We start from the raw sequence: 69,578 nt of genomic DNA, 5'->3' as shown, positions 1-69,578 counted from the left end.
TCTTTTTTGAAGTTTGTCATGGGCAATAGTAATCAATTCGACTCCTTCCAGAAGGCACATTAGTTCCTTTTGAAAGTAATTGTTCACAGGAGCAAACTCTTTCAAAATCAGGACTCTCCCTGCATCACCCTAGTATGCATGAAGTTGAAATTGCACACATTGCTTACTGATGCACCGTGTTTTGAAATGACAACACTCAAACATAGACAACGCCTATAAATCCAGACCGCAGAATGAAGAAACACTCACGTCAACTGAAAAATCATGATTTCAAAGCCATTTGGAATGCCTGTAGTTTGTTTATAATTCTGATACTTAACACCTACATAGAACCCTTTACTGAGAGCCATAAACTGCTTTGCAAACATGAATGTACCAGGTTTAGGTGGAGGCAGCATAGACTAGTGGCTAGAAGTGAGATTCAATATTACTGGATTCTATTCTATGCTCTGCTACTGTGTGAACGTGGGCAGGTCACTTACTCTCTCTGTGCCTCCGTTTTTCCCTCTGGAAATTGGGGAGACTAACCACTTTTGTAATGATGTTTGTGGGTGAAAGGTGTTGTATACTTGTAAAGTGTTAATTCATTATTCATTATTACAGTGGTAAGTCTTGCAGCACTCTTACAGGGAAGTAAGTGAGCTACAGAGGTGTTTAGCTGTTTCTGGGGAGAAACATGACAGCTCTTAAGCACCACAGAGCAACACTACACAGTGGCACAGGACAATTTCTGGTCATGCACGTCAAATTTTACAGAATTTCACCTGTTAAAAAGCCTATAAATCCAGATATCAAACAGAACAATAAAGGTGGACAAGTCGCCAAACCTTAGACTTGAACACCCTCAAACTTCACACTTGTTTGGAATCCAGATCCACAGGTGATTCGAGCCACTGCCAATTAAAAGTATTCAGCCTGAAAACTTAGGCCAGAAACAGGGAACACTAGGTCTCTATCTCCGGTGCTTATGTGGCCCCCAGTACCACAATCACAATCTTTAATGACGCAGCACCACTGCAAGGCAGGGAAATGCGCCCATCCCTCATCTACAGGGAACAGAGGCACACAGAGGCTAAGTGACTTGGTCAAGGTCACACAGTAAGGTTGTGGCAGAGCACAGACTGCACCCCCACTCTCCCCATGCCTGGGCATGTGCCCTAACCACTAGATCATCCTTTCTTCGCTAGCCTCAGCCTCTAAACTGCCCCACGGCTGTTTGTTTGTTTCTGTGCTGGCTTGTGCTCAGAGCCAGTGCCTTTCCTGCAGCATGGCCCACTCCAAACATTCAAAAATGATGTGTCTGCCCCGCCCCACATCATGAGATTGGCTTAAAATCAGGAGATTAAGAAAACAACAACAATACAGTTGGGGTTCTTTTTATTTGCTTTCTCGTTTTTGAGCTCTTGTTTTCAAGCTGCTTTATGGTAACCTAACGGGCTAGACTTGCTTGTTGTTAAATGAAAATTGAGCTTGTCATGTAATCTCATCACTTTATACCTCATGCTCCCAGTAGGATGGGAAAGGGAAGGTGAATCAACCGCGAAAACGGAGCAGCCGGCCAGCCTCACTGAATTCTTGGAAGCAGGCTGCCGCCTCACTTGCCAAGGCAAGCCGAGCAGAAACAACCCTAGGCAAGAGTGGCAGCACAGGCGGGTTGCCACACGCAGGGCTTTTCCTGAGTGGAGGAAACAAGGACTTCGGTGAAACATCTGTAGCTTTGGGGGGGGGGGGATTTGATGGGGTTCCCATGACGTTCTGCCCACATAAGGGGATTATGGGCAAATGGTTTTGCCCTGATTCTTGTCAGGGCAAGATAAAGCGTGTATGGAAGACAAGCTTTCCGCGGTGGAGGGCGGGGTGCCTACTGCAGGCTGGGGTGTGGCTGGCTAGGCAGCAGGAGGAGCTCTGTGGCCACACTCCCTTGATGAGAACAGACTTTCCAAAGGAGTGTCCGTGGAATAAGCAGAGGGCGGGGTGGGAGGGGTTTGCTAGTTTGCATGAAGGATCTTGTGCAGCAGCATCACTTGTGACTCTGAGATTACAGCAGCTGCTCTTGCTTTGTTTTGTGATTTTTTGTTTGTTTGTTTTTGCACTAGCTCAGTGGGAGCCTCTCTCCTCTCCGCTGGGGGGCGCTGCTGTTGCCAAAGTTTTCTTTGTAGGCACTGGGGAGCTTGGACTGTCGGACTGGGACCTGTGTACGCAAGGCTAGCATTCCCCGGAGCAGATCCGTCTAGTGCTCTGGCCCCTGCTGCTAGAAGAGTCTCAATTGCTGCTCTCCAGGCCCTCTGTCAGCTGAGCGGATGGGGGGGTATCTGAGGCTGTGAGGTGGGTGAGTACCCCCCTACTTTGCCTCCCAGCCCTAGGTATGCAGTAAGGGAAAGGAGGAGCAGTGCTTGTTAGCGACTTTGCACCACGAAGATGTTAGAAACTCAGAGGGGAATAGGATATATTCTCTTGTTAGTGGGGTTGCTTAACATCCAGATCTGACTGACAGCAGTCAATATAAAGTGCCCTCTTTTTAAAAAGAGTTGTGATCCCTATGGGCTGAGTTAGCTAGGCACTGTGCCCTGCTCTGCTAATCAGAACCTGCCATGTTGCATAATTCTATCCCCAGTCATTTATGTTACCAGTTTCCAAAAGACCATGGCCCACAAGTTCAGGTATGTCCCTTAATTTTTGAGTGGACTGGGCACCACTCTTCTCATCCTTCTTTAGTCCCCCAGAGCACACAACGTCAGCAATGCTTTTTGAAAACATGGTTGCATATCCCATTGCAGAAGTGCTTCCATCTTGCAAATCTGCCATCAGGGCATGTGATCTCATCTTGAGCCCACATGTAGGAGGTTAATATATTAGCAGAGTTACTTGAATGCTGTGTTAAAACTCAACTAGTATTTTGATTTTGTTTTGCACTGAAATATATATAAATCTCTCTCTCTCAAAACTAAGCTAGATGGAACCTTCTTAAACACGCCAACTTCTCAGCCTACTTTGTTTTCTTAATTGTATTCCTGGTAATTGTATTTGTGAGCATTAAAAGCATCAAGAGTGCACAGTTGAGAGACTGGCAGTGGAGGTGAAGTCATACTTTCTCTTGATATGGGGGGAAATTCAAGCCTCATTCTGTCTCTTGTGGCTCTGGATAAGATGGTTTTTCTAACTAACAGTAGATCTTATGAATCATCATCTGCATAACTGTATGGGGGATGCAATATCTAAGTATCTTGTTGGAGACATCTATAGTAATAATAGTTGTATATGGAACATACAAATACGTTTCCCCCCATAAGGATTGTTTAGAATCAGGTCAAAGGGTTTTCTCTTTATGGATTAATATAGGAAATGGGGTGGGTGGAGGGGGGAACAAGCTATCCGAGTGTCTCATTGGCTGGGTGACAGTATTTGAAATTAGTAATTAGCCATCCTTGGTGGGAGGAGGGGTGCTCTCAGTGCATCCTTCTCTTGGAATTTGTTTGATAATACCTGACATGACTCATTTTGGTGCATTCTGAAGAGCAGCTATGTCTTTTGCCTTTGGAACTATGTGAATCAGGGAGAACCGTAGTCTCTTGTAGATATGGTTTTAGCCATCGCCACAGAGAGGGATAAAGTCCTTTCCCTCTTCCCCCTGCTTCTCTGTCCTCTTTCCCCTTCAGCTCGCACATTGGGATAAACATTAAATGTTTGAGAAGCCTTTTAAAAAGGGTTTAAAAGCCTATGCTGCACGTTTTGTTGTTGTGGGTGTAGTTAAAAAAAACTGTGTGTGGTGGTGGTGGGAACAGAGGTGGGATGTCGGAGCAGGAACCTGTCGTGTGGAAAAAATCACCCTCTTGGATCCAGCCTGAGGCAGGCGGGGGGTGTGGGTGGGTGGGTGGGTGAGGGAAGCTTGCGCTGTCACTACCTGTGCTGTGCCTATTATGTCAAGAGAGAACTTTATTCTCTAGAGCTGTCAATCTATCACACTTCACAAGCACCGAGACTCCCTTCAGTTCTTAACCTCCCCCACGCAGTAATTCTGGAAGGCAGAACTGAAGAGCGTTCTCGGGGTTATTTGCATACAAAATAATGAACAGACATCTACTGGATTTAAGATAAAACCTCTCCTCTCCTCTCCAAGTTATCTTTATACTGTTTAGGGCCCTGCATCTTCACTCCTACCCATGAGGGCAATGTGAGCAGTACGTGGGGTAGGAATCCACCCATCTGAAGCTGATTGCAGAATCCTGAGCCAGGCTCCCAAAAAATCATGTGTTGGGGAAATAATGAATATGGAGGTGCTTTTCTTTGCTTTCTGGGCCTTCAGGGTGCACTTAGCTCATGTTTTCAAGCTTTTCTCCACAACTATTTAGGCTAGAATCTTATTTTTTGTTTAAATGGAAGTTGAGATTTTCATGTCATCACTTGACTCCAGGAGCTGGGGCTTCAACAAAAAACACGAACTATCACAAGAATCATGATAAAATCATGAGAGTTGGTGATGCTGCAATTGTGGGATCAAGGCCTTTAACTTTAAATACTTTGTTAGCTATGTTAATTGAAGCCCTGAATATACAAATCTTCCAAATGGTCTTAGCCTATGAAAGTCAATTGAAAAGCCTCCTAAGTGGGAGAAGAAAACAAACACTTCAGTGCTTTTGAGAGGAAGTGGTGTTTTGAAGGGGACTCTGGTATTGAAGCCTTTTGATTGAAGGTTAAATTGCTCATTGAGATCCTGAGAAGGGTCTCACGTTCAAAGGCTCCCTGATCCTGCAATCTGAGATGTGTTGGTGGATTTCTGCATCCAGCTGAAATTCCGTTGGTGGGATGGATTTGACTGTTGGATCCAAGGGCTGAATTTTGAATTGGCATCTGAACTTCACTAAATTTGGGATTACTTAGATCCAGGGACTTTGGTGTGAGGCTCTTTGCTAATATTTCCATAAAAAAAATCATTTTTCTTCGTTGATTATTATTTCATTCATTTGAAAAAAAAATCAGTAGAATTTAATGCTCACAAAAAATGCTCAGCTGACAAACTCTGGAGACCAGAGTCCTCTATATATGCATGATGAGGTACCACACTTCAAGGACAGCACATGGGCAAACTTCTCCATGCTACCCTGCTTATGTACCCTCAGGCTGCACTGGAGGGGTCACGTTCATAGTAAAGTTCAATCTCCCTCTCCAGTCAATCCATCCACTGCTTTCTCTCCTTAGGTTGCCAATGATGGTACCAATTCCAATACGTTGACCTGTCTACTTACACACATGAAACACTAATTCATTTTGCAATGACCACTAATCAGTTAGCAGATGGTAATTTTGGCTTAATGCCAGCCGGGGATGGATTGGAACCCATGACCTCAAGCTGAAAGATGTATCATGTTATCCGTCCTCTGAGTCATCCAGGCTTCTGGTGGCTTTAATAAATCTTACTTCTCATCTTCGCTCTTCATTAAATGTGGATCAGATCACATAGCATTTCTTTCACTACTAAGTAATTCAGGTTTCCATTAGTTGGCCCGTCTGATAAGTAGCTGCAGTTTTGACAATGCTGAACTGATCTTGAACTTTTCGACATTTACTGGTGCTTTTTACTTAACTACAGCTCGTGGATTACAGATGTGGTATGGATTCATCTGGCTACTCAGTTTTGAAGATGATCTTCAAGCTAATTTGTAACGTGAAAAATGAGGTTAAATGAATATCACTGCAGCAAAAATACAGTAAAGGGCAGCCTCACCGCTCATGGAAAGCTGTTGAACCACTGTATTCAGTTTGTGTAGCATATCAGCTGTATTCTTCCCCCGCATTCTTTTTACTATAAGCATATACATTATTATTATTATTAATTTAGTATTACAGTGCCTTGTACAGGCCCAACCAAGTTCGGAGCCCCAGGTGACAGGCACTGTACACACACAGATAATGTCGCATTTTACAGAGGGGAAAAATCCCATATTTAACAAATAGACATAATCTGAACCAGTTGCCAAAAGCCATTAAAATTCCAACTCAGGTAGCAAGGGCTTCCTGTATCCCACAATTTTGTAGCCACAGAATTGGACTCCAGAAGCTATCTTTTCAGTCTAAACAATATTGTTTCTGACCCTGGTGGTTTTGAAGTTTACACAGATCACACTGTCAAGGTTAGTTGAGACCATGATGCCTTCATGCAGCTGCAGAAAACAATAGCTCTGTGTGATGTGAATTTCCTTGTTCATGTCAAGGTGTTTTGACTCTGAACCCTAACGATGGCATAAATGTTAATGCTGCTGAGCATTTCAGCAGAAGCATCCATCTAATTTGCTTATCCCTCAATCCCAAAATGCCAGCCACCCCCAAAACCCCATATCTAGCTACTAAACTTCTCCCCTTACCCCCAATACCTTTTACCATGCAGAGATGCACCATCAATACATGTGCAATATCACAAACTGAGACTGCAGGAGAGAGAAAATAAATTACATGTAATTTCAAAATAAATGTCTATTTTCTTATTTAAATGAAACTGCCAGAGAATTAGAACCAAGGCACCTTACTAGGGAATTGGGGTCCAACTTGTTGAGGAGTGCATGGGAAAAGCAATGATTTGTTTGCCCTCCAAAAGTGCTTAGCTTATACCTGGCAGACAGATCCCTGACTCTTAAGGTGGTTGCTCATTGACTCCTATTAAAATCCTAGCTTGGAACTCAGTCTTTGATAGGAACTCTGTGATTGCCAGGTGCTGTAGACCAAGGGTATATCTGCACTGCAACCTAGGTAGATGGACTTGTGTTAGCTCAGCTGGAGTTAGCGTACTAAGAATATCAGTGTTGACATTGTGGCACCGGTGGTGGCTTGCGCTAGCCACCCAAGCTTGGATCCACCCAGCCTCCTGGATGCGAGCTCAGGCAGCTTATTTATTGCTTTGGATGTCTTCCTGGTTTGCCAGCATCTTAGAGTTTATTCTATTGGAGCTACCCACAATAATGAAATTAATTGCAGTGGAGTAAATGCATGTAGATATACACGAGTCTTAGTGTTCTAACTTTTAGCTGGAGAACTAACTCAGAGAGCAAGAGTGCAGCATAGCCTGATCTATCCCTAGCTGTGCTTCGGTCAGGATACCTGCTGTCCCTGAGCCAGTGTCTTACAGTCACCACTCAGATGAGAAAACATGTAATAATTGTACCTGATTTGGAAGGTATGGCAGCTTAGGTTTATATCCTTTCCCCTAACATCTTGGAAAGAGCTTTGACCATAAAACAATCTGGCACTTTTCCAAGCTGGGAGGAAGTCTGGAGTGAAATCCAAAGACAAAAAAATATGCAAATCTCTGGAGCTGACAGACACCAATTCTGGATTTTCATCTAGCCTGGATAGGAATGTTAGACTTTTTATTTTTAAAGACTGTAAAGATATTTACAAGGTCGCTGAAGGGTTCACAGGCCCAAAGCTATAGCTATCTTTACTCTTGGGTTCAGGAGTCCAAATTCCCTCCTCAGACACATGATCAACTCCCATTTGAAATGGTGGGAACTGCATATGTGAGAGGAGAGTTTGGCCCATAGTAAGCAATTTAAGAGGACACTGAAGTCTCTAAGCCACAGAGTGGTCCTTGCTTGACAGCTGTCCCATCTGGAAGGTCCTGCCTTCTGGAAACCATGACAGCATCCCTATCACCTCAGTCCCTTTCCTTTATTTCAGCATGATCTAGGCCCTGTCACCTTCTCCTTTTGACCTGTTTGATATCTAGGCCTCTGGCTGTAGAATGGCTGCTTCTTTCCGCTATGGAGTGACCATCACTGGAGCTATCCTGCTGGTGACAGGAACGCTTTGTTTTGCCTGGTGGAGCGATGGAGAGGTGGGACCCACGTCTAATAACGATGCTATGGCTGTGCCTCATGGAGAAGCCAAAGTGGTGCCGAACTCCTCCTCCTCTAATGCACTGCTCAGGTCTGTCAGCTTCTTCTGCTGTGGCATCGGTGGCATCCTCCTCCTCTTTGGGCTTCTGTGGTCGGTGAAAGCAAACGCTCGGGGGATGTCTCGACACTATCAGTACCACTTCTCTAGAGACCTACACTACTTCACCGTGGAACCTCTTGATAAAAGGACATGCAGGTTAGTGCCATCTCTGCTACCGATGACTCTCAAAAGGGAAACGATGTTTTTTTAAATACGAGTTCTTTTAAACCCTAGTTTTCATTGATTTTTAGGATTTCCAAGACCAGACAATAAGTAACTTACATGATTAAACTACCATATAATAAAGCTGAGTGTTTATGTAGGATTTTAGATGTTCAAAGCACTGATCAAACGTAACCTCCCTCACAAAGGAGATGGGAGGGTTAGTTAAGTACTACTTACTCCAGTGTAGCCAACTATCAGGATTTTTAATCACAAGTATTCACTGTTTCTCTGAAAGCCCCAGCTGCTGGAATCAAGAGACTCTCAGCCTTTCTTTCTTTCTTAGTAAATTTCTAGCTTTCATGGCTTCAGAGAAAAACTTGAAAATGTGACCTGAGTGAACTCTAAAGGCTCAGAAACCAGAGAGCAAATAAAAGAATCCCAAACTCATGGTTTTTAAGCCAAACACATGATTTGTGGGGCCCGACTCACAACGTTTGGGGTTGGCAATACCTTAGTACATACCCTTTTCCTACTGTGGGCCACTAGGAGATTACTACCTTAAGAAGACAGCTCTCTATGCCAATTCCACATTTTCCCTATGGTAACTCTAGTCCTTGGTTATTTTAAAAGATAATATTAGGACTGCATCAAGACAAGGTAGAAATAAGCTCACTTTGTTGTGATGGATGCTGCTGCTCAGATATATTTCCCATTGACCACTTTGTGTCTGCAGTATATTTCCTCTCCACAGGGGTAGGACTGTGCGCTCATTAGCATCAATACTCCTGTAATTCTCTGTAGTCTTAATTGCTTTGTTCCCGTCAGGTTGCTTCGCAATTTGGCTCATGTTTGCTGCTGCTTCATAGCTGGTGTCATCAGGAAATGTGGTTGTGATTGTTTTTACCCTAAAAGGAACAACCACCAGACAGATTGTCTCTGTGACAGGTTTCAGGTTTTGTGTCATGACCCAACAAGCTGAAGACTACAAGAATCTGTGCAATTGAACCCTTCTGGCAGGGCACAACTGCCTTTGTTTCACTTGCCTGCGCTCCATTATTGTGACAGGTACAGCTCTGCAAACTGCTTGGAAGTGTTGTGTGGCTCAGCAGTGGTGTTTGAGAAACTATGGGATGCCATAAATATTAGGGCTGGGAAAAAATGATTTGTGACATTCAACCTGATCATCCTGCATTGGGTTGGGGGCTTTTGCTTTAGGAACAGCTCTCTCAGCTGGTGCGAATCAGCGACTGAGCCTCCCTCAAATCCCATGGGAGTCTGGTCCATTGCCCAGTTGCTTAGTTGTGAGCCTTTTCCTTTTGCCTAACCTCAGCTCTTCCCTCCTAAACTTTAGGGGAGGGCTGGAAGTGTACTACTGACTGTAGCAGATGTTGATTTCCGGGCACGTCCCACCACCAGGAGCACGTGGCCTTTCATAGAATCATAGAATATCAGGGTTGGAAGGGACCTCAGGAGGTCATCTAGTCCACCCCCTTGCTCAAAGCAGGACCAATCCCCAACTAAATCATCCCAGCCAGGGCTTTGTCAAGCCTGACCTTAAAAACTTCTAAGGAAGGAGATTCCACAGCCTCCCTAGGTAACTCATTCCAGTGTTTCACCACCCTCCTAGTGAAAAAGTTTTTCCTAATATCCAACCTAAACCTCCCCCACTGCAACTTGAGACCATTACTCCTTGTCCTGTCATCTGCTACCACTGAGAATAGTCTAGAACCATCCTCTTTGGAACCACCTTTCAGGTAGTTGAAAGCAGCTATCAAATCCCCCCTCATTCTTCTCTTCCGCAGACTAAACAATCCCAGTTCCCTCAGCCTCTCCTCATAAGTCATGTGTTCCAGTCCCCTAATCATTTTTGTTGCCCTCCGCTGGACTCTCTCCAATTTTTCCACATCCTTCTTGTAGTGTGGGGCCCCAAACTGGACACAGTACTCCAGATGAGGCCTCACTAATGTCGAATAGAGGGGAACGATCACGTCCCTCGATCTGCTGGCAGTGCCCCTACTTATACATCCCAAAATGCCATTGGCCTTCTTGGCAACAAGTGCACACTGTTGACTCATATCCAGCTTCTCGTCCACTGTCACCCCTAGGTCCTTTTCTGCAGAACTGCTGCCTAGCTGCTCGGTCCCTAGTCTGTAGTGGTGCATGGGATTCTTCCATCCTAAGTGCAGGACTCTGCACTTGTCCTTGTTGAACCTCATCAGATTTCTTTTGGCCCAATCCTCCAATTTGTCTAGGTCCCTCTGTATCCTATCCCTACGCTCCAGCGTATCTACCACTCCTCCTAGTTTAGTGTCGTCTGCAAACTTGCTGAGGGTGCAATCCACACCATCCTCCAGATCATTTATGAAGATATTGAACAAAACCGGCCCCAGGACCGACCCTTGGGGCACTCTGCTTGATATTGGCTGCCAGCTAGACATGGAACCATTGATCGCTACCCGTTGAGCCCGACAATCTAGCCAACTTTCTACCCATCTTATAGTGCATTCATCCAGCCCATACTTCTTTAACTTGCTGACAAGAATACTGTGGGAGACAGTGTCAAAAGCTTCGCTAAAGTCAAGGAACAACACGTCCACTGCTTTCCCTTCATCCACAGAACCAGTTATCTTGTCATAGAAGGCAATTAGATTAGTCAGGCATGACTTGCCCTTGGTGAATCCATGCTGACTGTTCCTGATCACTTTCCTCTCCTCTAAGTGCTTCAGAATTGATTCCTTGGGGACCTGCTCCATGATTTTTCCGGGGACTGAGGTGAGGCTGACTGGCCTGTAGTTCCCAGGATCCTCCTTCTTCCCTTTTTTAAAGATGGGCACTACATTAGCCTTTTTCCAGTCGTCCGGGACTTCCCCGGATCGCCATGAGTTTTCAAAGATAATGGACAATGGCTCCGCAATCATATCCGCCAACTCCTTTAGCACTCTCGGATGCAACGCATCCGGCCCCATGGACTTGTGCATGTCCAGCTTTTCTAAATAGTCCCGAACCACCTCTTTCTCCACAGAGGGCTGGTCACCTCCTCCCCATGCTGTGTTGCCCAGTGCAGCAGTCTCGGAGCTGACCTTGTTCGTGAAGACAGAGGCAAAAAAAGCATTGAGTACATTAGCTTTTTCTACGTCCTCTGTCACTAGGTTGCCTCCCTCATTCAGTAAGGGGCCCACACTTTCCTTAACTTTCTTCTTGTTGCCAACATACCTAAAGAAACCCTTCTTGTTACTCTTAACATCTCTTGCTAGCTGCAACTCCAGATGTGATTTGGCCTTCCTGATTTCACTCTTGCATGCCCGAGCAATATTTTTATACTCATCCCTGGTCATTTGTCCAATCTTCCACTTCTTGTAAGCTTCTTTTTGTGTTTAAGATCAGCAAGGATTTCACTGTTAAGCCAAGCTGGTCGCCTGCCATATTTACTATTCTTTCTACACATCGGGATTGTTTGTTCCTGTAACCTCAATAAGGATTCTTTAAAATAAAGCCAGCTCTCCTGGACTCCTTTCCTCCTCATGTTATTCTCCCAGGGGATCTTGCCCATCAGTTCCCTGAGGGAGTCAAAGTCTGCTTTTCTGAAGTCCAGGGTCCGTATTCTGCTGCTTTCCTTTCCTCCTTGTGTCAGGATCCTGAACTCGACCATCCCATGGTCACTGCCTCCCAGGTTCCCATCCACTTTTGCTTCCCCTACTAATTCTTCCCGGTTTGTGAGCAGCAGGTCAAGAAGAGCTCTGCCCCTAGTTGGTTCCTCCAGCACTTGCACCAGGAAATTGTCTCCTACATTTTCCAAAAACTTCCTGGATTGTCTGTGCACCACTGTATTGCTCTTCCAGCAGATATCAGGGTGATTGAAGTCTCCCATGAGAACCAGGGCATTCAATCTAGTAGCTTCTGCGAGTTGCCGGAACAAAGCCTCGTCCACCTCATCCCCGTGGTCCGGTGGTCTATAGCAGACTCCCACCACGACATCACCCTTGGTGCTCACACTTCTAAACTTAATCCAGAGACTCTCAGGTTTTTCTGCAGTTTCATACCGGAGCTCTGAGCAGTCATACTGCTCTCTTACATACAGTGCAACTCCCCCACCTTTTCTGCCCTGCCTGTCCTTCCTGAACAATTTATATCCATCCATGACAGTACTCCAGTCATGTGACTTATCCCACCAAGTCTCTGTTATTCCAGTCACATCATAATTCCTTGAGTGTGCCAGGACTTCCAGTTCTCCCTGCTTGTTTCCCAGGCTTTGTGCATTTGTGTATAGGCACTTGAGATAACCCGCTGATCGCCCCTCTTTCTCAGTATGAGGCAGGAGCCCTCCCCTCTCACACGCTCCTGCTCGTGCTTCCTCCCGGTATCCCACTTCCCCACTTACCTCAGGGCTTTGGTCTCCTTCCCCCGGTGAACCTAGTTTAAAGCCCTCCTCACTAGGTTAGCCAGCCTGCTTGCGAAGATGCTCTTCCCTCTCTTCGTTAGGTGGAGCCCGTCTCTGCCTAGCACTCCTCCTTCTTGGAACACCATCCCATGGTCAAAGAATCCAAGGCCTTCTCTCCGACACCACCTGCGTAGCCATTCATTGACTTCCACGATTCGACGGTCTCTACCCCGGCCTTTTCCTTCCACGGGGAGGATGGACGAGAAGACCACTTGCGCCTCAAACTCCTTTATCCTTCTTCCCAGAGCCACGTAGTCTGCAGTGATCCGCTCAAGGTCCTTCTTGGCAGTATCATTGGTGCCCACGTGGAGAAGCAGGAAGGGGTAGTGATCCGAGGGCTTGACGAGTCTCGGCAGTCTCTCCGTCACTTCGCGAATCCTAGCTCCTGGCAAGCAGCAGACTTCTCGGTTTTCCCAGCCAGGGCGGCAGATAGATTTCAATAAAATAGGAATTGCTGGGCCTTTCTCGTGACGTAATCAAACCTAGCGTCCTTCAGGCCAGCTGGCTCTGCCCATGTACGTGCTGATCTTAGCCACCTTTCTTGCAGCACCATATGCAGAAGGATATTTCAAGATGCTGTTTTAGGAATAATAGTGGGCATCTCACCACAGCATGTGGCAGTGGTTTTCATTGACCTTGCCGTCCATAAACTAATCTCAGTCATCTTAAATAGAAGCAAGTTGTATTGGACACAGGGTAAAAAAAAACAACACACACACAGGAGAAAATCATCACAACTAACTGCTAAGTAGAACAGAAATGCAGTTAGACAAAAGACCTGATCCAAAGTCCATTAAGGTCAGTGGAAAGATTCCCACTGATTTTGATGGGCTTTGGGGCAGACTCCCCAGCACCCCAAAATGCACATTTAGCTAGGTACTCTTCACCCAGTTTGAATCTCTGGGACTTGTTCCCAGTTCTGAATCAAAACCATTTTTTCTTCTGTACTCATGCTCTCTGTCTCTGAGTGACTTCAGGGATATTTTTGAAAACAAAATAAATCACCAAGGGGAAAAAAAAGCCTGTAGAAGTGTCTTCTATAAATCAGGCTATGGGAAAAATAAGTCTAAAAGGAACATAAGCACTTACTGTAAAAATTCTCTCTTGGGACACAAATTACAGGCTCCTGATCATCCAGATGCTTTTTGGGAAGCTTTTTAAAATCCAGGGCCAAAGCCTCAGCTGGTGCCAATCAGTGTAGTTCCTTTGGCTTCAGTGGAAGTACACTGATGCACACCAGCTGAGGTCTGGCCCACTAATTTTGGCCCTTCTCCTGTACTACCCCCATGACCTGGTGGTGATTAGCCCAGTACTATGAGTTCACCACAAACACACAGTTCAACAAAGAAAGCTTTGCCGTTGTGAACGAGCTCCTTCCACCCCAGCAGCTGTGTTGGCTTTTGCACTTGGAAACCTTTGAACAGAGCAGGGCAGAGAAAGGTCATTCTGTTTCATGGAGGACTGTGATATTTTTAAATTGGTGGTTTCATTCCAAATCAGAACGAAACCAAAAATTCTCCACAAAGGGAACGGATCCCCAACTCCGGGGCAGTCTGCTTGGTGTCTACCCCAGAGCTGCAGGCCCTGGAAGCCCTAGGGTCCCCTGCTCTAAGGCCACCTGGCAGGTAGGCTGCCCTGGAGACATAGACCTGGGGAGCTCTGGGCTCCCCATTTCTGAGGCAGTCTGGCAGGTGGGCTGCTGAGGAGCTGGGTGGGCGAGCAGGCAGGAGCCAGGCAGGTTTCAGTCAAATCCCTGCTTTCATCAGAAGTGAATGTCTCTGTGAAATGTTTTGTTTTCCACAGATCAGCAAATTCCAGTGAACAAATGTGTTCTTGGAATTTTCCCACCCAGCTTCTATTGAACGTCCCACAGCCGGCCTGGGGCAATTTGTTGACTTACAAACTTGTTTGTTTAAAAAGGCCAGTTTCTCACCATAAGCTAATTGGGCAAATTCTGGCTTGCAACTGTATTAGCCCTGCTGAGAGCCTGAGAAGCCTGTTGACTGGTGTGTGGGTGTGAAGAGCTCCATGTAAAGAGCTGCACACAAGAAGCACCTTGCCGTGCACAGCAAGAAGAAATGTATTGGTCCTACAAACCCCAGGAACAATGCTGGATGTTACTATTATTTATATTATCATAGTGCCTAGGAGCCCTCGTCATGGACCAGGACCCTATCGTGCTTGGGGCTGTACAAACAGAATTCTTGAGCATCATCTACTACCACCTTATCTACTAACTATTTACCTATATGCAGACCTTCCCATTTATAGAGCACTCCTGTAACAGACGGCAACTCTAACAGTGTTCGTGCTAGGGCAGGACTGAGACCCGTTGGCAGGGCAGTGTAGGACAGCTTGCACAGCGGCTGTCTGGGTGCTGCCTGGTCTGTGGATAATTCAGGTAAACACCTCACATGTAAACTTCATTGTGTTCCATTCTAATGATGAAAGTCTCCTGTGGTGACACATGCCCACCTTGTTCTGGCATTCAGTCCCAAGCTTTTGGCTCCCTTAGGTACAATAGTTTGCAGACTAAGGAAGAATCATGGCTTGATGTTTTCATGAGATCCCACAGGGTTTCTCTGGAGCGTGTGTATGTGTGTCACCATGTCCTAACACTGCAATACAAACCTCAAGTCTCAAGCCAGGCCCTTTTACAGGTTTAACTGAGAGGTTTGTGGTCATGGCCTTACACACATTTCCCACCCGCTTTGAAAAATAATCTTCCCTTCAAGGAAAGGGGAAGTGAGAAGATCAAAGGTTGTGCAAATGTTTTACCTGTACACAGCCTATGTTTACTCAGCAAAACAAAATTGAAAGGCACAAACATTGTGTTTTTCCCAGGTTCTCCGCACTGCTGATTAGTTAATGATTAACAGTGGACATTATTAATACCTAATAAATAATAATAATATAATATGTATTTGGCTTGTGGCAGCACCCAGAGACCCCAGACAGGATCTGAAAGGCACTTGGACAGCCCCAGTCTCTCCTGCAATAACTTCCATACCCATGACTGCTTTTGGAACCCTCATCCTCCCTTTCCTCCATTTTCCCTGCTTTCATTTGCCACACTCCCTTCTTGCCTCTTGTTTCAAACTATACCTGATCAGGCAGGAAGGCAACCTAGCAGTATGTTTGTACTGTCCTTGGCAAGTTAGCACAATAAGATCTTGGATCGTCATTGGGGTCTTTGGTTCTAAACTACGTGAAGATCTTTTTAAAGACATAAATAAAGTCAGCTAGCCCCAACTGCAACAGAATCTAGGCATCACTGGCTGGCTGAATCCCTCTAGACATGACAGCAGAAGTAAACGCTAAAGAGCAATTTGAAGGAGAGGGTGGGAAGGAAGCTTGAAGCTATAGCATCTCTCCAGGTCTCCTGAAAATCAGCTGCACGATCATGTCAGATCAGGAGAGGCCCATATTTTGGGATGCCCAAATGCACAGCCTGTCGATGCTGTAAAGTATTAACAGTTTCTCACTTTTCGACACACTGTTATAAACACCACCACATGGTGCAGAGTGGCAGTGGACCAAAATTGCCTTCAGCACTGTGTGCCTTCAGACACTTATGATGGGGTTTCTCAAACGTCTTTCATTAAAATGGACCACGCTTTCATGCAGAAAATTTCTCGTGAAACAGCTCCCTTGACTTCCGTGTGATGACAATAACAATTGCTTACATTAGGAAGTAATATGTAGCCACACTTTAACACAATGCTTAGCATCTGGAATGGAGGAGAAGCCACCAGCACCAGGGGCACAGTAGAAGTTGTTAGATGCTGAGCACTTTTGCAACTTTTGTGTCCAGCAAGCATTCCGTACACCACCACCAAGTCCCCTGCAGACTCACTTTGGGACCACAGTCTAAGGACCTCTGGTTTAATAATTGTGACTATTCTTATGCAATTGGTAGTGGTAGGTTCCCCCCTCCCCCTGTTAAAGAAAGCGTAACCTGGTCAAATTCAAACCTCTCTTGAGTTTTGGAGCAACAGCTAGCTAATGCGATAGCTACTTTTACCTGGTCCATGTACTTCATTATAAATCCTATTTTACAATCTGATGCATTTGATTTGGTTTAGCTTGATGCAAGTTTGCTTTGCTTTTTGTTTCAGTGCCTGGGATGCCAATGCTATCCCCACCTATGAAGAAGCCCTGAACTGCAGGCCTGCTCAAAGTACCCTCGGTTATATACCACCTCGTGGCGGGAAGGAGGAGACTACACCCCCTCTGTACGGAGACTTAGATGAGGATGATACGTGGCCAGGTTGCCGCAGACGCAGCTCCTCAGACAGTGTACTGCTCAGGACCATGCCATCCAGGAGGGAAACAGAGTCACTGGGTGAGCCCAGCGCTACACCACCGCCCAGCTACGAAGACATCAGTGTACGTGGCGTGTGATCTATGAACCACATACAATGCGTTGGACTCTATAGATTGCTGCCTCGTCTGTTTGCTTTGGAGCCTGCCCTTTCCTTCTCTAAAGTAATGATCATGAAGTGAGAGGGGAAACATAAATCAGCTATTCAGATCAAAATGGCTTTTCTGTCTTTTCTAGGAGTAAATCCAGAATAATTACAGTAAATCCAGATAATCTCAATGCTGCCATTTTCTGAGTTGTGTGGATAATCAGAATGTTTTCAAGCTTTCATATTTTTAATACAATTACTGATGATTGCAAATATTTGACAGGTAGCAGGACAGAGAAGAAAATATTTTTGAGAACCTAGGATGCCTGTTGAAATGCATGGGGAAATCTTTACAAGAGAGATCCAGCCAAGACTAGCATCTTAGGGTAACATTTTTATACAAGCCTGGTAACTTAGGTGCCTAAGTGCCATCTTAAGAAACAATTTAGTAACTAAGCAGGCTAAGCTGCATTGCCACTCAGTGACACCAGCTAAGATTTTCAGTGGTGATTTTTGGGTGTCCAGCATAAGACCCCTTAAAGGGGTTTGATTTTCAGATGGTGCTGAGCAACTCGCCTCTGAAAAACAGGCTCTTAAGGAGCCTCAAGTTGAGCACCACAAACTTGAGACATCCCAAATCACCAGTTTCTTTTGAAAAGCTTGGCCTTGGCTCCTAGGTGCTGAATGCACTTTTGACAACATTTCCCTAAGTCATTCGGCTCCGAGGTTGTTCTGGTAGATAAGAACGCTGGGACTTAAGCTTTACCCAACCATTGGCCATGAGCTGAAGTGCTCAGCACCTCTGAAAATCCAGCCAGTATAGTGTGTATATGTATGGCAAAAATGTGCTTACTTCAATAGATTGTTCGCCCAGGAGGAAAAAAAACCCAGCTTCCCTGTTCTGCGAGCAACGCAAGACAAACTCTCCCAAATAACGTCTTGTGGGGAATCCTTGATACTAATTAGCTAATGAGTCGAGGGCAGAGCTTTATAATCTGAGTGGCTTGTATTCAGCCTGCTGTCCCGCGAAGTCAATCACTTTGCTGCTGTCTCATGGAAAACCCATGAGCTCCAGAAACGGCTGTGGGGCACACTTCTGGCAATTGCAGGAGAAGAGGGGAGAGGTAGTGTTGTCACTTTTATGGATGGCAATGATGACTAGCCAGTGTACTTTATGACTGTCATTTGCCATACATACGGACACAAATATAGGAAGTGCAGAGTTCTCGCTGTCGTGGGAAATCACACATAAGGCAGTGGGAGAAAGCAAGCCTGTAAAATCACCATGGTGACACATATCAAAGCATTAATGGGAGGGAAGCAATCAAGCAGCTTCAGGGAATCAAAATGTATGACCATTTTAGAGTGAGACTAAGCTAGATCCTCAGACAGTGTAAATTCACAGAGTGCCATGGCCACAGAGGAACTACGCGGATTACACCAGCTAAGAATCTGTCCCCAAGCCTTTGGAGCATTGCCTCTTTAGCGGAAAGTCTGCCACTGAGTCCACAGGAGTGAACCTCTCCCCAGAGCTTACAGTAAATGCTTCACATTCAGACTGGAATTGTGTAAAAGAATTTGTAGTTGCAAAATAAAAATCTCCTGTCAAAATTGTTGCAAAGTTTTAGGCATTCCCTGTGTGTGGGAATTGCCAGGATCCTGATGGAACCTTTATGATTCTGTGTGCGTATGCCAATATAGACTCTCTAGAGACATGAGGAGATGAAGAAGAGTAGCGTGTAGTCATTGCTTTTGTGTGTGTGCTGGGGTTGTGGGGTCTCTGTTTTCTAGTTGATTTAATTCTCCTTTATGGGGTGGGGAGGGGCTTGTCTCCTCCTATTTCTTGGGCTGGGAGGGGTTGGATTTTTTTTGTTTTTTAAGGAATTTTTGCTTGGTTCTTTTGTTGTTTGTTGTTGCAAACTGACGTTAATGGACAATCTTCCCCCAATAAAAATATTAAAGCAAAAATAAAGTATATACTGTGCTTACAATTAATTTTCCAAAACTGTGACTAATAATTGCTTATAAAGGACATTCATTCATATCTCAGCTGTTTCCTGTTTGTTCTCCCCTCCCGACAAATGACCCCAAATACTTATGCGACTTCACTTACTGCCTTTTGGTCTTAAGCATGTAGTAGAGTTTTTGTATTTGTGTTTGATTTTTACCTAGTGCACTATCACTGTACACCCAGAGCCACTTAAATACGTTATACAGTTTCAATAAACAAATGCGCATCTAAGCCAGCCGTGAAGGCCAGATAAAGTATAGGCTGTTGTCATTTGATCCTTGGCATCTAAGCAACAAACTCTGTAAAAGAGGGATTGTTGTAGGGTTTCTTCTGGCAGAAGGCCCATAACCTTAGATGTGTCCTCGTCAGAGAACGTTTAGGTTGTGAAGTGCTCTGCAGACCCCATAGTAGATATGGAAGAACAATTCAAGGACTTGCTCTGCGTGTGTGGTTCAACAGCCTTAAAACAGCACTGCTTCTAATAAATAATCTCTCACTAGCTGGGGATGGTGGACAATATCCAAAGCCTAATCTGTCCCCACGCTCAGCACAGACAGAACTGATGTAATTTCACTCCTTGCAAGCCATCTTCTAAGACTAACACTTACTAGTGTGTGAAGGAAGGCCTGGCTCACGAAGAACCTCCACATTCAATGAGAGAAACTTTGAAGGACGTTGCTGAGGTATTTTTCAAATATTGTTTTTGCTCTCTCTGACCATGAAAAGCTGTTCTCCTGCCATTATCTTTGCTCCTTCCCTCCCTCCTGCACTCCCACTGACTCTTTATGGCAGGGTAGCTGGCAGTTGGTTTCTTTGTATTTATTTACAAAGAGAATTGGAGCATTTGTTTGGGAAATAGAGCCAAAGAGAATTCCAGAGCCTGTACAAACAGACAGAAGATAAAGACAAGGTCAGATGAATTTTGGGTCTGTCACCAGCCTTAACAAAACCAGAAGGGCAGCAACAGAGAACTGGAGTGAAAAAACTTACTTACCTCATGGGATCTGCTTGTCCTTAACCCCTCGGTGCCTGGGACTCCCTACAGGGCGGAGCTCTTAAAATAAAATCATAATGATTGTGTCTCAGTAATTTAATACTTTGCAATTCTCTTGCATCTTCCACCTGAGGATCTCACCATGACTTACAAACTGGATCATTGGACTAAGCCTGGTAGGCCCCTCTGAGGTAGGGTGGTAGAATTATCCCCATTTTGCAGGTGGAAGGACTGAGACGGAGAGGGCTCAGTCATGGCAGTGTTTCCCAGGCTGCTCCTGGAGCAGCATAGCGGATTGTAACCCAGACTCCCTGTTTCCTCTGGCGGCAGGGGGCACATACACTGGGCCAGTCCTATACCTGGTGCAAGGTACAGCCGCTGGCACGCTGGCCCCACTGCTGCCCAGTGCCTGCTGCGGAGGGTATGTGTGCAAAGCCAAGGCCTTGCTCACTCTCATGCCTCACTCATCTGCGGGAGAAGGGGAGCAGGGGCTTTGCAATGGCTGTTTCCCCATCTCCTCAGGCTCCTACCATTGATTTAGGGAAGTGCCTTCCACCCCCCATATTCTACGGTGTGGGGGCACAGAGCGGGCCCCGATCTGACCCGGAGAGTGTGACTCGCCCAAGGCCATGGGCTCGATCTGCAGTCCTATCACAAAGCAACATTTGGACCATATCTAGAATGGGTGAATGCAGGGTTTAAATTCTCATAGATTATTTCCTGGGGCTCGGGGCTTCTGCCCCATGGGTTTGAAAATATTTACTAGAGCTCTGCTCTGGACAGCTCTGGTTGAATTTAAGCCCTGGTGCATGTAGAGTTGTCGCTAGCTTGGCTTCCCTGGCTGGTGTAGGCAGGCTTGTTTAGAAAACAATCCTTCCTGAGGTTCTTCTTACCACCATGGGCATGGGCTATCAGGGCATGTCTGCCTAGAAACTGTGCACCCTCTCTCCTCCAAGGACATTTCTGGCTCATAGACAAAAAGTCTGTGGGCCTGATTTTCCACTGCTTTGAATCTGACTGCACAATCTGCAAGGCAGTGAGAGGTGGGCCCCAGAAGCCTACGAAGAAAATAGAGCAAGCTGGGTCTGGCCTGCAGCTGGGAATTAGCCTGCATGAGCTTCCGCTGGGATATCATAAAATATCAGGGTTGGAAGAGACCTCAGGAGGTCATCTAGTCCAACCCCCTGCTCAAAGCAGGACCTAATCCCCAACTAAATCAAATGAACGATACAGGGAAAGTTCAACCTACTGCCAAGAAAATTGTCCCTGCTTAGACTTCCTGGAAAACCAGAGAACTCAAGATCACAGGGAGTCCATTTCCCCCGAAGGTATGTTGCCACAGCTGCATTAGCATTAACATTTGAGCTTCGTTTTTAATCTTCTCTCTAGTCGCCAATCCCAGGCCATTCTACGAATGTCTCTGAGAGCCACCAAAATCAAAGCCAGCTGCTCGGCACTTACGAGCAAACACACCGAAGCACCTGAAAGAGGAGATTATAACCAACCAGCTTTGTTTTAAATGTATGAGAAATACAATGTCCTTTTAATTTAAAACCCCGCCGTGGGCTTTCATGTCAGGCTGCCCTCTAATCCTGGTCCCCCCCCCCCCCTTTCTAGCATAATTACCACCCTCTTTAAAAAGCATCGAGGCTGCGTCTAGCTTCAGAGATTCCAAGGCCAGAAGGGACCACTGTGATCACATAGTCAGACCTGTGGTGCACAGGTTATAGATTAAGGATATGCACACCATTGTAGCTACAGGGATTCCTTTACACCCGAACAACCCCTAATGCTGCACCAGCACAGACTGGGGCTTACATTGGTGCTGCTTACTAAAGCCAGCCGCACTGAGACGTCATTAGGGGGCAGAGCCAGGGTCACTACATTATTGCAGAGTGGATTTCCTTCATAGAGACAGTGCCCCAGTGTCCGAGTTGTAGAGTGGGCTCTGCAACAAAGGCCGTGAGTATTCTCTCTCAGGGGCTGTGCTGGTATCAGGGTACGTTCAGGCCAAGTCTACACAATGAGCACTTTGCTGGCATAGGACTACCAGCTTACCCTGCTGGCAAAGCACCGCTAGTGTGGACACAGCCCTACGGGCAAAGCGGCACTGTGTTCCGGTACAGACACACCACCCCAGGAATGAAACAAGCTATACCAGTAGAAGTGTGTCTGCTCTAGAGACCTCTGCTTGTGGAACTATGCCGGGCAGGGAATCACACCGCTTCACACCCCAGACCAACACAGCGGTGTCGGTAGAAGCCTGTAGCATGACCCCGGCCTCAGGCTGTCAAAAGACACCAATCTGGGATCTACCAGCCATTGGCAGGGGGTTCGCTCAGTCAGCCTCAGACAGACTGGTGCCGGCCTGTGGGAAATGCGCCCACCTTCCCAGCCAGCTCTGAGGAGTCCTCTCCAGGCAGGCTTTGCAGGGATCTGACTTCTCAGAGCTGGTGGGATGGCTGGGCTACTCTCGCACAAAGCTGGGGGTGGAAAATAGCAAAATGGGCACCTTGGGGGGTGTGTGTGTGTGTGTGTGTGTGTGTGTGTGTGTGTGTGTGTGTGTGTGTGTGTGTGTGTGTGTGTGTGTGTGTGTGTGTGTGTGTGTGTGTGTGTGTGTGTGTGTGTGTGTGTGTGTGTGTGTGGTAGCGGTAAGAATGGAGGTACCTGGCAGCGTGGCCCCAGTGAAGCACTGCTGCTGAAGAGCAAAGCCTCTGGGGAGATGTCCATGATCTCTGGGGGAGATCCTTGTGAATCTTGAACGGGCTACAGTTTCCAGGGGGCCTGAGCCCCTGGATACGTTCTAGGACACGGGGGGACCCGCACCCTGATGGAAGGACTGGAACGTTAAGCTGACAGTGCTCCCTCTCCCCTCACAGGGTTATCCCTGCAAAGGGGAGAATGGGTTCCTTAGTGTTTTACATTCATTAATCACTAATAGTTGTTGAAACAATGAGGAGTCCTGGTGGCACTTTAGAGACTAACAAATTTATTTGGGCATAAGCTTTCGTGGGCTAGAACCCACTTCATCAGATGCATGGAGTGGAAAATACAGTTGTTGGTGTCCCTATAATCTTGACCTTTGCTGGTGCAACTGTGTGTCAAATCCACAGGGGGGCGCCAGGAGCCCAAAGCTTTTAGTCCCACTATTCCTAAATCCATTTTTCAAAGGGAGATTACAATATGAAAACGTGGGAGCATTAAGCGTTGCTAGGGCAAGGCAGTCATTCCTCCCACGTAACTGAAATCACCCATTAACTCCCCAGGGTCCAGTGGAACCCGCTGAATGTCGGATAGGGCCTATGTTGCCCTCTGTAGCCCTTTAAAATACACTTACATGAAAAAAATCATGCAGTTGAAAATGATGTTTAAAAGACACATTTCTGTGATTTGATTGTTTGAGGCACCCCGCTGGGACAGCTGGGGACGGAGAAAGGACTAGCCCTCGCTTCCTGACCCCATGCATGTAGGCTACAAAGCACCCTGGGGCGACCTCAGGGAACGATGGGGATCTGATACACGTTCACATGAGGGCTCCCTCTCCCTAGGTAGTTCTGGTGCTCCTGTCCCCAGAGTATCCAGATAACAAGGGTGGAACCTGAGATTGTCCCTCACGCCCTCTTGCTTTAGATTAGCAGAGCCAGCTGCCCTGTCATTCAAGCCACACTTCTCTCCTATCCCCCTAGGATGAATCCATTTAAAAATCAAAACAATCACCTGTCCTCCTAGCTGAACAGAAGCATGAGCTCTGTCTCTCTGGAGAGATGGCAGCCATCCCAAAGCCAAACATTCTCTCCTGGGATTGGGAGAGGTGTCTGTCCCCATGGGAAGTTCTCCCTCCCCATCTCCGCTCCTTCCTTCACAGTCTGTGGATTTGTTTTTCACTCCTCCTGCTTTCCCTGGCTCCATTTCCCACCCTCATTTCTCACGGGAGTTTCTCTCTTTTCCCCTTCCCTGCTCCATTTCTCCCAATCTCGCCTATACAGGACAACATGTGATTTCAAGTCAGCCATTAGAATCCATGACACAGGAGCGGGACCTGCTCTGTGCTCCAAGAACTGTGCTGTGGGGAAAGTTTTCCTTCCACCTGACTTCGGGCTAGTGCCCAGGCTTATCACCACTGGTGTCCCAATCCCATCTCCTGGAGAGCAGGGAGATGATGGTCATTGGCAGCTGAGTGCAGGGCGCACCCCAGCCAGAAGGCACAGAGGGCAAGGAATGAAGAACCAGGGAAAGAAAAACGTGATCCCTCACTGTGTGGGTGTGATTGATATCTCCTTTTAGGGATTTCTGAGGGGCTCTTTCGGGATGGTTTCCTCAGCAGGACACATCACTACAGTTGGTTGAAATGTGTACATTTAAAGTTTTCTGTTATTTTATCAAAAAATTGGAAAGCAAAAAGTTTTCAGGAAAAGTTTACTGTTTTGGCAAAAGCTTTACCAAAGCACTGAACATTTATACTAGAAATAGTTTTAATTTTCAAAAAAACCTTTCTGAAAATCAACATTTCAGGTTTCTGTTTTACAATAAATGGGAAATTTCAACGAGAACCAAATAACCATAATTTCCCCCCAAAGTTTTCTGCAAAAAAGTATATTTTGACCAGCTCTGGCTAGAATCCCTTCAAAACACACCCAAGGCTCTTGCTCACGGGGAATCATCACGGTGCGATTTCCCCCATAGCCACTGGTAGACATTCATCTGTCCTGCCTGGCGTGTGACCTTGCTCGTGGTCCTTGCAAGAAAAGGATGGAGTTTCCAATGCTAACAAGGAATTATCCTGTTGCAACCTGCCTAACTGTGAGCTCTTTGGGGCAAGGTCTGTCTTCTTAGGTGTCTGCACAGCACCTTGCACGATGGGGCCCTGACCCTAGACTGGCATTCCTAGGTGCTATCGCAATACAAGTAATAAATCAACATCATTTCCTTTTCAATCACTTACAAACATATTGGTGCAAAGACACATCCCCAGAGCTCAGGAACACCGTGCTGTATGATATGCCTGGAAGGCATCTGCCTGATCTTTTCTACCGATGTGTTTCCAGTACAGCTCGGCAGCACAGGGACATCCGTAGCATCTGGCGACATCTGACATCGGGTCATTAATCTAACTGGGCCGTGTCTTTTTTGTCGGTGGCCTTAGTCTGCGCTAAGAGAATCAGCAGCCCTTGCTGAGCACTGGTGTAAGGATGGGCATACACGGGACATCTTGTCACCCCCGGATAGAAAAATAGGTCTGGAAAGAAGTTCAGGGGGTCATCGAGTCCATCCCCCATGCCAAGAGAGGATTAAATATACTAGTTCGTACCTAGACTGTCACGCAGAGGGGTACTCATTTTCCTACAGTAGATGTGCCCTTTACAGAGCACTGAAAAATAAACAGGCACTGTCCATCTGCCTGCTGGATTGCCCACCTCTGCCAAAATACCAAGCCAGCTCCAGACCAAGCAGCTAGTATAGTCAGGCATGGGACGGTTACTGCAAGTGCCCAATGGTTAGCCTTATCTCTGCCCCCTCCCCTGTGAACTCTCCCTTTCCGACTCGCACTCTCTGGGTAAGGTGTTCTGGAGCCCGGGCTGCACGTGCCTTGAGGGAAGGTTAGAGTGAAGTGCGCTGGGCAGCTTCACTGGACTGTGAATTTCGGGATCTTGTTTGCATTCATTACACTCCCATTAAAAACTAGCTGGCTCAGCCCTGGGCAGGACTGGTCTGAATGTGCAGCTGATCCTCAGCCCTGGCAGCCTCTGGGAACACACTCCTGGCTGTGCACCTGAGGAGTGCTCGCTGGGACACAGACAGGCAAGGGGCTCCCTGGCATCTGTTCCCTCCCAGCCCCGGGCTAGCTCTCTGCATTCTCACTGTGCAGTTGGTTTCTACCTGTGTGGTTTGCAATGGCTGAGGATAAAACTTTCCGCTACGGACTCATAGTGCTGGGCTTCTTCCTGGTGATGATTGGGATGTTCATCATGAGCGTGGACAAGCCCCAGGTCTACATCACCTTTTGCACCCTGGGGGTTTTAACCATAGCAGTGGGGATCACCTGGAGCATGTGTCAGTGCTACCCCAAGGTAGGGTCGATTCTCTTATCTGTGCTTTCTCAGTCTGCCTCTCTGGCATAGGGGGGCTATGGGCGGGGCACTGCAAGGCAGCTTTGGGAGCCAAAAACCATCCACAGGTGCTTAACAATAGTAGCTGATGACTTAAATTCCCATTGAGACAGCTAACTGCCCTGCTGAGGGGAAGGTGGTGCAATGCTTAAGACACCAGACCAGGAGACATGGGTCCTATTCCCATCTCTGCTACTGACTCACTGGGCAGCCACGGGCAAGTAATTTAACTCCGTGCCTCAGTTTCCCCATCTGTAAAACGAGGATGGGGTACTTACCCTTCCTTCCAAAGTGCTTTGAGACCCAGGGATGAAAAGTATTAGTATCCACTCATAATGATTGTACAGTCACTGCAAGGCTTGGCCCAGCATTCCTTCTCTCCTTTGGCAGCTGATCTAGCATCGGTCAGTGCTTGTGGCTGGTTCTGGGATATTGCTGAGTGTATATGTCCCATTGACTGGCTGGCAATTTCTCCTGGGTGTATCATGCATTGCTTCCCTCGAGAGGGGCTTGGGAGCATCAAGGCATCATAAGATGCCCTCTGCCACAGTCAGGCAATTCAGACTAACTTTCAAAGGGGCATTTAAAAGTTACCATAACTTCGGGTTGGTTTAAGAAAGAATACGTGAAACAGCTGTGAGTGGAGCAGGGAAGAGAGGATGATACTTCTTCTGCCTTATTTTCTCCACATGGCCCACAGCACCTCCAGTTACCTCTGTGCATGGGGCAAGGGGAGCAGACACATTGCCACTGTCCCTGGAAGGGGTTAGGGGGATTACATCTACCTGGGGTTACAAAACCGTATACCCTTCCAGCCGTTCAAAGTGCTCCTTGATATCTAAGGGGAGATGCCCCCTAAGGACACACACACTTTGTTTTTCTATCTCCAAAGAGCCTGCTTTCTGCCAGGTTTGGCTTTAACCCTTAGGATGCTAAGACAGCGGAGAAGGCTGGCTGCCGTTTCCAGAGAGTTACAGGTGTAGCAGGCACAGGGGAAGCTGGGCAGGGTGTCATTCTTTTCTCTGATCCAGGGATAAAACCACTTCAGGCTTTACTGAAAGCAGTGCTGACTTTCACTGGGCAATGCAGTGAATCCCTGTTAGTAATGAAAGAAGGAATCGTTTAAAAGAAACTATCCTGTATGTCCAAAGCCCTTTGCTATACCTCTCAGTGACAGCTGCAGTGTAAATCATTGCTGTGAAATGATGAACAGGAATCAAAGAATGAAGAAAGCCTTGATCCATTTCTCAGGTTCGCTGTTTGAAAGCCACCCCCAAAATCCACATTCCCCTCCCCAGTGGAAGTTGAGCAAATGGTGGCCAGATCTTGAAGGATAAGGAGAGAGCTCCCTCCCCGGCTTTCAGCCGGTGTCTTCACTGTCTGCTTTCCAAAGGGTTCCTCTTGCCTTAACAGGACTCTTGAAACAAGTTATTTTGGGAGACATGTAACAGAGGGGCAGGCTGGTGCAGCAGAAATGTTTTCATGCAAGCAGCTTATTGAACAGATTCACGACACCATGAAAGAAGTTCGTAGAGTAGGGGAAGAACTGATCTTTTGCCTAAATAACAACACAGCTGTGTAAGTGAAAGGTACAGGAGACAGCCAGGAAGGCGCTGGGAGGGGGAAGCGTTTACTTATTGCTCATCCGTGGCTGATAGTTTTATATAAAGTTGTTTTAAATTCAGCTTAGATTAAGGGAAGAAGAACCCCTAAACCCTGTTGAACCCATGCCCAACCCCCAACCCTTTGACTTAGGTGGGTCATTAAAACGCCCTTCGGAAAATCTCCTGGTTAAAGAATGTTGATAGCGCAGTAAAACAATTAAACTCCCATTCCCTGAAGAAACATCTATCCAAGAACACGATTTTCCCAATGGAAACAAGACATTAGCTCTAGGGTTAGATTTAGGCTTGGTCTAGACAGCCTTATGTCTGTAGTCTAGAGTCCCTGAGCGACGCAGGGATACCGACCAAACTCCTGGTGTCGACGGTGCTATGTCGAGAGGAGGGCTTCCCCTGTCAATGTAGCTACCGCCTCTTGCGGAGGTGGAGTACGGACAGCGACGGGAGGTCTCTGGTTGGCGTAGCTAGCATCTTCGCTAAGCAGTACTGTATGTGTGGACAATCCCTCAGGGACGCAGAATGGCTCATTAGTAGATCTGGGCCTAGGAGAGTGCATGTTGAGACACAGCATGGGGTAGGGGGGAGGGGCAGAACTGGAAGTTATAGCACAATAAGCTGAAGGGTTCACCTGTGATAGGGATCCCTCTCCCGAATTTTGTATTATATGGTGTCTTTAATTGCTGGCAATTAGGCCTTTTTAGTGTCACCAAGAGAGAGTTGTAAACTAGAGAGAGTTTGGATCTGGATCCAGACTTCCTGAAGGTTGGGGTGGGAGGTGGAGGGGTTGGCTCTGGGGCTTTGGTTTGGCCCATAAGAGTGATAGAGGCCAGCCATGAAGTTTAGAATTGGATCCAGTCCTCAGAGTCTGTAGGGGTGTGGATTGGGAATGCTGGGAATCCGACCCGTTGGCCCATCCTTTCCCAGATGTCTCCATTTTGGGACTGCAGCCTCTAGGCTGGAATAACCCATTCAAACATCCGTCCCTCTCTGGGAAGAATCTCTGGGAAGAGTCTCATCCCCCAGAGCTTTGGCCACCAAACATGGCTCCTGGAGAGAGGGGAAAAGCTATGGAACCCCCAGCTTCTCCTCAGACTGAAGTCCATGATGAAGCTCTGATTCCCTTGAAGGGCTCTGTCTCCCCTCAAGATCTGCCACAGTTTCTGATGGTGCTGAGGGAGGCCAAGCTGGCAACTCCTGCTGGGATTTGTGCTTCAGAGCCTGCAGGCCCACCAGTTGGCCCAGTACAAGTTCCATTTGGAATGAGTTGGCATTCCCCTACCTGTCTCCTCTGTGCCTCAGAAGGCAGAATGCCCATTGTCATCCAGCAGGATGGCAGGACTGAGTGCACTATTGGTGACATAATCGAGTCCAAACCTGGGCAGACTTGAGGTTCTGAGCCTGCTCCATGGACCACTGAACACTCAGGACCTTGCACGACTGAGCCCCTGTTGCATCCGACGAAGTGGGTGTTCACCCACGAAAGCTCATGCTCCAATACGTCTGTTAGTCTATAAGGTGCCACAGGACTCTTTGCCACGTTTACAGATCCAGACTAACACGGCTACCCCTCTGAAGCTTGAGCCCCTGTTGTGGTTCTTCTTATCAGCCTGAGTTTCCTGGCCAGGGGAGTAGCTTGCATATTGTCTATTCTTTGTAAATGTGATGTGGGGGCTTAGATACCTCTTCCTTTGCAGTGATTTGGATGTAAAAATACCTAGTTACAGTGCCAGTAAAGTGTGATGTGACCGCTGGGAAGGAGTTAATGATAGCCCTATGCCAGGGAAAACTCCTCCTCCACTGCAGGAGATTCACCCTCTTTGTTCACATTCAGAGGAATGATTCATCCCTCTTTTTTTCTTCCCCCCCAAGATAACGTTTGTCCCCATGGAGACGGAGTCCGAGAAGTTCCTGTCACACAAGCCTGCTGTTTCGATAGAAAATGAAATTCCGGAGAAGAGCTGGTATGTTGGAAGGACCCCAGGCTCTCAGCCTCAGCTCAACAGTTTGCAATCTGGTTTTTAATGAGCGCCTTAGCTTGTACACAAGGTTATCTGTGTGCCTCGGGGGATGAGGTCAGGGTCTGAAAACCCTGGCACGAGGGAGGGCTAAAAATATTTTGTCTGGAAAAAAAAAAGCAGCAGTTTGTTCTGGAACTGAGGACTCCATTTCCATGTTCTTTCAACCCTTGACTACATGGCTTCTCTCTGATGAGGCTGCCAACAGTAGTGTGGAGGAAGGGAGGGTAGTTTGACCTGACCCTGCAGTCCTTTCCCAGCTAGCCGTCCCACTGATTTCAGTCCTTTCCTAGCCAACCTCCCACTGAGTCCCCCACGTCAAACTGCCATCGACAGCAGCAGGGATGTACTGCAGGCTCTCTCAGTAGGAACTAGACTAAGACCAATAGTGAATTTCAATGCCTCTCAGCTGGGGGTGACCGCTGGTCACTATGGGCTGGATTCAAACCTCCCCGGAGTCTGGGCAGTTCAGATGTGGGGATCTGGGTATAGCCCCTCTCCAATACAAATCCCCTCGATGTGACATGAACGTGCTGCTCTTCCCTTTTGTGGCATTTTATTCTTTTCTTTCTCAGCAAATGATAAAATTCCTGCGTCTAACCAGAAACTATTGGAATCCGGTTAAATGGCAGAATTTAATAGCGTCCCTTCCCCTCTTTCTCCCTCACCCCAGCTCCCAGACTCCCTACACCAGCCAGGAAGAAGCTAATGTCTATGAGAAAAGCCTGCCATCTTATGAACAGATCCAGAGGAAAGCAAAGGGCTCTGTGGAGTGTCTGGGGATTCAAACGGCCCCACTCCTAGGTGACTGTGAGCTCAAGACAAGAGGATGTCCCCATCCCTTTGTACAGGCCAAGGCTGAGGTCCACAGGATCTCAGAGAGCAATGGAGAAACTTGCAGAGATCCAGTGCCCCAAGTGGTCACAGCAACAATCAGCAGGTAGGTGACCTTGAGGCTCTGCTATATAGGAGTCCAAAGGGCAGTAAAGTTGCACTTATGGAGATTCACTCATTACAGACATAAGGACAGACAAAAAATAGGCAGCAGACATAGTGATCAAATCCTTCCCGCTCGATACATCTAACGGGGACATGCCTGCTGCAGGCACCCGTACGCATTTTGGGACGGGGACTGTCTCTTTCTACGGGCATGTCTACACGGGGGGAAAATAACCCATGGCACCGAGTCTCAGAACCTCGAGCTCATGCTACGGCGGGCTACAAACAGCAGCGTAAGTGCTCGGGCTCAGGCTGGCGCCCCGGCTCCGAGTCCCTCCCCACCTCACCCGGTTTCAGAGCCCGGGCTCCAGCCAAACACCTAGACTGCTGTTTGGTGTGAGAGCCCAGGTCCATACCTCATGTGGGCATCCTGAGAGCTACTGCAATGAAAACAGCAGCAATGCAGGTAGGAAGCAGCGCAATCCAGGGCAGGTAGGGTGCACTGCTGTGATGCTGGATGTTCTGGGCACACCCCAACATCCCAGGCCCATCAGGAGACTAGTGACATGTGACAGCAGCACAGCCCAGGAGGTGGAGGTTCAGCAGTGAAAGGGGCATGGTGACTGGTTTCCTGCTCAGCCGCTGTGGTTGTGAAGCCAGAGAGCTGCGTGGGCCAGCAGGAACACGGTGCCTGGCAAACGTCTCTGTAGGGGAACCAAGCGAATGACGGGGTATGAACTTGCTCGTCAGACGCTTCACGCAGAGTTCTACAACTGGATTGAATCCATTCAAGCAATTTAGGACACTCTGAGTTCACATGAGCCTAACTAGATGCTGCGGCGCTCTCTCCTCTCCCAAAACACAATTCAAGGCTAATGCAACGGGCTTTCTCTAGCCCCTTAAATAAGAAAAACAGCCCCCGACTCAGCTCCGGCCTCATGAGAGCCTGAGCCAGCACCCACTGAAGTCAAAGGAAGGGGTGTTTTTTTGGAAAGGGGAAGGTTTTCAAATGCACCAAGGACAGTTGGGCAGCCAGGTCCCCATTTGTGCCTTTGAAAATCACCCCCTGCATGATTAACTGCAGGATTTTGCCCTTTCCTAACCTTCCTGGAGGATTGCAGGGTTTCACTTCCCTGTTTTAAAGCAAAAATAGGTAATTATTTCCCAAATACGGATTGCCAATAGGGTTTGGGCCCCTTAGCATCCCAGCCGGGTCCTACCCAGGGGTCCATGATGGCAAACCCTAGATCAGCACAGAGCTCACAGGCACTGAATATTATTTCAGTGCATATGTTCATTGAAATCATCATTAGACTGAACCCTGAATCTAGCTCCCTCACTTGCTGTAATCAGCTGGTATTTAGTTAATATTAATTATTTAAATTATGTTCTCTTTGGGAACGTTTAATCAAAGTTTGGCAAACTATCATGTGCCTTTTTATCCAAATTATTTGTAGCAGACTTGATCAAATCACTTCCAAAATCTGATTGGGGAAGGCAACTTCCTTACACTGGTATACATCTCAATAAACAAATGTCATTCCTCAGAATAAATCCATGTTCCCAGTTCAGAGTTTCAGGCAAAGAGAGACCTAACTACTTCTTCATTTAAAGACTTCAAGTGAGGCGTACAGATGCCATGGTGATGGGCTCAGTGTAAGAACCTGGGTTAGAATTGTCAGAACAATAAATCATGTCGATCCCCAACTGCTTTACAAAGGTTACTAACTGATTGTATGAACTATTGATGTAGGACTCAGTTGGCCCCCTTGCTGGAATGCAGTCATCTCTGGGGTAGAACATGGTGGCTTTTTGGTGGTGTCCATAAGCAACACTATGCAACTGTTTAGGATGAGAGGTGAAGAGTATCATAGCCAACTGAAATGGCAGGGGGAGGTTACTGGGTCATTGCCTTCTGACATGCTCTTGGTCTGCTTAAACTATTTCTGGATAGGCAGTTAGCAGTTCACAGCAGACCTATCTCCTGGGTGATGAAAGGAGCTCTGAGCTCTCTATTCTCCAGGAACCACTGGCAGGAGAGCAACTAGAGTCTGATTAGGTCTGTGCCAGGATTTACAGCAAGGAGACTGTCACTGTGTCCTTTGACATTCTCCTTGGAAGCTGCTGCACAGCAGATGAAGAAGAGGAGGAGGGATGGGCAGGTACCATAATGGAGGCACTGGGCTCTCTGTCAATATGGTGTCAGAGCCTCACCTGGCTAGTGGCAGCTGAGATCCACAATGGGGAGGGGAAATAAACAGAATGGCATCATTATGAAAACCAGGCACAAGTCAGCGGGTGAAAGGAACACCACGAACTCAGCGAGCATCTGTTCGGCTTGATTTACTGTAAACCCCATGGCCAAAACACAAAACAGGGAAACAGAAACCAGCCAGTAAATGAATCTGTGCCCTTAAATGTACTTTTATGCCATTTTCAGCCCATCAGAGAGGTCCCACAGTGCAGCGCCGCTGGCTTCCTTCCCGGAGGACACTGACCTTCCCTCTTCCGAGGGATCCACCTCCAGCAGCCTGTTTCTGGGGGGATCCACCAGCTCCCTGAGGAATCCACTCCCACCACAGGGGTACACCCAGAAGCTCAGGTCTGAGCTTCCTTGCTATGAAGATTTTGCCCTGATTGATTCACCGCTGGCGGAAAGGTGGCATCCAAGCCAGGAGCAAACACCGGCCCTATCCCAGAACTACCTGTCTGCGACTGCCTCAGCAAGACAGTTTGCATTGGTCTCAGGTTCTGGCTCAAAGGCAGCAGAATCAGGAGAGAGACAGAGTGTGGAAGAGGAGGACAACAACATGTATTACGGGTTAAAAGAGGGGCCAGAGAATTTACTGATAGCAGATGATTTTATCTTTGAGCCAGAGACCTAACCCTGGAGAGGGGAAAGAGACTGTCAGAGACAGGCCCAGGCTGGCTCAAGTGATGCTCAGTATTCCAAGTGCCTTGCAGATCAACCCTTTTTAGATTGGGGGTTGGGGGCAGCTTCCGGGGAGGCCACAGCCAGCTGCAGGCTTTGTGGCTGTTCGGTCGCATCCTGCCTCCTGAGAGTGCACTGGTTTGTAGGGGGAAGATAGGATGTTTGGAACATTAAAAAAAAAAAGAAAAGAAAAAAAGGTCTGATTCATTACTGAAAACACAGCCTGTCTTGCAACCCTCTGTGGAATACGAGTGCTTGGAGAGCTTTCTGAGAGCAATGAATGCCCAACAGGTCGGTTCTCCACACTCACTTCCCCTACTCCTGTATATAGCTGCTGGCCTAACTGACATGGAGGCTGCAATCCCAGGGAGATGCCAGGGATACTGGGAGTCCATTGGCATCAATTAACAGGCCTCCTCCCTGCACCCGCAGAGCCATATTTTCAAAGGGGGAAATGTAGTTTGGGCCCTTAAAACGTGCACCCAAGCCCTAGCCAGTTGCACTAGAATGCTCAGAATCTGGGCCCCAGTCTGCTGGGGCCCACCGCTCGTTCTTTGGACCCTGAGTTAATGGGAACAAATGGGAGGCCAGGGCTCAGGCTGGCAGCAAATGTAAACGCCAATGTCCAAGAAAGAATGCAATGGATTTTATAATTGCCCAGTGAAAATAATTAGGTAAATACGGTACTCAGGAAAGTGAGTCCTTACTCCAGGCAGGGCTATCCAGGCCAACAAGTGGCTGATCACCTGGACATTGCAGGGTGGAATATAGGGCCCTGGTACTACCTGTGACAGTCCAGGTCTGTGCTGCCCAGGGGCTGGGGAGCCGTTGTCTCTGCATATCCCTAAGATCTGTGGATTTGGCTGGCATCACAGTCTCCACAATCCAAATCTCTTCCCCAAGAGCATTCAGTGCAAGTACCATCTGGAGACAGGAAACCCTGAGCCCCTCATGCAGGTTTTTCCGTAGAAGGCAGCAATGCTGCACCATGCAAACTATGGCACGGATACTGCAAAGCCTTACATGTGTTTGGCTTTCAGCCTGGGAGCAGTCCCATCGTCTTGAAAAGGGCTGTCGATGCAAACAGAGTTCAGCACAAGCGTGACCCTTGGCAGGATCAGGGCCAGATCATGTGCTTAGGAAGGAGAAGACTAACTTCTCTGACTGAAACAGCAGGACTAGTTTTTAGGTAGGCAACAGTGTATTCACCCAAGGTGGATTTCACGAAGCATAGATTTGGCAAAGCTTTTTTCTAATCATAAAAGCCCCACAATTCACTTAGTACCAATACTAGGGATCTTGAATGCTATTTTGCTGTAGTTTCCAGGTTAAAAGGTACTTCAGCTGAGAATGTCTGGCTCCTTAACTCCTCACCTCGGCCGGCGGCTCGATCTAGGGCGAGGAGTTCTGCAGGCGAGAGGCAGTCAAGCAGAATGCAGCTCGCGAGCTGTCAGCTCCTTGCTTCCGAGGAACCACTTCATGCTCTGACAGATGTCTCGTGGGGTCAGCTGGGAAGAAAAGCTGGAATGACTCAAGTCAATTTCAGGATCCTGCAGCTGCTGGGCTCCTTTGCTTGTCTGTTTGCCTCCTGGTGCTGGGAAATGAAGCCAAGTTGACAGCAAGCCATGGAGCAAGCCAGCAGCAGCTATGTGAAACTGACCATGAGTGGCAAAACAATTGCCAGCCATGTGACTCCTAACTAGGCCATCTGCAAACCAGGTCATTTATTCAGCACCCCAACAGTGCACCTCTGTTTGAAAACCTGGGCCCTTATATTTGTAAAGGGCCATGTAGGTCTGTGGCCTGAAGTTGAATGATACAGTGATGATGGTGTTGCAGGTTCTATTCCATTAACATTTGGTTTCATTTTATCATGTGAATAGGTTGTGTGCAATTGGAGTTTTCCACAGGAGCTAAGTACAGAGAGTCCTTGATCTGCCTTTGAGCAAAGGGCCATGACACACACACTTACTTGGCTTTCATTCAACAGGATCATACACTTGAGCACTAGGCTGTTGCTGCACAAGGTCACTCACAGTTCAGGCCATTGGAATTAAAGATCTTTACAGATTATTTCTAAGGGGTGCTTGGGGATCTGAGAGCGGTTGTGTCTCATATATTGGGTCTTGCATTTATGTTTTTCACAGGCTTTTTAATGCCCAAGGGAGCCCTTGATGTCAAACTAATGTGTTATTTGGTTTTCTTATGATATAGCAATGTAGAGGAAATACCATGAGAAGACCAAATCTCACTGCTTGTCAGCCCCACAAATGGCTCTCTGAGATATTAAATAGCCTACAGAAAGCACATGCAGAGGTGGATTTCTCCAAAATGATGCTGTTTGCATCTGTGGGTGGCAGCAGGGGGTCCTGCAGAGTCCTAATTTCCCCCTGAGACTTGGGGGTAACAGAGTAAGTGTTCTCCCTTCAGGCCAGATCCCCACTGCCTCACCTGCTAGCTGGACATTTACACCTGAACAAAGTGGTTGCCAATGCTCCTGAAATGGAATTCCGCTGCTAAGGGCTGCCAGGAACACTGGACAGTGACTATACAGGGTGCAAGGCACCAACGAACCAGGCCCTGGCATTGTACTATAAGTTAACCCAAAGCAGAGCCCTGAATCCACCCACCCAGCGAAAGTGCAGACCCCATTCTGGATCTGAGGCATCTTGTGACTTGGGCCTATTTCTAAAATGGACAGGGACCCCATGGATAGAGAGGGAGGGGTTCAGCGTCACTCACAAAATCTTTCATTAGGACTGATCGGTAACAATCACAAGCTACCTAAGCAACTGGATGGCTCAGATAACACCCCACAGCAATATGCCCCTGGTTCTGATCTGGCTTCTGTTGCGAGAAGGTTGCTCCCCTCTGAAGAATATTGGGTCACGCCTGTGAGATGAATTGGTGGCCTCCCTCCAGTCCCCACTGTGTAGGTGATTGTTAGCTGGTAGTCTCATTAGATAGGTGAGCCGGCCTTTCATTCCCTGACCTCTTGCTCGGATACGGATCTTCCAGGGCACAGCAGAGGCAAACCCAGGCTGTTTTCTTTGGCTCAGTTACATCCCCAAACTCCTAGTTAAACCACTGGACTGCCTCTGAACAATTCCCCAGGTCTGGTGGTGGTAACACCCTTCATAGGCCTCCTGTTGAATCAGTTGTACTCTGCATCAATAATGAAAGAGTGGATGGAGCGGGTGATTGTTCCACTGTGGATAAATACTGAAATAGTCATTGAATGACTCTGGGGGCCAGTGGTTCAGGCACCCACCTGGGAGATGGGAGACCCCAGGTTCAGCCCCCCTGCGCCAACCACTCTTTCATTGTTTAATCCAGAGACCAACAGCTTCAACGGATGAATCAGAGTATCCCAGAGCTCAGTGGTTGGAGCACTCTCCTGAGAGGCTGGATACCCCTGTTCAAATTTTTGCTTCCTCCTCTCTGCTAGGCAGGGGGGAATTGAACCTGGGTCTCCCACATTCCAGGCAAGTGTGCTAGTCCCTGGGCAGCACCCCACCCCCTCTTCCTTTGCTCCTGGAATGGGACCCAACCAGTAGACAGTCTCTGAGGATGCCTACTAGATGGGGTCCTGCATGCAACGTAGGCAGCCGAATGCCTGTCTCTCTCCAGTTCATGAATTGCTGGGGGGCTAAGTTGAGAGATGGGTGTCCGGATGCCTAGAGTGAGGCAGCAGCGTATGCCAGCATATCCCCAGCTGCAGAACATAGGCACCGAGAGAAATGGCGCTGTGAAAAATGGAGATGCTGAAGGAGTTTAGGCACCGACAGGGTTCAGCACCAGATTTGTGGATTGGCTCCAAAGCTGGGATGTAGGCAGCCAAACCCAAGACTTCAGTGCCTACAGCTTGAGTTGAGGCACTTAAAGTTCTTTTGTGGATCCCCCCCCGCCCCTCAATAGGAAGCATTTGGTTTAAGTCATTTTGTCAGAGACAGGCCTTGTTTGGCACCAGAAGAGATGTAAACATAATTGCTTTTAAAGTCTTGTTTACAATAAATAGAGACACCCAACCCAATGGGAGCTATGACCTGTACACGTCCTTCAGAGTCCTGCCTTGAACTCTGGACAAATCACAGAGCCTCACCTTACCGGGCATGACACAGCTTCCATATGAGGGGAGATTAAGAAGACTGGGACTGTTCAGCTTAGAAAAAAAAAAAAAAGACAACTAAGGGAGGATCTGATGCTCCTGTCTGTGTCACTCAGTACATCCGAGTGAGTGTGGGAAAAAGCTGATTTACACAAATCATATATAGAATATTCCCTTTTAGTGGTATATAGTTTATTGGGATGGGACCTTTCTAATCTCATTCAATGGGAAAAACAGCCTATTTATTGGCATTACTGTACTATCCCTTGGGACTGGCCTTCCCAGGGAACACTGTTGGTTTAGGATATTCCTCTTTCTAACCCATGTTAGCTCTACCGGCGGTAGAGCGGAGCATCTACACTCAGTCCCAATCTGTGCAATCTCCATGGTGTTAAGAGCAGAAAATATAAACTCTGCAGGAACTAGGAGGGAGTTTAGATGCTGAACAGGGCTCTGTCTCTGGGGACCGTGCAATCTCCTCTCGACTGGGTGGGACACAGGGCCACCCTGATTAAGTGGCTTGTTCTGCGTCTGATTTGAAGTTGAGCTGTGGTAAGTGAATCCTTCAAGGCCCACATGCAGTATCACATCCCAGAACTAGTGCATCAGGTCTTTCAAATCCTCCCTTTAAGACCTACTCCCATCATGGTCCCTATGGGGACTTGACACCTGCCAATGGCCAGCCGGCCTGCCAGGGTCATTAAGATCATGCTTATTTCCTGTTTACATATAGCAAACAAAAATGGACTGTCCTTTCAACCTGGCTGACTCTGCACACCATTGTACATAAACCCTTGCCCGCCACGCTTCCAGTTCTCTTCCGCCTACCTCCCACTAGCTGTTACTCGCTTATATCCTAGGCTGTGAACTCTGTGGGGCAGGGCCTGCCTATGACTAGGTGTTCGTACGGCATCTAGCACAATGGGACTGACTGTCATACAAAAAATAAACTTTGATTCATGCTCACTTACATCCTGAATAGAACCAGAGACACTGGAAAGCAAAAACCAAGGTCAAAGACTGGGGTGAAATCCTGACCCTATTGAAGTCAGTGGCAAAACTCCCACAGGGCTAGGCTTTCACACACTGTTTATATATTTATGGCTGACCGTGCTGTGATAAAGGTGGGGAGTAAAGAGGAAAGCATTTCCTAAGTACTGCAGGCAGGGTGCAGGGAACAATTATTCCAACTGTTTACACTTGGCTGGCTATTTTCCCTTTAACTGCCATTTACGTTCTCGAATGACCAGTCTTTGGATCCTCCAGAAATTGCCTGGTACTTAGCTCCTCTTCCGTCCCTTCTTCTTGACTCGTCATACACGGAGGGTGAATGCTCCGTTGAGACTCTTTCCCTTTCCATGCAGCTCTCCATTTCTCCCCCAAACCTTCCTTTCCTCTCACTCTGTTTCTAGGTGGCATTCTGGGTCTGCCACATGCAACAGATAGCACATGGGTCATTGGTTAAACGAGTGGGGTCACATCAAGGGTGAGCTTTCTCCACGCTGGAGGTGGGTGGGCGGGCACGCTGGTCTGTTTATGATATTACCGCTGGCTTTATCTTTTCATTATTTGTCAGAGAGCTGGCATGAGGGACAGCTGGGAACAGGACAAGTAGATTGGGGCAAACTCTGCCCCACATTACAGGTTGACTTCAGTGGGGTGGCCAGGATGTTACCGGGGTTAGGATACAGCCCTACATCTCCACTTCAAATTCAGCTTTGGACAGTAGGTGGCGACAGCTATTGGCCTTTCATAGCTATTCTGTCCCATGTGAAATGAGTTCTCTCTAGGTTCTTACACGGGGCCACATCACCATCGCACCCGAATTGGTCATTTCAGTCCACCTTCCAACAAGCATCAGCTACAATCGCCATGGCTGACAATCTCAGCAGAGACTGGGCTATCCCCTTGCTCCAAGAGGTGGCCCCTTCAGCTCAGGGTTCAGGCACATCAGGAGCGCAGCTGCATTGACAGAGCTCAGACGCCAAGTCTGTCCGTGTAGCATTTTCTGTGCACACAAACCACTACCCAGATAGCCCCGGTGAGGTAATTCCTCAGGGAACGAAGCTGATGTTAGTCTGAGTCTGAACTACTCTGCTCTCAGTGGAGGTTAAACATTGTAGGAAGAGAGACATTCCTGCATGAAATTAAAAACGGGACAAAGCAGAAAGCCAAAATCTCGGCTGTACGTCTCCGCTGTTAGCTAGGCATGGTCCTAGGCAATAATCTTGAGGTGGTGCTGGTGGAGGGCAAGGGAGCTAAAGAACCCACAGACATTGCTAGCAATAACCATCTTCACTGGGGAAGAAATGAAAACCTAACATGTTCCGATGAGCAACTCGTGTGTACTGTAAAGCATGCCCTCGGGCTCGGTGGCCTGCTCTTGTGCACAGGGCACTCGGCTGGGACCACGGAGATCTAGCTCTGCCACCTGTGTGCTTGCCCTGCCAGGTAGGGCAAGTCACATCCCCTCTGTGCCTATTCCCCTCCCACCCTTTGGCTACGGAGAAGCTAAGATCTTTGGGGGGGGCAGGGACGGTGTCCCAGGGTGGGTTGGAACAGTGCCTGCCTGTGTGGCTGTGGAGGGCTGGCTGGCAGTTGATCCATTTTGAGGCCGGGGTCCAAGCTCCTGCACAGCCCCGTTGATCTGGTGCTGGTGAGGGTCAGCTCGGGGTAAGTGCCATGCAGATCTTCCCTTCTGCCCTCTGTGGAGGGGACATGGTGGGGCTGGAGCAGTGGGGCTGTCTGGTCACTCCACAACCTGGGTTGGGCATAGGGGGAGAATCTCTTCCCCCAGCATCCGTTCCAGCTATCCGAGCCGGAGAGTGGGGTGGGTCTCTCGTTGTCCTGGTTTTAAAATACCCCGATGGCAATGAGAAGCCAGGTTTTGCCCCCCAGACAGCAGAGGTGGGGTCAGCAGAGAGGAAGATCTTCAGTTTTACAATATGCTAGCGGAGGCAGGGACACGGGCACATTGTACAGAGCTGAGCCGCTTCTCCAGTTTAGCGGCTGGCAGCACAGCATGCCGGTATTTTCAACATGAGGCAGGTGACGAAGAGGCCTGAAAAGCTCCCACTGATCGGGTCACATAGTGAGGTGCCTCTGTAGGGATTTAGGTGCCTTCCTTTAGGCACCCACATTTGAAAACGCTGGCCGCAGCCTTTCCAGAGCCCTTCCTTGTGAATCAAGCCTAGCGCTTGGCCTGGGGTCTGCTTACAGAAGGAAGTGAGTGCTGACCCCTACTGGCATGTTTGTATATTCGCAGTATATATCTGGTGCAGGTGGGTGTCCGGGGCCTCAAAGGAAGGTCTTGGCTGAGAACACTGCTGGGGAGATGAACCTCCCGCTTTGAGATTTCAGTCTGTTTTTAAACCAGGGCTTCATGTGGCTGGGTGAGCTAGTGGCAGAATAGAAGGCTCTGAAAACCTGCATCGCTGGCAGCTGTAGGGGAGACTGACATGCCCTGCTTGCAGTTGGTTGAACTAGTCTTGGGATGGCCAGTCAAACCTTTCAAGCCTCTTTGGCCTAAATACTGAGCCAGCGAGCACATGGGAACAGGTTCTCAGGGGCTGCGAATACAGGGGAAACCACCCGTCAGGCCTTTCACTGCTGGAGCTGCCTGTAGCTCTGGAGGGGTTCAACAATCAAGTGCAAACACACTGGTGCTCGTTTTATCTGAGCTAGGAGAGCTGCTCCTAGTCCGGCTACTGTAGGAGTCAGAACATATTTAAAAAACAAGAGCACAAGACCCCCTCAGTTCATGACTTGGGCCATGTCTACACTTCAAAGTGTACAGGGGCCCAGCTGTACCAATGCAGCTGTGCCGCTGTAAGAGCGCTTATGTAGCCATGTTATGCCGATGGGAGAGAGCTCTCCCGTCAACATAATAAAACCAGTTCAACGGGCAGCCATAGCTATGTCACTCACCCACCAACATAGCGCTGTGCCCACGAGCGCTTATACCGGCAAAACTTACATCGCTCAGGGATGTGGGGTTTCTTCACACCCCTGAGTGACAAAAGTTTTGCCAACAGCTGTGCTAGTGTAGACATGGCCTTGTTGGTCTAAACCCTTTACACCAGCAGATCTTTACATGAATTCGACATTTAATCTCTTGGGCCAGGAGTGATACTAATGCCTACTTCTCAGCCCCTAGCGTATTCTTACATAAGAGACCTACAGTACACAAGCATGAATACACACAGGAAATACCCATGTGTGAGTGTCTCCATTGTGTTTTGACTTATGATTATTCGTGGTCTGAGTGCAGGACTGGTGAGGACGTCATTCTCGTTCACCTCTTAGGATAGGACAAGACGCAATGGGTTTAAATTACAGCAAGGGAGGTTTAGGTTGGACATTAGGAAAAACTTTCTTCCAGTGCTTAACCACCCTGACAGAAATTGCCAATGGAGGGTGTGGAATCTCTGTCAATGGAGGTTTTGAAGAACAGCATAGACAAACACCTGCCAGGAATGGTCTAGTTCAGGGATGTCAAACTAGAATCACCATGAGGACTAGTACATTGGCCCGAGGGCCGCATCACGGACAACCCCCCTCCGCTGCCCCCAGCCCCGCCCCCACTCCACCCCTTCCATGAGGCCCCACCCCTGCCCTGCTCCTTCCCACCTCTTTCCCGTCCCTTCCCCAAATCCCCACCCCTGCCCCGCCTCTTCTCCGCCTCCTCCCCTGAGCATGCGGCTCCTCGCTCCTCCCTCCTGGAAAGCGCTAAGCACCGCCAAACAGCTGTTTGGCAGCAGGAAGCACCTGCAGGTAGGCAGAGGAGCGGGGATGCGGTGTGCTGAGGGGCGGGGCAGCGGGTAAGGGGAGCTTGGCAGCCACAGGAAATAACTCGGGGGGAGGGGGGGGTGTGGCGGCGAGCTTGGCAAGCCGCAGCAAATAACTCAGCGGGCCGCATATGCAGCCCATGTGTTTGAGACCCCTGGTCTAGTTATTATGTAGTCCTGCCTTGAGTGCAGGGGACTGGACTAGATGACCTTCCAAGGTCCCTTCAAGTCCTGCACTTCTATGAAGTCTCTCCTGGGAGGGGAAGCGTGGGTAGTAGTTAGAACTCAGGCCCCTGTTCTATTCCCTAAGCTTTGGCACCAATTCCCTCCCATTGGCATATCCCCTAATATCACTGCTTCAGTTGTCCCCATCTTAACGATGGGGACAACAATTCTTATCTCCCTCACAGGAGCTGTGTGGAGTTAATGGAACCTAATAAGTGCTAAAGATTACGGAGCATTCCCTGGGCATAAATATGCCATTTTTCTCTTCCCAATCTAAATATTACAAGAAAACAAACACAAATATACAAGGGTTTTTTGGGCGGTCTCTGTATAAACAGATTTGGGAGCTCAGTGGTAAAGCTCTCTACAGAAATACCAGCGGTGAACTCGAGTCTGCCTTCTATGGCACACAGTTCCATTATGCAGCTCAGCTGTTGACCTACAATTTACTGAGCAGTTTCCCTGGGGATTTTAATGTCCTACTTCAAAGCAAACATATGCTGCCCAAAGGAGTTTTGTCTCCAAGTTTGCAGAGGATTGTGTTTTTCCCTCATTGAAAGAGAATTACATGCCAGGCCCTCCAGTGGCTGATGTTAGGGTTCTTTGGCCACTCACCCTCCTTGGTGCCAGTATGGAAAGGAAGCAGGGTACAATCAGAGACGTGAGGCACGGCCATGATGCCCCTATGCTAGGCCAGGCCGATCCTCTGCTGCAGCTTTGGCACACGGCTGTTGCAGTCCAGCAGAAGTTAGAGCTACCCTTAAGCAGCTCTAATAGAGGGCAAAGGAGTGGCCATGCACAGAGCAGCCCTAGGATCAGAATGCAACAGAGAGCAGAGCACTACGCCACAGGTGCACACTACCCCCTACCTCACACCGTAGGGAGTTTGGTAGCACCCATCGGGCTCAGGAGTTTGCTGCTGGAGTTTTGATAACCTTATTGCCTCCTGCCCTCTGCTGGCAAAGCGCATATAGTCATTTCCAGTGCATTGTCGATACTGCAGGGGAGGAGGACAGGTTCCTCCTTGAATTTTACACACTGAATGAGTAACATTTACCTGCTTGCTGGTTTTTGACAACTTTTCCTAGTTATCTGGATTTATGGCAAAATCAAAATTCATGAGCAAAAAGTTTCTTCTGCACTTGACAAGAGGGGAGCATGGGGGCTTGAACAGCATGTGTGTGTGCTGAGTGATTTCCTCGGTAAGCCCTACCTCACAGGAGGCACTCGCTTTTCTCCTGTCCTTCCTTTTGCTGGTTCAGGGTGTCATTTTCAGAGACACTCAGCACCCAAACTGCCAATCAAAGTCACTGGAGTCAGTCAGGCCCTAGCATATCAACTTGGGCACTCCAAGATAAGTGGCTGCTTTTGATTCTTTTGGCCTTAATCTCTGTCCCGCCACTTCAGCGGGCACTGTGGGTTAGAGGACAGAGCACTGGACTGGGACTCAGGGACCTGATTTTAGTACCAGCCTCTGCCATTGGTTTCCTAGGGGATCTCAGGCAAGGCCCCATGACTCAGTTTCCCTAGCTGGAAGAGTAGGATAAGGATATTGACCTCCTTTGTAAAGCAATTGGGGATTGTGGATGAAGGGTGTGTTTGTACCAAGAGCAAGGTATTATATGAGGAATCTCATAATATCGAGATGGGGATAGGTAACTCACCCAACACTTCTATTGGAAACTCTGGGCTTCGTTAAATATGCTCGTACTTGGTTTCACTAGAACCGTATCCAAGTGCTGTGCGTTAAGCATAGCGGTGATCTGCGTGGGACGGGGAAGCTGGGCTGCATGTTCCTTTGGAAGCGACGAATCTGTGAGCACGGCGAGTATCCTGTGCAGCAGGGGCTGGATGCTCCAGGGTGATGCTCGGCGGTCGGGCTGGGCCTATGGCTAACCTGCAGAGCGACAGCAGGGCCTGCAAGGCCTAGAGGGGAGTGCTGGTGTTGCCTGTGGCCTATGGGGTTGAGGAGCTGGCCCACAGCAGGCCCAGACAAGATGTCGTGACGCTAAAGATGTTGTGACGCTAAAGGAAGGGGGTAGCAAGGTGCCACCCAGCCCTGTGAAGCATCAGCCGCCCTCCCCCTTTGGAAACAAGCCACGGTACACCAGAGAACCTCAGCAGCCCCGCCCCACAGCCCCCAGAGCTCACAGAGCACTGCCAGTACTAGCCACTAGCCTGGGGGCGAAGGGGGGGAATGGCTGTGTTCGAGGGCCTCGCTTCTGTGCTCCCAGCAAAGCGCCTCAGCGAGCTGGGCCATGGGAGCGCGTTAGCGAGACCTTGTCTCCCCATCTGCCCTTTTGGGCGCTTTGTTTTACAGGGCTAAGGAGCCGGGTGATGTACACTCCTGCGCAGGCCTCGTAGGGAGGGATTTATACCGAGGGCTGCCGCTATCTGTCAGCTTCCAGACACACGGACAGCGCCGGGCCTCTCGCCTCTCAGGCATTCCCACAAGCTGACTCCAGCAACCAGCCTCACAGCCTAGGTCACCTGGCAGCAACGGGTGGAAGCGACAACTCAACATCTGTGTGGTTCCCTGGCTGAAATCCCTGCCTACCAGCAGGGCCGGCAGCCAGCCCCACCTGACCCATTCAGCAGCCTGGCTCGGGAGCCATGGCTTCGGTGCTGACCGCAGCGCATTCTGGCCAGCGAGCGGCAGGTGGAAGCCCCCACCCCAGGGTTCATACAAGATGGGTTCAGGCTGGAAACTGAACCTCATGTACACACACAAATGCCAAAATTCCCCTGTCCACACCCCCCACCCCGGTCTTTAATCTTCCTGTTCCCCTACATTCTAACTTCCTTTCCCTTCAGTCTCCTGCCCATCACATTCTCCCTTTATCACACTGCCTTCCTCCCTGCGCCCCATCTTACCTTCCCCCCTGTAAGTCTACCTGTCTGGGCCCAGTCCCTGCCTTCCCATGTCCCCTGATCCCTCACTACCTGCTCCCTGGACCACATGCTGATCAGGAGACAGCTGCTTCCAACCCAGTGAAAATAGGAGGGATGGGGACAGTCTTACTAAGGTTGCCTCATCTCCACTTGAGAATTTTGTAGGGAACTAGTGGGTGGCCTCCTTAGCTGAGTACAGCCTGGCTCCATTCTCACAGTAGGAGACAGGGGCTGGTATTAGCAAGGTCCAAGCAGACTACCAGCCTTGATGCACTTCCTGATGGCAAAGCACTGCAGGCCCTCTGCCTCAGTCTCCCCACCTGATCTGGTGGTTTACATGGCTCAGCCCTCCAGCCAGGTCACTACAACACGTCAGTCCCTTTCGACGGGGAACAGAATCCAGAGTCCCAGTCCAAACAAAAACACAAAATAAAGGAGTGATTGGCCCAGATGACTTAGCACTCATCCCCTTCAGGGTTATTCATCCACTCACCCCCTGGGCTCAGCTCTCACTCACTCTCCTACCTCTTCTGGTGAGACACCCTGCTTCCAGGGCCTATCAGGTCCCCAGGTACTTCCAAACTGTTCCTTATCAATGCCTGTCTTTCCCTCCAGGCAGGCTCAATCAGGCATCAATCCCAGCTCAGCTCCAGGCCAGGCTTGTCTCTCACCACATGAATATTATTGATCTGTACTCCTCCTAACCCAGCCCCCACCTGAGCAGGGCCTTCCCTTTTTACCCTCCTCCCTTCAGACCTGGCACCCCTACAGGTGTAGCAGGAGAGGCTGATTAGGCCTACAGCAGCACATTAACCCTTTCAGGTCTGGGTGGGGTCTGTAAACCCCATCACATAAGGGCAATAGATAAATAAATGAGAAAGCTCCAGTTTCTCCTGCAATCATGAGCCGTTTAAAAAAAAAACCAACCCGACTCTAAGCTGTGAGGCTTGTGATGCCGCCAGGAGCACTGGAAGCGCTGAGCTAGGAGTGGGGCAGAGGGCTGAGCAGCCCCTGGGGTAAATATGTGCCATAAAACTTTACCCAGAAAGGTTTAAGAACAGATCAATCTCCTCACTTTACTGCCCCATATGCACACCGCTGCTTAAGAAGTCCTGCTACTAATAGGGCCACAGCCACGTGAGGGTCTAGATTGGGTGCTTACAGTTAGGCTCTTAAATCTATACGTAGGCATCTAAATATAGTAGCCTGATTTTCAGCAGTGCTGAGCACCCACAAATCACATCCCAGTCAGTGGGAGATGCAGGTTCCCAGCGCCTTTGAAAACCAGGCCACTTGTACTGAGGGGCCGAACTACTCCTTTATGAGCCTAGCATTAGTTCCCAGCTCTGCAAATGTCGACCGACCCTGTTATTTTTAAAGGTGATTCTCGGGCATTTCACATTTAACACAAGATTTCTCTCCTTGCACAAGAGATGAGAACATCCAGCTCTTTTACTCTTCATGCTCCATGGAGGGCCGGGAAACGGGAGGTGGAGTTCTGTGGAAGCAGCTGCCAAGCAAAATGAGGGCCATGTGCTGTCAGCTTCTTACGCCTGATGGACATCTCAGGGCCGCAGGGGTTGGCTGGGCTGAAAAGCTGGAGCAATTCATGTCAGTTTCAGGATCCTGCCCATTGCTGGGCTCCCTTGCTTGTCAATTTGCCTCTGCTGCCCAGAGATGCAGCCAAGCTGCAGGGAGCCACTGAGCAGACAGCAGCTGTGTGAAATGGACAAGAGGCAGAGAATTGGCAGCAAAAGGATTGGTGTCTCCCCTCAGTTACCCCACCTGAGGTCACATGAGCTCGGACAAGTCACCCCTTCTGTCTTCTCATTATGCTAATTAATTTGTTTTAACAAGGTTAGTGGTCAAATCCCACCCCAGTAAGATATGCATGCGCTTGGGACTTTAAATCAAAGCCATCTTTATACCATGTGTTGTCCCTTCAGTTTAGCTGAAAGTTCCTATTTGCTGTAAAGGTCCATTTAATTTCATTGCTTTTGCACTTGAAATGTCCAAAACCAGAGCCTGATGCTGCAGCTGTTATAAAGCACAGATTTTCACAGGGACCTAAGGGAGTTTGGCACTAAAGTCCCACAGAGTTTCAATGGGTTTTGGTACCTAACTCCATTATGCTCTTTTGAAAATCTCTGCTTAAATCAATAGCAAGGTTCCTATTGACTTCAATAAGAGCAAGCTCAGCCCCTAGCAATAGCTCATTTGTACTAAAGAGAAGCCAGTGTGATTATCTCAGTGATGCTCAGCACATGGTATTTAGACCAAAGGACTGGAAAATATAAATAAGATGATTTTAAGTGTTATTGTGACAGGGTTGGGACTCACCACCGCAGCACCTCCTGCTGGCTCGTCAGGGAATTAGCTCAGTCCAGTGTGGCGCGCCTTCCACTGGTGGTATCCCATCTGTCTCTCACCCTCCATTGGCGCCTGGACCCACATTGCTCCCTTCTTGCAGCATCCTCTTCAAGGCACTCCCCTCTGGAAGTGCCCCTTAGTCCTCACTCACCCCCTTCCAGGGGGAGGTTTTCAGCAGTCTTTCACTTCGCCCAGCCGCAGCACCCAGCCACACCCCAAAGTCTAACCCTTCGTGTCAGGGGTCTGGTGCAGTCTGCTATCGCCATGTCAAAGGGGGGGACCCAGGCCCACCCTCTATTCTGGGTCCCAACCCAGGGACCCTTTGGCAGCAGCCTTCCTGCCCTCCTTCTCTCCCCTTGTCCGCCTCTCTCCCTGGGCTGCTTCCCCTTCGGCCCCTTTGCACCGGCTAGCCCCTTCCCTCAGGGCCTGCAGCCTGGCAGGTACCAGGCTGGAGTTCCCTTCTGCTCACCTCAGCCGCTTGTCCCCTCACACAGGAGACCAACCTTCACCCTCTGAAGGCCTGAGAGAGACTGACTGCCTCTCGCCTGGGCAGCCTTTATATAGGGCCTTGCCTGGCCCTGGTTGCTGCCTCTTACTCAGCCTCTGATTGGCTCCCTAACAGGCCTTCTCTGATTGGCTGCCAACCTGCGCAGCCTCTCTGGCCTGCTGAAGCCCCATCTAGCATAGGAGTGGGGCAGCCACCCCACTACAGTTATTAATTATTATTTCTTAATATTATCACATAACCCCCTCTTCTCATTAGCCATAGCAGAGCCTAGAGGTGCAACCAAGATCAGGGCCCCATAGTGCTAGGCGCTGTACAAACATATAGGAGACAGTCCCTGCTCTGAAGAGCTTGCAGTCTAAATAGACATGTTAGAGGGGACACTGAGGCACAGAGAGGTGAAGTCACTTGCCCCAGGTCATCCAGAAGGTCAGTGGCAGGGCTGGGAACAAGATGCAGGTCTCCTGAGGCCCAGTGTATTGAACTAATCGGCATCTCTGAATGAGCCTTCCAATATGCAGTATATATTGGACTAAACTAGGGTAAATTTTTGAGGGCTTCCTGCCTCAAAGATGCTCTATATAAATACACTGTCCTCATGCAGATATTTTAAACATTTCCTAATGGTTTGGTAGCAAAGATTTGCAAAGAAATCCTGACAGCTGCCCAAAAATATAGACCAGAACACTGGGGGGAAAAATCATTGCAGTGTGTGACGCGCCTGTAAAAATTCCTAAACAGGATTAGAGTCCTTCATGAAAATTCATCTCCAGAGGAAGCCCATAAGCAACTTACAAACCCCTTCCTCTGAAAACTGTTGTTGAGCTTCCACCTTTGATTTGCCAGCTCTCTCACTAATACATGAAAAGTCTCAGTTAGATTTTTGTTCTCAACATCAAAAATAAAATGTCCTGAGCAGAATATATTAGGGTTAGGGAGGGATCTCTTCTTCCCCCTCTCTGTAATGTTATTACACTTGAACCTTTCTAATTCTTTGCTCCCTTGCAAACATAGGGGCCACAACATGGCATCAGTTTTTAAGGAGAATTCGTGAACGAAATTCCCCCAACCGACCCCTGATAAATGTCACAGAAGACTAGCAGTGTTGGCCCATTTCTCAGCAAAGATTTAATAGTACTGAGCCGCAATTAGTTCTCATGCTATAATGATTTGCCTAAAAATAGTAATGCTCAGTGTTACTTGGAGTCTGGTTTCTTTTGTATAGAGAGAGAAGTTCCATTTCAAGGTATACGATGGACCAAAGTTTCTTTCTTTTTGTTTCTTTCCTTGGTGCAAAGCACTGAATTATCATGTTGAGGGTTCCAGATTTGTCATGGCATTTTTTTTATCAAAAATCACAGTCATGGTAAATTTAGTAAAAGTCATGGGTTTAGTGTCTGCACTACGATTTTTGATTAAACATGCCCTGACAAACAAAGGGGTACTGACTACCCCCAGCAGCATCCTCTGCCCCTGCACCCCAACCTTAATCCTGGCTTAGAAGGGAAGGGAGGCAGGGGCTGGAAAACGAGCCTACCCCACATTCACCCTGGGCAGTAGTGGCTCCTGTGCCCTGCAGGGCTGAACCTGGCTCTCTGCTCCAGGTGCCGCGACCTGGCATGCTGGATTGCAGTGCCACTTAGGTTTGGCCTGCTACCTCGCTCCTCGCCATCATGATGTAGGGGTGGCTGGGACAAATCTGAGCCAAATCTGTGATCCCACACCTGGGTTGCAATGCCCAGAGCCGGGAGCTAGTCCCAGCCCCACGGGACAGGAGCTGCAGCTGCAGGGTAAGTCACAGACACACAAAAAGATCCCGGTCAAATAGGAAGATCACACTTTCCATTAATTTTTTCCCCTGCTGTGACAAACCTGCAGCTGTAATCATGTTGCTTGTAAATGTTCACAGATCCTGCTGCCCTACTGTGGTGCCTTGCTAGGGACAGTGTGACAATGTCACCTCCTGGTGATGGCTTTTCTGTTGTCTTACGTGGGTTACTCTGCAGGTTGCCAGTGATGGCTCTGAGTTTGCTATTCACTTGTTCAAAGGAGAAGATGCAGCAAAGTGATAACCAAGATAGATACATAGGGCATGTTCTGGTGGACTGAGTGGGTTCTCTTATCATGACGTTATTATTTCCTGGGGACAGCTTTCATCTCACTCCAAATTTAGCTAGATCTTTGCAGGGATTAGTTTGCAGGTCACTCTGGATTTTATGGAGCAGCCATTTTATTCTGTCTGCCTTAATCCTAGGTTTTTACAGTAGGTGATGTGTGACAAGCAAAGCACTGAATCCCTGCCCTAAGGATCATGCAGAACTGTACTAGCTGGTTTTAAGGTTGATTCTTTTCCAAAGCTTCTACTATTTGTGTCTTTTGTGGGACGTCAGGATGTCCACATAACTGCTGCCCCTCCTCAGGACGGTTTGTCTGGTGGAGTGTGTGTTCTAGTAATGGATTTTGTTAACCCTTTATTTTTGCCAGCTAATTAAAAAAAAAACAAATTCATTTCCCCATGCTCTGTTTTATTTATAGGACTTGCAGTCAGGAGGCTTTGTCCCTAGCTGGGCTAATTTGATATGTCTGTGTATGTTGCTGTTTTAATGTTAGCATTTACTTGTGGCTAGGCTCAGTACAATTGTGTGATACGCCTGGGTTGCCCTTGGAAAATATACTTTCCTAGGATCAAAGTACTGGGAAAATGTTAATTTATTATACCCTGGAGAACTGGAATCAACTATTTCTTGTATGTGGTAGCAATACAATAACCCACAGTAGGACTGTTTGCTAGTTTGTAATATGTGTGCATAAAACTGCATGCACATTACAAGTATAAAATACAGCAATGTCTATTACATGCAATCACTGCCCAGGTGCATTTAATTAGACTGTTCTCCTTTGTGTATTTGGAGTGGCTCATGCACAGAAAAATCTGCATTTTTCTTCCTCAAGCTGTGAATGGTATTTTTTTTTTTTTTTTGCTTAAATAATCCTGTAATATGACGCCAGGAAAGAAAAAAGGGGCAGAAACCTGATCTCAATGGATAAGTAAAACTCCAATTAATGTTTAACAAGCTAGAATGGTCCGATGGGACAATAGTGGCGTGATCCGGCACATCCACGCCCAAAAGATTTCGGGAAGCACGTGGAAGTGTGAGGGGGGGAAGTGGCCACACCGAGCGTGTGCGCGAGGGGAGCACTCGCCGTTCGCGAATCCGACTCAGCCGCGGCAGGAGCAGCCGGGGGAGCCGACCGCGCTCCCTGCCGGGGTCCCCACAGAGCTCAGCCCGCGCGCCCCCAAAGGCTCCGCGCCAGCCGGGTTCTCGGCTCCGCCTCGCGCCTTCGAGCCGGGTTCTAGGCTCTGCGGCCGCCGCTCCCTGGGTTCTAAGGCTCCCCGGAGCATGGGCCGCTGCCCCCGCGCTCTGCTGCTGCTGGGCACGCTGGCCCTGCTGGCCCCGGGCCCCGCCGCTGAGGAGGAGCACGACGAGGACGACGAGCTGGCGCTGTCCTTCCCCTCGGAGGAGGAAAACCAGACGGAGGTCGGGAGGCAGCTGGGCTCGGCCGCTTTCTACAGGACCAACAAGGTGAGCGGCGTCGGGGCTGGCGGCAGAGCGGGCTGGGTCGCGGGGAAGGGGGCTGGAGCCCGGGGCCGGGGAGCCGCCTGGTGCAGGAGGGGAGCTTGAGCTGCGAGGCCGGGGGAGCCGCTTTCTGGCTCTGCCTCTGGCTCCTCGGCTGACCTTGGGCAAGTCCCTTAGCCGCGTGGGGGGGGGCCTCCGGTTCCCTGGCCCCTGCCCATGGCTCTGCGTGCCACGCACATGCAGACCAAACGAAGAGCTCGCCCCGCCGCGCCGGCGTCTGCCCCCGGGGCTGCCCAGCTCCGGCCACGGCCCCCTGGCGCCTGGGCTCCCCCCTCTCCGCCCTGCGGCCAAACCTGAGCGGCCCCGTGGGGCAGGAGACTTGGAGCCGTCGCTGCGGGGTGAGGCTCCATCTGCAACCCCACCCCGTGGTAGGACTCGACTCCCCCGTCCCCCCCCCGACCAACCCCCCTCCCCTCCTTCTGGGGGCAGGACTCGACTCCCTCGGGAGGCGGGGAGACCATAAGTGCTGGTACGAGGGGTGCCGTAGCTTGAAATGGTTTCCATCATACACCAGTTTGGTTCAGCACCCCCACTATAAAAATGGTTCCCGCGCTGCTGGGCAGGGCACAACTCTCTTCCCACCCCCAAGGCCTCCAATCCCTCAGGGGCAAGAGCCCCCACTTCCTCCAGGAGAGACTGCCCCACCCGCAAGGGCAGGACCTGATTCTGCCCCAAGCCTCCCTCTCCAGGGGGGCAGGAATCTTCCTCCCCCCCCCCCCCCCCCCCCCGCGGATAAAATGAATAAAACAAACTGTTGCAAAGAATCAAATGATTTTTGCTGGTTCTAGCTGCACCGCTGCGTGCCCACCTGCGGGACCTCCTGATAAAAGGTCTCTGTGTTAGCGCTGGGTTGTGGTGGTGATCAGGTGGATCTCGGCATAAAGGAGGGGCAGAGACGGAGCTGACGTGCCTGCAGCCTCTTGGGCAGCAGGCGAGAGGCGACGGTGCCAGGGGATGGCAAGAGGGATGGGCGCATGCCACCTTCTTGGTGTGAGCTCCCTGGGTGTCCGTTGAGCGTCTCTTGTGTCCTGTGACAGCCAGAGAAATCAAATAAATAAAGCCACGCGCCCCCTGTTCTGGAGAGCGGCTTTGCGCTGTGGAGCGTGCGGGGTTGCAAAGCAGCCATGCTTGGGAAGGAGGCTTAGGGAAGGCACATTGGTGTGCGGGGGCAGGCAGTGACTTGTGGCGCTAACTCGTTGCAGCTACGATGGGCTGGTGCCTTTAGGCTGTGGACCTGGCCTCGTAGTTTCTTTTCTACCTCTTTCGGGAGCAGGCTCTTAAGCCCTTTTAGAGCCAACTGGGTGACTTTAGAAACAGAGCTCTGGGGGGACCCTTTTCTTCCCCTTGAGGAGGGGAGGGTTTGGTAAGTGATGCAGAGAGCTGCAGGTACAGAAAAATTTGGGCAGGAGGGCGGTTGGCTTGTCCTGAGAGTGTGGGAGGGTTCTGGTCACTGAGGGTGGAATTGAGCATATGGGATGGGGCTGGGTTGGTGTCCCACTGACCTGCTAGACTGTCCACTTAACCCCCACTCTTACCTTCTACCTCCCCATGATGAAGTGGTGATTTCACACTGTTTGGGGACTTGGTAAGATGTTTTCTGAGTATAATGCAGCTGCCTTGGCAACTGTGTCCATGCAGTTTAATGAGAAGTGTGGGGTATTTCATTCCCCTGTTAAGCTCTGAATGGGCCTGGCACCTGCATCTCCCCATGACTACTTCATCTGCAGCTGCGAGAGCTCAGTGCCTCTCCATGAGAATAATACAGGCTCAGTGCATTCATGGTGCTGCCAGCTCTCGTAAATTCTTATTCAAGTCCCAGCTCCTGGAGTCAAGTGATTACGTAAAAATCTCCCTTTTGTTTTGTAAGTTTCTAGCCCTTCCGGTTGCAGAGGACAGTTTGGAAATGTGATCCATGTGGGCTCTGCAGACTCGAAAACCAGAAGCCAAAGAAAACCTAAATTATTTTTTTAAAAAAATCTCATGACCGTGAAGCCAATCTCATGATTTTTGAATAGTTAGGGCTCACAATACTGCACCCAGTTCCTTCCTTCAGATCATGTGTAGATTACATTATAAAATGAACTCTGCTGTGCTGATTAAAGTAACAGCTCAAGTGACTGAGCTTGCAGTGAGAATTTGAACAGCAGTGTTTGCTCTGTGAAGGTGCATGGCTTTGAAAAATCTTCTTCTGCTTGTTTAAATTCAGGACATGTGGAGATTACCCGGGCAGTACATAGTGGTGCTGAAGGAGGAAACTCATAAATCCCAGACAGAGAGAACCATCCGCAGGCTGCAAGCTCGAGCAGCGAAGCATGGCTACCTAACCAAAATCCTTCACATCTTCCAGGATCTGTTCCAGGGATTTCTTGTAAAGATGAGCAGTGATGTGCTGGATTTGGTAAGAGGATGTTGTACATCTGTCTTTTCAGCCTGCACTGGTTTTGTTTTCTGTTCGGAGGCATCTGGGGTAGGGCAGGCAGTGTGGAGAGTAGGTTTTTTTTCCCAGTGGTAACAATTCTGTTTGAGGCAAGAACCATGTAGATTGAAAGGCAGGAAAGCAGCATATGCTGGAAGTAAAAGGATACAACCTAGAGAATGTTTGTCTGTCTAGACAGTGAGAACATCTAGAGTTGCAAGAGTAAGGATTAAAATACCCACCTCTCCATCCACAAGTTTGCAAGGTTTGTAAATCCTCATGCTTCAGGGCATAAACTAATCTCTAATTTATGGGTTTAAGGAAGAAACTTTCCTGTGGGTTGATTATTCCATAACTGCCTGCATGAGACTTTTTGTAATTTCCTCTGAAGCATCTGGTGCTGGCCACTGTTCAAGACAGAATCCAGATTAGGTGGACCTTGGGTCTGACCCGTCCGGCAATTCCACTGTCCCTCCCCAATCTGACAAAAGTCATTGCGCTGATTTTGCGTACCTGCTTTCTGATGCCTGCTGCTTTGTGTGGGATCTCACTGATATTTGAAACAAATTGTAAATGGTGGGTCTGTAAAACTCGGAAAGAATCCAAAGTAAGGTAGATCCAATCAGGAATCCAAGGTGATGCAAGTCCCAGGTACTCCACCCACATGGCTGGATACAGACTTGTGGCTGCTAGTCATATGTCTTCACTGATCAAAGAGCACGTGGGCGTAACTTGCATTTAAGCAGAGGCAATGCAGTGCTCCTCTTCTGAGGAGGTGACTGTGAGAAGAACATGGGATTTCCCCAGGAGAAGAAATTCAGTTAAGGAGCTGTTTTACTTTATGTTCTCTCTTCACTGGGCTGCTACAGATTTAGGTGCCTGTGCCATTCACAAGTTCTTTGTTTTCGCTGCTTTAGGACAATCGTTTTGCAGTTGCAGATGTGGTCCGTCATGCTGTCAGGGGTCGTGTGAGCGTGTTGCCACATAACGACTTGAGTTTGAGGTCTGAGGCCAGCCCTTTGCTCCCAGGGCAGCACTGCCACCCCCGGCAGAGGGAGTGCCTGGCCTGGGTCTCTGTAATTCCCCTTTGCACCTGCCAGAGGACCTCAGAGTGCTTTGCTGAATAGAACCTCACAGAGCTGAGGCACAGAAATTAGAAATGAATGTGGTAGAGCGAGGCCTAGAACCCGAATTCCCTGACAGCCAGATCTGTGCCTTAGCCATCAGACCATCCTTCCTATGTCTCTAGGAACCCCTCTGTGCCTTCCAGAGCAAGTGGCATTGATGAGCTCTGCAGGGAGCTGCATCCAGCTCTGCTCCCAGGAAAGTATGGTCACTGTGGTACATGTGTATTCTAGCAAGGGCTACAAAGGGCACAACCTTGGAGCTACAGGGACAACTGCTGGCGGTTTAGTATCTTGTAAGTGGCCACCTCAATGCATTAGGAGGCTCCTGCTCTCTACCAGCATTTTGTCTGTGGTTGCACCTCTGCTTGGAGCTGTCCCACCCTAGTGGAAGATACTGGTCATGTGGGTGGGGCTGGACAATCCGGAATGGGCACATCAAGAATATTGTGAAACTCATTGTGACCATCATCAGTCTTAGAGCCAGGTCCCAGTGGAAATCGAGCCTACGGCATGGCCCCGTCTCCCACGGTGTCAGTTCTTCGTCCCTTGTGCAGGCTTCCGTAGCACAGCTACGGGACAGGCGCTAATGGAACTGGAATGCCTGGAGTAACAAACCCTGCTCTCGGACTCGGACTGAGGACTACTTTCTCCACTGCTGTGAACTGGTGCAGCGCCGCTGACTCCAGGGCATCAGTTTACACCCACAGAATGTTTGGCTCCTAACATGCAGCTCTGGGTCTGGGATTGAGTTGAGGTTGTTTTTTTTCCCCACATTCGACAAATAAAGCTCTGTGGGTCCGTCACCCTGCAGGTTGGGCTTTGACCAGTTGAGCACTCAGCCCTCATCGGCTTCAGTCGTGCAGCATCAGAGCCTAGGAGAGAATAAGCCACCTGCCTTGGGCAGCTGCAATCTTTCCCTGGCCCGGTGCAAGGAAGCTGCTAGATAGAACAGCTGAGCGCATCCCACGTTGTTCCTGTTCTGCGTGGTGTGCACCGAGTACTCGGTAGCTAGGGTGTGTCCATGCCATCTCTCTGTGATGTTTCTTTTGCACAGGCTTTGCGGCTGCCGCACGTTGATTACATTGAAGAGGACTCCTATGTGTTTGCTCAGAGCATTCCCTGGAACCTCGGCAGGATCGTCCCAGCACAGTACAAGTCTGGCGAATATAACCCTCCCAGTAAGGGCTCTTCTCCCCCCCCCCTTATTTGAATTTATTTTAAAGGAGAATTCATGGGGCAGGAGATGATTTCCAGGGGCAAAATTGTACCTTCCAAATGCATGCATGCAGAGAAGGTAGGAAACCTCTCACTTTTCTGCACACACTTGGAACTACATTTGCGCAGAACACTAATCTCGGACACAACCTTTCTTCCTACCCCAGGGGGACCGATGTCCTCTTCTCCAGGGAGTTTGTTGGCGTCTTTGGCACTCTGAGCTTTTGAGGGGGCGTGGCTTGCTAGGGACGGGGCCAAGCCAATCAACTCTCTATGGTAACCTTCCCCTCCAAATCTGGGATACATTTACCGTGTGAGGACGGGGCAGGTTGGCAACATCTGGAGCAGAGCCCTTGGTCTACATTGTTTTCTCCTGCTCTTCCTGCAGGTCGTTGGCGCCTTTTGCGCGTCCTTAGGAGGATGGAGTCGAGAACCGAAGAAACTGCTATTGCTATGGTTCTGGGGGGCAAGGGAGCTTGCATAACTACCCTGGAAGTCAGTGGGAGCTGTGTGCATGCAGAGTTTGCAGGATTGGGCCCTATATAGGCACTGGATGGATGCATTGTTTGTTGTTTCCCTTGCAAGCCACTGTTTGCAGGAATTGATAACATGGCTGTAAAAATGTAGCCATGTGGTTTGTAAGATGGTGGTGCCCAGAAAACATCTGTGTCATCGGCTAGAGTGCTGGGCTGATGACAGCTACGACTGCTCTGGCCATAATGGTGTGTGTGCTTTCTGAGGGCATTGCTGCCTTTCACACTGACTGTGCCATGGCTTGTGTTTGGTAGATAAAGGAGATCTGGTTGAGGTTTACCTGCTAGACACCAGCATCCAGAGCAACCATCGGGAGATAGAGGGCAGAGTGTTTGTGACGGACTTCGAGAATGTGCCAGAGGAGGACGGCACGCGCTTTCACAGACAGGTGAGCGAGCCTATGGGCTCTGTCAGGGTCCTGGGCTCTCACTGCCTGTGAGAGGAACAGCTCAGGTTGTGGTGATTGGAATGGGGCCCAGCTGACGTAAGAGTAATGTGAGCATCCCAAACCCAGGGCAACAGAAGCATGCTGGCATCCTGCACAATTGCCACCCCTCTCTATAGGACTCTGCCCACTATTATGTGTTATGCTTAGCAAATCTAAGAGAGATCAAAGGCTAAGAACACCTGCATCTCAAGTTCACAGCCCAGGGCCTTCAGTGGGATTGGATGGTTATATGGATAACGAGACTATCCAGAGTTAATGCAAAGAAAGAATTTTGGAAGGGATAAAACCTCATGCTTCAGGGGTTAGGCCAGTCTCTAACTACTAGGGATCAGGATCAAACCTTCATGGGGGGCAGATTGTCCCACGTCTTGAACCTTCCTGTGAAGCATCTACTGCTAGCCACTGTCTGACTGGATACTGGGCTAGATGGACTACGGGTCTGACCCCGCGAGCAATTCCTGTGTTACTTAGCAGCTGTATCACTGAAAATGGCTAATACGCTAGAGAATAGCATAAAAGTGTAATGATAGAAATGGTGGTAGCAAATAAAGGGCCTGATCCTGCATGCACCGACATGCATGAGTCCCTCTGTATTGATGTCAGTAGAAGCACTATCGTGCGTGTCAGTGTTTGCAGGATTGGGCCCCAAGTGTGTGTATTGGTGCCAATGCATGGGATGGTTCTGGAAACGTTCGCTGCCTTGCTTGACTTCCCCTCTCTGGCAGGCCAGCAAGTGCGATAGCCACGGAACCCACATGGCCGGCGTGGTGAGCGGGAGGGATGCTGGTGTGGCTAAGGGAGCCAGCGTTCGCAGCCTTCGGGTGCTGAATTGCCAAGGCAAGGGCACGGTCAGCGGGACCCTGATTGGTGAGTAAGAACCATTGAGGTGTGTAGTGTCTAAATCATGAGAGCCTGATTGGACAGTTGGGATTTTAGGGGCCGATTCAACGCCCACTGAAAGCCAACGCCTGTTGGCTTCAGTGGCACTTGGCTCAGGCCCATGGGGTCAGATTGTCAGAAGCGCTCAACTCCCATTTAGGCACCTGAGAAGTGGATTTTCAGAAGTGCCCCACACCCAATCTGCTGAGCTCTTTTGAAACTGACCTTTAGCACCTCACTGTGATGTGCCTCTGAACACTCTGTGACAGGGTGCACTCGTCCCGAGTGAACAAGGGGTTAACCGCTTTTCCTAACCTCACTGGAAGGAGAGCCCCTCCCGGAGGGCACCTCTGCTGGGGTTCTGTTGACTCATCCCATCAGCCTGCTCGCCTGTACTGAGCAACAGTTGCTGATTCACTGAGTCTCTTTCCCTGTATTTTATTGCTAAGGATGTTTTCCGGAAAAGGATCTTGCTTCTTTCCAGCTGGAGGGGAGAGCTGAATCTGGCCCCCCACTTCCCAGCTAGCAGGATGCGAGTGAGTCATTAGTGCTGTCCTTTTCTGTGGTCGGTTTCTGTCCGCTTCATTTGTGCTTGATCAACAGGTCTGGAGTTTATCAAGAAGACCCTGACTGCCCAGCCCTACACCCCTTTGGTGGTGTTGCTCCCCTTTGCTGGAGGTTACAGCCGTGTTTTGAATGCAGCTTGTCGGCTGATGGTGCAGACGGGAGTGATAATGATTGCTGCAGCTGGCAACTACAAGGAGGATGCCTGCTTGTACTCACCTGCGTCTGAACCAGAGGTATGGGGCTAGGACACTGCTTTCACTGACTGAGTGGGTACTGAGAGACCTGGCTTCTATTCTTGACTCTGCCACAGGTTTGCTGTCGTCTGGCCTTGACCAAGGCATGTCACTCCATCTGTGCCTCAGTTTCTTTGGGTGTAGAATGGGGATAACAATCGCTTCCTGCCCTTTGGACAAAGCATGCTATGGGTCAGAGTCCCCACCGCAGTTTGTTTGGTGTGGGGAGGGGGCCCCGAAGCACATCGCTCCTGCTGGAAGGAGCTCTGGGCTCCTGGCTATCCCCACCCTTGCAATGAACTTTGAGTCTCCCTGGGGAATTATATCGTCCTAGTCATTTACAATTCCTCTAATCCTGAAGGAGGGGCGTGGTTTTGTGTTCCTGTGAAGGCAAAACATTATTCAATAGCTTTCACCCTGGTGAGCAGGAGGAATTGTACAGGCCGGGGTGGATTGGTTTGGGACTTTTAATGCAATTATGGACAATCTGTTCGCTGCTGACGTCCCAGTTGACTCGTGTCATTGTGCTCTAACCCTCAGGTGATCACTGTCGGGGCAACCGACTTCCAGGACCAGCCCGCCTCCATGGGAGCCTTAGGAACAAACTTTGGCCGGTGTGTGGATGTCTTTGCCCCGGGCGACGATATCATAGGGGCCTCCAGCGACTGCAGCACCTGCTTCACTTCCCAGAGTGGGACGTCCCAAGCCGCTGCACACGTGGCAGGTGAATCGATTGTATTTTTTAAATGCAGCAGTAGGATCAAGCAGTAGTGGCTGTGTGACCGTGTGCCTAGCAGGGTAAAAAAATCCCCAGCAAAGCACATTACGTTGACTAGCACAAGTGCAACCTGGGCAGAACTGGGTTCTATCGCACTTCGGGGGTGTGGTTAAAACATGAGTCCTAGCTCCTCGGACGGGAGCAGGGAGGCATTGGACTTGAGTTTCCTGTGTTATCTGGGGAAAGTCACTTAAGTTCTCTGTGCCTCAATTCACCATCTGTGACACTAGGATAATAGTCCTTTGTCTATGTAGCTCAGTGGGGCAGGGGCCGTCTCCTGTTATGTGTTTGTACAGCGCCTAGCGCAATGGAGGCCTGATCTCCATTGGGGCTTCTAGGCTTTGCCATATACTACTCGGTGCTGCAAAGCGGAGCCATGTTTTATCCCTCTCAGGTAACAACTGCTGTGTCTCTTGTAGTAAAGACAAGGCAGGACTTGGTTGCAATCAGGTGATTTGTTTCTGAGGCTGCTGGAAGGTGACCAGAGTCATGCAGTGTAGGTGGGGCCCTACAGACAAAACAGGCATCGTGCTGCCCCAGGGGAAGGCGTAAGATAAAACTACAGTACACAAGGCTGCAAGCAGTCAGTGCATGGCCTGATGCTACACTATTCGACAGCCATGGCCCAGAGCTACCATTGGTATGGACTGTGAGTACATCTACACTGCAAAGAAAATCCCATGGCACCAAGGTTCAGAGCCTGGGTCAATTGACTCAGGCTGGGGGCTAAAAATAGCGGTGTAAACGTTCCCACTCGGGCTGGAACCAGGGCTCTGAAACCCGCTCTGCTTACCGCATTTCAGAGCCTGGGGTCCAGCCCAAATGGGAACATCTGTGCAGCAATTTTAGTCCCACAGTCTAAGCCCTTGCAAGCCTGACTCAATTGCCCCGCGCTGTGGGTTTTTCTTTGCAGTGTAGACGTACTGTGGCATCTGGGCCACATCGGGCAAGGCCCTCCCTGTGCTGTCCATCTACATCTGTACATCAGTTTCTGCCTCCGCCCCATCTCCAGCCTTACAAAGCAGCTTCATGCAGATCCATGCCTGTGCCCTGATTAAGCAATGGGAAATGCCCGGCTGTGTGCTACGATCTAATAGTGATGTGTCTTGTGGATTCCTGGGCCCAAGGCTGAGTGCTGTTAACTGTCAACACGTTTCCGTCTCAGACCATAAATACACATGCTCTGTCCTAGTGGGATTGTAGAGTATGGGTCCCTACGGGATGAACAGGCAGGGGAAGAAGAGAAAACGTTTACGATGAGGAAAGAACGCTTTCAATTAGGCGGCAGGTTATGTTAGGGGAAAATAGTCTCAGATGGCAACAGGTTTTTTTGATGCTAGGTCACTAACATTTTTAATGGGAACATTTAGGGGAGTGAACTGGTTTTGAAGCTGATGCTGTGGAGAGGAGGCTGCAGGGACCTGTGGTTCCCTAGATGATTCTTTCCTCATGCACCTCCCTCCATCAGGCTGCTGTGTATCAGCGAAGAATTAAATGAAGAAGAAACCTGAGCTTGTGCATTGAAATGTTTCTGCCTGGAGGTTAAGTTTAAGGATCTCAAATGTGGGATCCCGTCGGGAGAATATTGGTTTTGCAAAGCAGAACTTCCTTCTTTCCTGATGAATCGCAGAGTGAAATGGAAGGCCGGAGCTGCACTGGAGTATGTCTGAAGGGGCGGCATGATATCCAGGGTGTGATGAGGTCCAGTCCCGAATGGAGAGCTCATCTGGTGCAGTGTCGTCAGTGACCCAGTAGCCACGTGTCACAGATCCACAGCATCTGGTGCATCCCCCAGCCTGGCAGTGACCCCTTTGGCAGTGACCCCTTTTGTGGGCTGGGCCCCAAGGACTCCGATAGAGCCACAGGGGCAAGCCCGTGGCCTCCGAGACTCTGCAACTGGGCTTGTAGGTGCCAGTGATCCATGGCTTCCTGCAGTGAATCCATCCAAGCCAGAGTCCTTTGGGAGGCTTGTACGGTGCTCCTTCAGGGCGCCGTGCTTATTTGCAGCCACCCTAGGCTGCCTCTCCAAAACAAGCTAACAATTTAGTTGGCACCTGTCCTACAGCATCAAACAGTCCTTCGGTTAGCAAAGAGAGGAAAAGGTGAAGACAGAGTCTGGATTGGCCGTGGTGAAAGCCATCTTGTCTTGCTCTCCCAGTCTCTGTCCCTTTGTCCTTGGCCCCAGGTCTGTGTGTGTGTCTCCAAAGGCCAGCTCTTAACCCAGGCACCTGGCACCTTCTCCCTTGGTTCTCCAGCTGCGGGTTTTGCTCTGCTTCCTGGCGAGGGGTGGGGGAAAATCTCCTCCCTCTTGGTCGCTAGTTATGAATGTTCTGGCCATTGGGGTTCCCACTGTCTTTCTGGATCCTCCATTGATATGGGTCGGTCTTAGCCAGTCCTTAGATGGCCCATTCATACCATCCCCAGCAGTTATGTGACTCAACACTTAATGTGCTCTGTTCTATCCCAAGAGTAGCTGTGTAACCTTCACTGTCCGTGCACAGCAGTGCAAAGCACAGGGGGAAACTGAGGCATGCATAGGCATCATAAAAATATTCCCAACATTCCCTCTTCATTACACCACGTGACGATCACAGTCTCAGGTACTCCTGTATGTCTGCTCCAAGGACAGTGCGCATGTCATTCACGTGACCTCCGTATGGGTCTTTGTCCCCTGCTAGTGGCCGATCTACAAAAGAGGCTTGTGAGCTGACTATAGCTAGTAGGGGCTAGGTTGGGAAGTAGAAGCTCTTGCTTTTAGTGTGAGAGATCCTGGGTTCAAACTGATGATCCATGGTAGGTGGTCAGGTCTCTCTCCCCCTTTGAAATGTGCCTGGTTCTGAATTGACATAGCTGCAGTGCAAATACAAGTGTAATGAAGACTTGGTTTTGGTGACACAAATTCTGCAATGGCGTTGCCAGGTGTAAGCAGACCTGGCACCTGGAGGTGTAATCTAAAGCAGACACACTGCTGCTTGCCTGTGTATTCTCCAGGGCTTTCTATACGCGTTCTCACCTTCAAATCCGCATTTTAAAACCGAAATGGCATGTGTGCATCTCTCCTAGGCATCGCAGCCATGGTTCTGAACACCGACTCTGCTCTGACGCTCTCTGAGCTGAGGCAAAGGCTAATTCACTTCTCCACCAAAAACGTTATCAATGAGGCTTGGTTTCCTGAAGGCCAGAGGCTGGTCACGCCCAACAGAGTGGCAGGACTGCCCAGCAAATTCATGGCAGGTAAGTCACGCACGCTTCCTGGGGCAGATGTGCAGCCAAGGGAGAGGCTCAAGGTGACAGCATTGCCGTGGTACTAAGGCTGAGCTGTGCATGACTGAAACAACACCCACTTAGGGGCTGGAATTCTCTTCTAAGGATACGTCTACACTGCAATGAAAACCACACAGATGGCCCGTGCCAGCTGTTTAATTATGGTGTAGATGTCGGGGCATGCAGACCTCGGGCTGCAGCCTGAGCCAGAGCATCTACATTGCAATTAAACAGTCCCTTAGCACCAGCCCGAGTCAGCAGACGTGCGCCAGCTGCGTGTTTTTAATTGCATTGTAGGTCTAAGGTAAGTTATCCCTAGTGACTTGACTGTGCTGGATTTGTGCAAAGAAAGTCATGTAGGGTTGCCATGTGGCTGGTTTTCAACCACAAAGTCTAGTCAGAAAGGGGACTGAAAAGATGTACTGACTGGACACCAAAAGCCCGGTTACTGTGGGCAGGGTGGCAGGTGAGATGCCAGGTCATCAACCCCCAGCAGTCCCTGCTTAGCCGAGGCTGCTTCCTACCTGCATCTCATGGGCGGGCAGGCAGCAGGCTCCTCCTCAGGCCGCAGCTCCCATCCCAGCCCCAGAGCAAAGGGAGCCCAGCTGCGCAGGGGAAGAGAGGAGGAAAGGATCAAGCGACTTGGAAGGGGGAGGAGGGAGGGCAGCGAGCAAGCAGGGGGCGGGGCCTTGGCGGGACTAGGCAGAGCAGGGGGCGGGGCCTTGGCGGGACTAGGCAGAGCAGGGGGCGGGGCCTTGGCGGGACTAGGCAGAGCAGGGGGCGGGGCCTTGGCGGGACTAGGCAGAGCTGGGGCAGGGCAGAAGGGTCCGGTTTTCAGAAGTTGGCAGGGAGTTTGTGCACGTAGAGAGCGCAGCGGGGCTTGCTCTCATTCTGAAACCTCTTGTGGTCAGCGATACGTGCTGCTTGGTGCAGAACCGAGCCCACTCGTTGCCATTTTACTTACTCACGTGACTGAACGTGGCCCCTGGAGCATTCCATGTGCTCCTGAGGACGCGGCATCGACGGGAAGCAAACCTGCTGCACGGGACTGATGACTGAGCCGTCCCTTTTCAGGTGAGCAGTTGTATTGCCGCTCCGTGTGGTCTGCCCCGTCCGGGTCCACTCGCTCTGCGACAGCTGTCGTGCGCTGCAGTGGGAACGAGGAGATGCTCAGCTGCTCAAGCTTCTCCACGAATGGCAAGCGGCGAGGAGAGCGTATTGAGGTGATGCTCCACGGTGGGGAGGTTTGGGGTGCTGCAGTTGACCCTCATACATCTCATGTCCTGTTGAAATCTCTCAGGCCGTTCCTCAGAGGTACATAGGTGCCTGACGCCCATTGATTTCAGTGGGAGTCCGGCCCCTAAATATCTTAGCATCTAGGCCTCAGCCTAGGACCCAATAGTTCACTGAGGATCCCACCCATCAGGCCTTATGCAGGCAAAACCTTCCAGCACTCCAGAGGCATTTGGTCTCCATCAGGGCTGTTGGATTTGTCCCTTAGCAAATAGTGTGTGTGGGGAACAACCTCAAGGCTCCTATAGCTCCCGTGAGCAGGGACGAGAAACGTCGGAAACGTTGCCTTACAATGGTGCCTTCTGAATTGTAGGTTCATGGAGGCAGGAAGCAGTGTGTTGCTCACAATGCATTTGGCGGCCATGGTGTCTACGCTATAGCGAGGTGTTGCATTTGGCCGAAAGCTGACTGCCAGATTCACACCAGCTCCCAGACTGCAGATGGTACTTCGACAACTGGAGTGGGCTGCTCCAAGGAGAACCATGTTTTGACAGGTACGGTAGGCTGTCTTGCTGATGACAACTAGAGTAGTAGTGCTTGATCCAACCTTACTCTCTGCTGTCTGAGGCTGGACCAGCCCATTCTGTTTATAAGTGAGATACCCAATTTAAAGGAACTCTCGGGAGTCTTAGGGTTAATTCCAACTTCTTATAATTTATCAAACGCCCTCTCCGCCTAGTCACCTGTGCAACCAGAATAATCCTACTACATTCACTTGGGAAGTTCAGTTGAATATTTACAAAGTGCTTGGAGGTCCTTGGATTAATTTATATCCGTGGTCTTATTTTTGTGCCGTATAGGCTGGTTTGATAGTTCCTGAACTAAGCAGCTAGCTGATACTTCAGTTTCTGTTCCCAGTACTTCATGTTCTCCTTGTATGGGAGATTGTGACACACACATTCCCTTAGCATGCTGACAGGTTCAGTGGCTCAGAGCACCTCCCGCTGTTGTTTGTGGGTTCCAGTTCTTGGATTTCTGGTGGTTTGCAAAATGAATAATCTGTTAGCCCTGACGTTCAAAATTAAACACCCTGCTTAGGTCACAAGTACAATTTTTGGGTCTTGTCTTACCCTCTGGAGTGTATTTGCCCACGTATCACAATCGCCATGCTGGTTTGACTGACATTGTCCACTCTGGAGCGGCCTCTGTTGGTGATATCCGGGAGCATTTCATATCCGGTTTGAGGTGCGTTGGCAGAGATGCTGCCTCTGCACCATTCCATGCTATTTTCTGCTTCATGTTTTTAAGAGAAACTTATTTCCCTGACAACTAATTGCTCACAAGAGCAGGCTTTGAGCATTCACCTGGAAGTGTTCTGTATTATTGGCAGGTTGTAGCTCCCATTCTCTTGCTGGAGAGTTTAGTGACAACGTCAGACCCGTTCTAAAGATGGAGACCGGACACCACCAATGCGTAGGTAGAACGGATGTGACCTTGCATACTTCCTGCTGCCACGCCCCCAGCATTGAATGCCAGGTGAAGGAACATTCACCCGTGGGCTTCCAAGAAAAGGTATGGCAGAACCAATCACAGTAGGTATTTTCAGAATCCTTTTGCTAGCTGTCAATTGAAATTGTTCTTACCACATTCTAATGGTTCTTCATAACCCCCCCCACCCCATAAAGCTGCTTTACGTAGCATCACTCCAGTCATTGAAATAAATGGAGCTGTCCCTGCTTACCCCAGTTCTCAATCGTACCCATATTAATATTTCCCCACAAAGAGTGATTCCATCCCTCTTCCTGGTAGGTGGCCGTGTCCTGTGATGAAGGCTGGACTCTGACAGGATGCAATGCGTATTCCTGGGGGCCCGGCACCCTTGGCGCCTACGCCGTGGATGACACTTGCGTGGTAACGAGTGCTCTCACTGGCAAAGGGGCAGCGGCCATCGCCATCTGCTGCAGAAGCAGACATTTGGAAAATGACAAGCACTCTTCCAACTACAAGTGAGGACAATGCCCATGGCCACAAGGCACCCCTGCTGAGACTAAACTGACATCACACCAAAAAAGACGCATTCCAAAACCATCACCTTTCCAGATTCCAGAGCTGAGGCCACTACTCCCAGTTCGGTCAGGGCTGATCGTGATGGAATAAGAATCACTAGTTGCTTGCAGGTGGGAGTCATAACACATCTAAAATGCAAGGGTTGTGGTGTCTGGAAATGCTCAATCCCAGCGCCCTGAGGATGAAATCACCCCCCGCCCCTTCCACAGGACCTCCTAATTTACCACATATGGATTCTAGCAGGGTGACATTTGGCAAGAAGTCCTGCCCACCAGTTTGTAAGCATATTTTGTTTCTATTATCAAACAGCAAGGTTATAAGCTCAGTGTCAGTCAAGTGGTTTGAGGGTGACCGAAGCAGGTGTATTTACTGCACCAGGTCAGCAAGCCCTTCACTGTTCTTGGCTGTGGTTGCTAGGTACCTTGGTTACCTCTGCAGCATTCTGTGGGTATTTGTGTTACCACCTCTTCCTTTTTCTGCACTCGGGGATGGATTCTCCCTCCTGCTATAGCCCCCGTGAGCAGCTGTGGCAGTGAGGGGGCCGTGAAAGCCTTGGGTTTGGCAAGGGGACAATTCCCCTGGCTCAGGAACTGGACTTATATGGCTCTCTAGATCCCCTAGTGCAGAGAGTGAGGGGTGTGGGTGAACCTGTAGGGGCTGCCATTAAGGCGATTCTGGCTGGCACTGTCTCCCATAGGCAGTTCAGCTGCCTAAGCTGTCTCAGCCTTGGCAGCAACACCCAATCAGGGTCTAAAATGTGCCTTAAAGCCACTGTAGTCCCCCCCTCGGGCTCAGACTGATCCTCCAGGAGGCGTAGCACAGGGCCCTCGCGCTCTGATTTGCAATTAGCCAAAAACCCCAGCAGGGATTTTAATTTTTTTTGTTTCTAGTAAAATCTCATTTTCTGATCGTTCTATAGCGTCTTTCCTCCAAGCAGAGCCCCAAGTGCCTTACAACCCCTGCTCCAGCAGTCGCGGCACTGAAACGTGCAAAGTGAAGGCCTCTGTGCACAACAGAGCAGTGTGGGCAGCGCCATGGATTCCCCCACCTAGCTGCCGCTGAGCTGCTGAGACAGGTGAGGTCTGGAGAGGGAATTACCACCCACCCCCAGGGAAAACCCCCCAGAGAGGAACATCAGGGAGTTAGCCCCACTGTGGCAACAGCAGGAATTTGGCCCAGGCCTCCTCTGGGTCTCCTAGTTGGCAGTCCTTTGCCTCCACAGCACTCCTCCCTGGCCACACCATCCCCACGCCCAGATCACTCAGCGTGAGGAGGTTCTCTCTGCAGGTCCAGAGATTGTGCATGAGGCATAGTGCCCTTCGTCCGGGGACTGTTTCCTTCGTTAGCTGAGACCAACCACATGAGGGTCAGTTCTGATTATTTTTGGGATACAGGCTCCTGGCCACTAGGAACTGGACTGAAACCATCACTTCGCCTTCTCTAGGCCCCCCCAGCAGGGATCAGCTGGTAACAACCAATTCCCCAGTGATGAATGCAGCATGAATTCCTAGGAAGTACATTAAAGCTAATGGACATGATCTGTAGTTTAGCCAGGCTTGGTTTATATCTCACTACAATCCCTGACCCCACAATGCATTGTTTATGTAAACATTTATAGTACAAAAGTGATCTTTATGGTGTAGTCACTTGCATCGTCAGTTTGGCCAAACCAGAATCTCTGTAACCAAATGCACTGTTGGGGGGGGGGGCTTTTTTCTTTACTCCTCAGATTTCAACTAGACCCCCTCAGGGCTAGCTCATTTAGTTTGACACTGTTTGGAGCTTTAGCTCTCCCAAATGGTAGCCTAATAGTGTGGCAAATAGGCCCCAGTTTACTCTTAGTCAAGCTTGCAACCTCTAGTTTAAGTGCTTGCTTAATCAGATTTTAATCTGTAAAGATAGAGTTTTTGCTGCTGCTTTGTTAGCTTTTTTTTTAAAGGGGCAAAAGAAAGTTGAAGTGTAAATGTCGACCTCCTGTATTGCTTTAACTGGTCTCCTTTTGGGTCCTCCCTTCTGGGAAGTTTATATATTTGAATTAACATGCTGTAATTCATTACCAGTTCTTTTTTTATAAAGAAAGCTTTCATAGTACTGTGGTTTTTACATTTGTATCTTGAAAATATTTATTCTGAGTTTTATAAACAGCCCATTTGATAATGGTGTCTTTTTAAAATAAAAGATGTATGCCACAGCTTGGGAGTTCATCTGTGTACTCAACCGTCTTAGTGTAAAATGGCAGGAGATTAACCGTTGTATTCAGCATTGTGAATGGGCATCCACCTCCCAGGGAACTTGCATGGTGCTTAGCCATCCACGTTGCTTGGACAGGAGGTTAGACCAAGTACAGGACAGCGAGGAGTCGTCCTGGCCCCACTAAGGTATAGCTGTGCTGAATGAAGCTGGGAGTGAGCCTCCCACCCCACGTAACCAAGCCAGTGCACTAAACCCAGCAATGTGGACAGTCCAGCTTGTGCTGGAGCTCAGGCAGGCTTGAGAACCTAAACGTTTGCCTGAGGCAGAACGTCTACAGCGCTACCTAGAGCCCCTAGTGCACAGCTGCCGAGTGGGGCTGGAAAGGTCGCTCCCAACTACAGCATAGACCCAGAGTGACGGGCTGAGAGCTTGGACACAGTAGCTGTTCTGTGCTTCCGTTACCCTCTCTTACAGGGTAGCATTACAGAGCCTCTGAGGAGAGGTACTAGAAGGGCAAAATTATCTACCCGTACCCTTC

At 49.2% G+C, this 69,578-nt stretch overlaps 3 protein-coding genes and 1 long non-coding RNA gene across 7 annotated transcripts; 3 read left to right on the top strand and 1 right to left on the bottom strand.

Annotated features, from left to right (window-relative positions):
- Window positions 1-1,517: 1,517 nt before the first annotated feature.
- Window positions 1,518-18,983, top strand: TMEM61 (transmembrane protein 61). 4 transcript variants are annotated; one of them, XM_043552748.1, is made up of 4 exons: window positions 1,518-1,700; window positions 2,097-2,325; window positions 7,718-8,082; window positions 16,648-18,983. In XM_043552748.1, exons 3-4 carry the CDS (start codon window positions 7,733-7,735, stop codon window positions 16,931-16,933), a joined length of 636 nt encoding a protein of 211 aa, XP_043408683.1. In that variant the 5' UTR covers window positions 1,518-1,700; window positions 2,097-2,325; window positions 7,718-7,732; the 3' UTR covers window positions 16,934-18,983. The 4 variants fall into 4 exon arrangements, with proteins under 4 accessions (XP_043408683.1, XP_027680409.1, XP_027680408.1 ...); XM_027824608.3 differs by lacking the exon at window positions 1,518-1,700 and having other exon boundaries at window positions 1,793-2,325; XM_027824607.3 differs by lacking the exon at window positions 1,518-1,700 and having other exon boundaries at window positions 1,898-2,329.
- A 6,612-nt stretch (window positions 18,984-25,595) lies between these two features.
- Window positions 25,596-33,986, top strand: BSND (barttin CLCNK type accessory subunit beta). The gene is made up of 4 exons (XM_007062214.4): window positions 25,596-26,014; window positions 29,545-29,636; window positions 30,364-30,630; window positions 33,070-33,986. Exons 1-4 carry the CDS (start codon window positions 25,838-25,840, stop codon window positions 33,512-33,514), a joined length of 981 nt encoding a protein of 326 aa, XP_007062276.1. The 5' UTR covers window positions 25,596-25,837; the 3' UTR covers window positions 33,515-33,986.
- Window positions 33,987-46,928: 12,942 nt separating this feature from the next.
- On the bottom strand, window positions 46,929-48,112 carry LOC122466810. The gene is made up of 2 exons (XR_006292644.1): window positions 47,914-48,112; window positions 46,929-47,170 (listed from the first exon to the last, which is right to left on the bottom strand). It is a non-coding gene; the product is annotated as an uncharacterized LOC122466810 (long non-coding RNA).
- A 3,144-nt stretch (window positions 48,113-51,256) lies between these two features.
- On the top strand, window positions 51,257-69,038 carry PCSK9 (proprotein convertase subtilisin/kexin type 9). Its single transcript, XM_007062195.4, has 12 exons — window positions 51,257-52,032; window positions 54,293-54,484; window positions 56,684-56,807; window positions 57,633-57,766; window positions 58,552-58,693; window positions 59,309-59,505; window positions 60,046-60,229; window positions 63,347-63,517; window positions 64,622-64,770; window positions 65,154-65,334; window positions 66,171-66,352; window positions 66,590-69,038. The coding sequence occupies exons 1-12, from the start codon at window positions 51,529-51,531 to the stop codon at window positions 66,788-66,790; spliced, it is 2,361 nt and encodes a 786-aa protein (XP_007062257.3). The 5' UTR covers window positions 51,257-51,528; the 3' UTR covers window positions 66,791-69,038.
- Window positions 69,039-69,578: the final 540 nt, after the last annotated feature.

This window comes from Chelonia mydas, chromosome 8, assembly GCF_015237465.2.
Source record: "Chelonia mydas isolate rCheMyd1 chromosome 8, rCheMyd1.pri.v2, whole genome shotgun sequence".
In the NCBI taxonomy this organism is placed as follows: Eukaryota; Metazoa; Chordata; order Testudines; family Cheloniidae; genus Chelonia; species Chelonia mydas.
This window is presented reverse-complemented; position numbering and strand designations above follow the sequence as displayed.

Excerpts from the sequence above, each read along its gene's own strand:
- TMEM61 (XM_043552748.1), top strand. The coding sequence starts at position 7,733 with ATGGCTGCTTCTTTCCGCTATGGAGTGACCATCACTGGAGCTATCCTG. Across the intron at positions 8,083-16,647 it reads CTTGATAAAAGGACATGCAG|TGCCTGGGATGCCAATGCTA; the intron begins GTTAGTGCCATC and ends TTTTTGTTTCAG.
- BSND (XM_007062214.4), top strand. The coding sequence starts at position 25,838 with ATGGCTGAGGATAAAACTTTCCGCTACGGACTCATAGTGCTGGGCTTC. Across the intron at positions 26,015-29,544 it reads TGTGTCAGTGCTACCCCAAG|ATAACGTTTGTCCCCATGGA; the intron begins GTAGGGTCGATT and ends TTCCCCCCCAAG. Across the intron at positions 29,637-30,363 it reads GAAATTCCGGAGAAGAGCTG|CTCCCAGACTCCCTACACCA; the intron begins GTATGTTGGAAG and ends CCCTCACCCCAG.
- PCSK9 (XM_007062195.4), top strand. The coding sequence starts at position 51,529 with ATGGTCCGATGGGACAATAGTGGCGTGATCCGGCACATCCACGCCCAA. Across the intron at positions 64,771-65,153 it reads GGCGAGGAGAGCGTATTGAG|GTTCATGGAGGCAGGAAGCA; the intron begins GTGATGCTCCAC and ends TCTGAATTGTAG. Across the intron at positions 65,335-66,170 it reads GGAGAACCATGTTTTGACAG|GTTGTAGCTCCCATTCTCTT; the intron begins GTACGGTAGGCT and ends TATTATTGGCAG.